This window comes from Littorina saxatilis, linkage group LG14 (genome assembly GCF_037325665.1).
Source record: "Littorina saxatilis isolate snail1 linkage group LG14, US_GU_Lsax_2.0, whole genome shotgun sequence".
In the NCBI taxonomy this organism is placed as follows: domain Eukaryota; kingdom Metazoa; phylum Mollusca; class Gastropoda; order Littorinimorpha; family Littorinidae; genus Littorina; species Littorina saxatilis.
Window position 1 is genome coordinate 30,179,702 of NC_090258.1, and position 60,000 is coordinate 30,239,701.

Genomic DNA, 60,000 nt, shown 5'->3' on the forward strand with positions numbered 1-60,000 from the left:
TTCTGATTCCAAAAACATATAAATATGTTATATTTGGATTAAAAACAAGCTCTGAAAATTAAAAATATAAAAATTATTATCAAAATTAAATTGTCGAAATCAATTTAAAAACACTTTCATCTTATTCCTTGTCGGTTCCGGATTCCAAAAACATATAGATATGATATGTTTCGATTAAAAACACGCTCAGAAAGTTAAAACGAAGAGAGGTACAGAAAAGCGCCTTCTCAGCTCAAGTACTACCCCGCTCTTCTTGTCAATTTCACTGCCTTTGCCATGAGCGGTGGACTGACGATGCTACGAGTATACCTCACGCCGGAACCTCGGCTGTACCCGCGGATAACCGCAGGCTCTGCAGACTGTTCACCGCAGACAGAAATTGTCAACACGAGTGGTGAGTGTCTGCAAAAAATCGTCTCTGCTTTCTCTAAAATGACATATCATTACAAAACTATTGTTTGTACTTCAACCTAAGGTATTATAGCACCCTACCATCGATTTAATTTTTTCCTTGTGCATTTCCTGTAAAAAGTGCCAAAATTCTGACTTTACACATTTATTACGGAAATCCAAGCTTATTAAACAAGTTGCAGAAGTCAGAATTTTGGCACTTTTTACAGGAAATCCACAAATACTCGAAGCTCAGCCTTCACATACGAACGAAAGGAAAAAATTAAATCGATGATAGGGTGCTATAATACCTTAGGTTGAAGTACAAACAATAGTTTTGTAATGATATGTCATTCTAGAGAAAGCAGAGACGATTTTGTGCAGACACTCACCACTCGTGTTGACAATTTCTGTCTGCGGTGAACAGCCTGCAGAGCCTGCGGTTATCCGCGGGTACAGCCGAGGTTCCGGCGTGTATACGGTCTTGCTGAAAAATTGCATTGCGTTCCGTTTCATTCTGTGAGTTCGACAGCTACTTGACTAAATGTTGTATTTTCGCCTTACGCGACTTGTTTTTTCTTTTGTACATTCTCAGCAGAATTCTTTTAGTTCAACCCAATGTACTGCCCAGATAACATCTTGTTTACTGTCGGCGTTGTTTTCATGCATTGTACCACGTTCTATGATGTTTTGGATACATAAATAACAAGTCGCGTGAAGCGAAATTATAAAAAACGCTGGCGCTGGACCCGAGTACTCTTCAGACTGGCTCGCTCCCCCAGTATGAAAGTTTTTGTCTTGTGCACGTGGATTAAAGAAAAATAATTTTTTTTAAATTTATTTTACTCAATGAAAAACATTATTAGAGTAAAATAAAACATTAAAACGTTAATAATAAACAATAGTAAACAAGAATTAAAAAGAAAACCACAAAAAAACATAGACCACACATGCCAGGAATCGAACCCGGATCACTTTGGCCATAGGCGGACGTGCTACGACAACTTTACTAGAGGTGTGCGTTTGAATCACTGTGTCCCTGTCGCTCTCTCTCGTGCTCTCTGTCTCTCTTTCAGTCTCACCGAGACAAAACACTGCATTGTAGTTTCTTTGCCGAGACCAAATCCCCACCCGCTGCTGCGCTGGCTTGCTTGCAAATCGTCTCGCATGCGATACGCATGCTTTTCTCGTGATCGGCGGTTCTTTTTGGCGAACTGCCTCGGGTTCAAGTTTAGGTCGCTCCAGGAGAAAAATTCCTGTGGATGTTGGCCTTTAAGTTCCTTTAACGATCCAAGCGTTCCGTTACCTATGGGTTGAGGTTCCATTACCGTTCACTCTGATCGGGAGGGGAACGGCTAAAAATTTGAACATGCAGCCCAAACTTGACACAGCCGTCCCTACCGACCCTACCGTTCAAAGCAGTTCCGTTGACGATCAGTTACGTTCATTGCTGTTCTGTCCCGATCACAGAGATATTCTATATCTCTGTGGTCCTGATCGCTCCCGTGCCCACACCGTTCCTTGGTCGGTACGGGAACGGGACCTAGAACGGTTGTGTGGAAAGGGGGTATAAGACTCGACCACTTGGCTTATGGTGGAGACAGCTGGAAGATCTCTGGATATAATTGAAGAGGAGTGGTCTTCCTTTTAGAAAATGTGTACTCTGCCTTGCAGATTACAAATTTGTGCTGTCGGGGCTGGGTAAAGGGAGTAGAGGGGTGGGGGGTGGGTAAGCGAGGGGTAAGAGAGACGAAAGAGAAAACTGGACAGGGAAAAGTCACTGCCTGAAGTATTCAATAAAGCCACACACACACAAAGAAATTACCACATATGCAGGTTTTCAATTTATATTTTTGCAAAGTATCTGCACAAGCATGTGTGCCTCTGTGAGTATGTTCGTGGCTGCTTTCATGGGGTGCCTGTATCCTCAGGAATTTGAGGATTTCTTTTATCTCTCTTTTTCTGACACCGTTGATTTAACGTCATTTTTACAGGACAGTTTTTTTCCTTTCAGTTATAAGTTGTAGTAGTTTGACCTTATTGTTTTAGGACAAGTAGAGCTCGTTCACCAGTAGCAAAGACTCACTCAGTCCGTCAGTGTGCCTGAGTGTGTGTGATGGGGAAGGGGGGGGGGGGGCTCTCCCGTGACCGGCCACCTGCAATGTACGGAAAGGTTTGCACAGGCCCAAGGGTGTCCGTTCATGAGAGGGACTGCTGTAACAGCAAAACTAGTGTGAAACATAAGTAATCAATTTATCCACTTGACTATATTCACAACAGGGACCTATCACTCTTCTTTGCATGTTTTTATGTCAACGGATTTTCAAATACTCTGCAACACATGTAACCCAAATTCAACATGTGCCCGTACAATCCCTACCGCTTCTTTTATGAAAACATTTCTTCGGCCATGTTGATTTTAATCAACCAATTTTCTGGTTTTCTCTCTGTAATTGTAATAAGTCCTGTTGACGTTCATTCTTTCTATTAGTTATTTTTTTATTCTTTCGTTTTGCCATAGCCGTGTTCAACAGGGACCTATATTTAGATCTATGTGTTCAACAAGTGTTGTTTTGTCTTTATCTCACTGGCACACGTGACCTGTAGGCTGTTTGGTAGTCAGTAAGCTTATGTGCTCGCCACTCCTGGACAAGCCGGCTTTACTTAGTCCATCGGAAATATGACTTTGGTGGCAGCGGTGGGACAGACCCCCCTATGCATACGCAAAATTACTGTGTCACTGTGTGTGTGGTGTGCCTCGTTATATGACACACACACACACACACACACACACACCATGATCCTCGTTTCGATTCCCGATCTATGTTAAAACATTTAGTCAAACATTGACTAACTGTAAAAAACGGTGAAAAACGGTACCGACAAATGTGTTTTGGTATTTTGTAATAAAACATTTACAAAAAAAGAGGTTGTGAGACAGTGTAGCGCGACAATAGCTGCTGCTACCTTTCCACTGAGAGGAAGCAAATCGAGTTTCTCAGCAATATGATACTTACGTATGTAATGATTATATATATATATATATATATATATATATATATGTGTGTGTGTGTGTGGATGTGTGTGTGTTTGTTTATTTGTGTGTGTGTGTGTGTGTGTGTGTGTGTGTGTGTGTGTGTGTGTTTGTGCAACTCAACAGTTCTTCTTCGTCGCGAACCTGGACGAGAACGCCGTGCAAAAAGCTCTGCTAGATGGGATGGACGCAGTGGGTGGTCCTGGCAATAACGTCCTCAATTTTCAAGTCTTCGCCTTCGTAAAATTGAATAGCGACATCACCAAAATCGCGACGTCATTTTTGCTTGAACATCATTCTGCTCGTCTTTTTTGCTTTATTGTAAAATGCTAGCACAAAAACTTTGTGTATTTTGTCAGATTTGTTGCAGTGAGTCAATCATATTTTTGTTGCAGCGTTTTTGTGCCTCCCGTTGATCACGGCCGGTTTCGTGTGTGACTGTTATTTTGGTTTCGTCCACGTGTTATTTGCGTGACGTACGTGTGCTCGACGAAGCATCGTAGTTTGTTATGTTTTCTGGACGCACGAAGGTCACAGGACTTGAGTAACGCTCACCTTGTATTTTTGACCAACTTGGTATAGTTTTAGTTACCACGTGTTGAGCGGCTATGACTTGCTCTTTTCCGCAGTTATGAACAGGCGACCCTGTTTTGGCTTATCATGATCCGTGCAGTCCATGTTATCAGGTATCAGGCGTAGTTTGGGGTGTATTTATTTCGGTATGTTGTCTATATCTTTTTGCCATAACGTTTTCGAACCTGTTATAGCAGCGTTGTTTGGGTGTGTTCAAATGTTAGTTTTGAGTAGTTTTCGGGTTTTAGCCTCATTAACATATCAAGTCGATGTTGAGGATAAACTGTCCTTTTTACGTTAGTACGTCTCTGGGTCTGGAGAGAGGAGGTCGCCTTTTTTGTTTGTAGCAAACCCGCTGTGTTTATACTTGTGATTTCCACGGATTTGTGTGTTCATGAGGAACAGTTCCTGCCTGATGGCGCAAAGGTAAAAATATTGTTTTTGTTAGTTAAGACTTGTTGTTTTCTAATGTTTGTCTGTTTTGTTTGTCTCAGTTTTCGATAGTTTAGTGCGTAGTAGTTTTGGCAGGTGTTGTTATTTTTCTCCTTTGAATGTCAACAGTTTTAGGAAGGTATTATTTATGTCTTTTTCGATAATCGTGTTCTAAACGGGTTTGTTATTGTCGCAGTTGTATGTTTCTTTACTTAACAATTTTGGAGACTATGGCGTTAATCCTTAAGGGTTGTCGGCCATTTTTGTATGTTATTAAATGTTCGTAGATTATTTCATAGTTTTCAGGTGAATGTTAGTTGAATTGTGGTTTATGTATTCTATCGTACTGTTAATTGATACTGTATTATTGTAAGTATTGGTATTATATTCTGTGACTTATATGTGGTTTTTGTGTGTGTATTTGCAGTTTTTTACCGAAACGAATTTAAGTTCATAGAAATGGTGGCTGGATAGTTAGCTGAAATAAACAACCATAAATCTTCTTATTCTTTCGAGTTATTCCTTTGTACCTCCTGCAAGCGAGTCTGTGACGTAGGTTCTGCCTTCCTTAAGATACATGTGCACTCACAGTTTTAATGAAATTTGAAACGACACTGTAGACATTGCTATTGTTTTTTGGTGTGGGTACATTGAGCTTCTTTGTTTCGATGGTTTTTTTATTGTCAAGTTGTGCAAAAGAATATAAATATAAGAGAAGATGTGTTGTTGATTAATGCAAACGAATGAACTTACACAAAAAAAGAAAAAAACAGTTTAATGTTTGCCTCCCTTCAGACTACTTCTCTACCTCTGGATATGTATTTCTGTCTGTCTGTGTCTGTCTGTCTATGTCTTTTTATTTTTCTTTGCGTGTCGGTTGTCTGTGTGTGTGTGTTTCTCTCTCTCTCGCTCTCTCTCTCTCTCTCAAAGACCTTTTTTTATTAAAATGTTGTCATTGTCCCTGGACGAATTTACATGTAAAGTGTGACTAGTATCTGCCTTGTAGCCTTTTGGTAATCGCTACACACACAAACACACACACGCATACACACACATAGTCATACACACACGCACACACACCATCACCATCACACACACACACACACACACACACACACACACACAAACACACACACACACGGGAAAACACAATTGAGGCGTTTCGTGAATCTTTCACATACTCTTGGAAGAAACGGGTCAAAAGCACAAACTTTGACATTTTTTCTGTACAATTTTGATGACACACCAAACAAGCAAGGAACTAATAGAAATGGCGATGGATAATAAGATAGTTCTAATAACAGATAAGACAGTCAAGACTTTGCGTTAGTGAATTTATTTGCTGTTAAAATAAACAAATAGACAGTTTCAGTTTCATTGCCTCCATTGCCAGATCAGATTTAGAATTACAACAAAATAAAGCAGAGCGCTAGAATTACGATCTGAAGAAACAAAGGGAGGTAAGCACTCTAAATATAGACATGAGGATGAGAGTCGCTTGTTCATATCAATGCTTGTTACTTTCTCAGGCGCTAGGATAGTGGTTCCACATAACTCTTACTCTCTTTGCACATGTCAAATAAAACAAGTCGCGTAAGGCGAAAATACAACATTTAGTCAAGCTGTCGAACTCACTGAATGAAACTGGACGCAATGCAATTTTTCAGCAAGACCGTATACTCGTAGCATCGTCAGTCCACCGCTCATGGCAAAGGCAGTGATTGAAATTGACAAGAAGAGCGGGGTGGTAGTTGCGCTGAGAAGGATAGCACGCTTTTCTGTACCTCTCTTCGTTTTAACTTTCTGAGCGTGTTTTTAATCCAAACATATCATATCTATATGTTTTTGGAATCAGGAACCGACAAGGAATAAGATGAAAATATTTTTAAATTGATTTCGAAAATTTAATTTTGATCATAATTTTTATAATTATTATTTTAAATGTTCAGAGCTTGTTTGTAATCCAAATATAACATATTTATATGTTTTTGGAATCAGAAAATGATGAAGAATAAGATGAACGTAAATTTGGATCGTTTTAGAAAAAAAATTTTTTTTTTACAATTTTCAGATTTTTAATGACCAAAGTCATTATTTCATTTTTAAGCCACCAAGCTGAAATGCAATACCGAAGTCCGTCCTTCGTCGAAGATTGCTTGGCCACAATTTCAATCAATTTGATTGAAAAATGTGGGCGTGACAGTGGCGCCTCAACTTTTACAAAAAGCCAGATATGACGTCATCAAAGATATTTATCAAAAAAAGGAAAAAAACCGTCCGGGGATATTATTCCCAGGAACTCTCATGTCAAATTTCATAAAGATCGGTCCTGTAGTTTGGTCTGAATCGCTCTACACGCACGCACGCACGCACACACACACGCACACACATACACCACGACCCTCGTTTCGATTCCCCCTCTATGTTAAAACATTTAGTCAAAACTTGACTAAATGTAAAAAGTAGGCTGTGACGTCCCTTTGTTTCCAAGAAATAAAGTTTAGAGTTTGTTGATTAGAGTGCCCGAAAAGATCACTGGAACAGGATCATTAACGACCAAATACAATTCGCCATTTGGCCACACAGTTACAGCCTTTCCTTGGTCTAGCTTCACAATGGCGGCAGATGACCACGGTTTGGCGCTGGTCAAAGTAAGGGGTGTTGGTATATCGTTGACTCCCAGGCTCACTGGATAGTAGTCTGCTTTTCCTTCAATCCGGCCGATGTCTATGTTGAAAAGGTAGGTCCCCGCCACAGGCACGACGAAAGTGCTGGTGTCTTTGTTGAAGCCTTGACCTTTATTGGTTTAAACAAGAAAAAATTATATGCAATAGCCAACTTGCACAATACCCCGCTTGAATAGCTCTCCGGTGCGAAAGATAAGGAAGGTTCACTTCCCTGCGGGCACATTTTTTGCTCTCAAGAGTTATCGTTCCTTCCATACACTACAATCACTGATCTAAGCAATGGCTACCGAACAGCATAATTTTCATGGGATTGCAAGTACCAAAGTTGCAAAAATACCTCAAAGAAAGAAAATACAATATTCAGGATACAAGAAACCGAAGCTGATAAAGTTATTGAACAGACAACGGAGTACAGGTGTAGGATCCGGTCCGGTCCCCCCTCTGAAGTAGTCCCCCGGGGGACCAATTCGTGGCAAAAACTGCTCTATAATGGTCCCCCCTTAGACATCCAGCCTCGTTTTTCTTGTTACAATGTTAGTAATGTTACCAGCAATTTTAGAGAAAAGAAAGGAAAGAATCAGAGACTGGTTTCATTTCTTCTTATCAGTATTTATACATTATTATTCGTTTTATTTCATGTGATTTTTCTTTTGAACGGCATTATAAATCAGATCTATTTTATTTTCTGCAAAATATAGTCAAACAAAGAGATTGCTGTCTGTGCACTACATAATACCGGACGAAGATATAGATTGAAAATGGCTTGAATGCCTAAGAAAAACGAGGCTGGATGTCTAAGGGGGGGCCATTATAGAGCAGTTTTTGCCACGAATTGGTCCCCCGGGGGACTACTTCAGAGGGGGGACCGGACCGGATCCTACACCGGGATGGCACGTCATTTTGACGTCGAAGAGAATTCAGCCATCGCTTCACAAGCGCTGGTGTTCTCTGGCTTGTGTTAAAAAAAAACTCGATCGCCTTTCCTTTGTGTACGGGCCATGCTTGGGTACTTTGAACGAACTTTAGGATTATTCTTGCGGCTAACATTGCTGCAGCCCACTCCTGCACAGTTCAAATTCACCATTTTCAAGGCTATGTGTCAGCACTGAAACGCAACCTCTCACAGGGCTATCAAAACATGCCCGCAGTTTGAGGCAGATCTCGCAAGACCACGCAAGGTATTGCAGATTTATCGCGCGACTTCGCGGCGCTGGCCGATAGGGCAAGTCGCCTATTGAAACATGATACAAAGATAACATGGAAAACGAGCTACACTCCAAACATCACTTGTGTCAAGTATGATAAACATCACTTGTGAATACCCAGTTCAAATCTGAACAGTGGAATACCCCTCTTAATACAGACCTCCAAACTCTTAAGAAAATGAGGTCTTAAAGAAGACCGGCACGGTTGGCCTAGTGGTAAGGCGTCCGCCCCGTGATCGGGAGGTCGTGGGTTCGAACCCCGGCCGGGTCATACCTAAGACTTTAAAATTGGCAATCTAGTGGCTGCTCCGCCTGGCGTCTGGCATTATGGGGTTAGTGCTAGGACTTGTTGGTCCGGTGTCAGAATACTGTGTCTGGGTGAGACATGAAGCCTGTGCTGCGACTTCTGTCTTGTGTGTGGCGCACGTTATATGTCAAAGTAGCACCGCCCTGATATGGCCCTTCGTGGTCGGCTGGGCGTTAAGCAAACAAACAAACAAAGGTCTTAAAGAGAATGAGCTTCATTTACTGATGTAATAAAGTCAGAAATTGAAAAGCGCTTTGAGGCGCTATATAAATAAAGAGAATAATGAAATAAAATAATAAAGATAAGAAGAGGAAGTCATACATTGGGGAAGTGTTAAAGAAAGGTCCTGCTGTCGGCTCATTAAGGGAGGTAAGCATTTCAACCCAGGAACTCGAAGGCGGTGCTCACTTCCCCTGGTTATTTTCAACCTTTAGCTCAATCGACCCATAAGTACCACAGATATAATCGAGTCAGACAAACAGACACGAGGTAAAGCGAACGTTTGAATGATGTGCCCTAGACAGATGGAAAAGGACGCAGTCATGATGTCGGACATAATAATACTAATATACTATAGAACGTTCGGAATCAGAATCAAAAGTAAGAATAAGACAAAACGAGCAGGTAAAATAAAGAGGGGGGGGGGGGGTGTGTCATGATGTCATGCTGTCCATGCACTCATAAATACTGAAACGGGTCCGTTCAAGTTTAGAACTTTAATTTCAACTCATCAGGATTCTAACATGTCTTCTAGCCGCCATGTGCTAGCTCCCAGAGAGTGCTGGGCGGAAACACGTGACACGTGAATAGAACAAACGTATTGTAGTCTCGGCGAGACATGTATGATACCATGACATCCCCCTTTCTTTAAATGGACACTTTTCTTTTTAAGTTGAATATTTTTACTTTAATTAAGTTGAACATTTCTAACGACAGAAATTAAAAGTATTTCTTGTTATGTAAGCAAGTTCCTTTTGCGTGCACTTAACTACACAATGACTCAAACGGGGCACTGAGTCTCTCATCAGTGTCTCTGACTTAAAACTTAAACAAAAGCACCACGACTTCACACCAAAGTGAATGTGACTAGAAGTGACTACGCTGACTCTTTCACGTAGTATGGAAACAAATGTTTTCACTGAAACCGTAGTGGAAGTTTGACTTCCCTGCCACTCCTGGTACGAACAGGAGAAGTTTCAACATCTGGAGGATCTGGCAGTTCAAGTTCTTCAACAGTCTCTGCGCCGCCAGAATCACTTGCCGCAGGAGATTTTGGAACAGTTTCATCTCGAATCTGCACCTCTTCGCCTGTTGGAGCCCGACGAAGGTGTCGTCTGTTCCGTCTCAGTCTACCTGTCGGTGTTTGAACCACGTACGATCTAGTGGCACACTGCTCAACTACACGTCCGGACTGTCGCCATCCGTCTTCGCCGTCGATCTTTATTTTGACAGTCTCACCCGGCTCGAGGGTGGGAAGAGACTGGACACCATGTCTACGGTCATAGTTCTCTTTTTGTTGCTGCTTTGCTTGTCTGTCCCGTTCTTTGAAATCCTTCGCCACAGGTGTTTGGGGTATGAGGGTTTTGGGGAGACTTGGGAGACGAGTTCTAAGCTGTCGCCCAAACGCCAACTCGGCTGGGCTTGCACCAAGTGATGGGATTAGCAACATCGCTTTGTTTGAAGATTGTTTTGGACGTCTGCACAGATCGTTCCGCCTCACCATTGCTCTGGGGATGCTTGTCACGTGCGTGAAGCCCCACGAGTGTCTGAAGTCTTGAAACTTTTCCAACGTGAATTGGGTACCATTGTCCGACACCACAATTTCTGGAACGCCGTGTCTGGAGAACAAGTCTTTCAGCTTGCCGATCACTTCTTCAGCTGTTTCCCTGGACAGCTGCTCAATCTCAATGAAGCGAGAGTAGTAGTCTACGTATGACAGGTAGTTATCTCCCCTGAATGCAAGTAGATCTACCCCTACTTTCTGAAATGGGTACTCAGGTAACTTTGAAGTAATCAAAGGTTCCTTTCGCTGTGTTGGTTTGCTTTCTAAGCAATGTCTACACCTCCCCACCATTTCCTTGATTTCCTGACCCATGCCTGACCACCAAACACACTGGTTTGCCCTTTCTCTGCATTTTTGAATGCCCTGATGCCCGTCATGAATTTTTCCCAGAATATCTTTTCTGTGGGAGAATGGGATTACTATCCTTGACCCTCTGACTAGTAATCCATCATGATCGCTCAGTTCATCTTTGACACTGTAAAACTCACGAGCCGCAAGTTTCACGTCTTCTTTGTATTGCGGCCAGCCCGATCGCGTGTACTCTAACGCTGTTTGAAGCGTAACATCTTCTTGTGTTGCTTTTCTGAGAGCTTCTAGCTTTTCATCTGAGACCGACCACGATGCGCGAACAGCGTCTACATGTACTTGAACATCTGTTTCAAGTGTGTTCTGTTCTGGACTCTCTGTCTCTGCCAGTGGAGATCTGGACAGAGCATCGGCGACAACCAGATTTTTCCCTGGTTCATATTCCGCGACAACGTTGTGACGCATCAGTCGCATCAACATACGCTGACACCGCAAAGGAGTGTCTGTGAGATCCTTTTTGTTAATCAGCGGAACCAAAGGTCTGTGATCTGTAATCAGCTTGAATTCCGGTAACCCTGTAAGATACCTTTGAAATATTTCGCACGCGTAGACCCCAGCAAGACATTCTTTTTCGATCTGCGCGTATTTGCATTCTGCTGATGTGAGTGTTCGCGAACAAAACGCGACAGGTTTGAGTTCGCCTTCATACACTTGGTATAGGACTCCGCCTAAGCCATAGCTGCTTGCATCTGAACACACGACTGTTTCGCGACCTAACTCGTAGAACGCCAGCGTTGGTGCGTCTGTGATACTCTTTTTCACCTGCTCGAACGCCTGTCGCTGTTCACTATCCCAGATCCACTGTGTATCTTTGTGAAGAAGCGCGTTCAGTGGCTTAAGTATGTCCGCGAGGTTTGGAATGAACCGACCGAGGTAGTTAACCATCCCGAGAAACCGACGCAACTCGCTCACGTCTTGAGGCTCTGTCATCTCTATGATAGCCTTGACCTTTGACAGATCAGGTTGAATGCCGTCTTGGCTGATCGTGTGACCCAGAAAGTCAAGCTTCGTTTTCCGAAACTCGCACTTTTCTTTGTTCAGTTTGAGCGCCGCCTGTCTTACGCGCTCTAGAACCTGCCTGAGACGTTCATCATGCTCTGCCTCAGAGTCGCCACTGACAACGACATCATCCATGAAGCAAACGACTCCTTCTATGCCTTGAAGCATGTCTTCCATGGTTCTTTGGAAGATTTCGGGTGCGAGTGAAATCCCGAACGGCAACCGTTTGAAGTAAAACCTTCCAAATGGCGTCATGAACGTTGTCAGTTTTGCTGACTCTTCCTGCAGAGAAATTTGCCAGAAACCGGAAGTCGCATCGAGTTTTGTAAAAACTTTCGCCCCTGCGAGTTTGTGTGTCATGTCTTCCAACGTTGGAAGTGTGTAGCGCTCCCGCTTGACCGACCGATTCAAACGTTTCAAATCAATACAGATGCGAACGTTTCCATTCTTTTTCAATACTAGGGAGATTTAATAAACGAAACGTCGGGACGTTTCGTTTTGAAGTTGTGGTAAACGTCATCATTTCGGGGGTCTCTCGCTGGAAAGGTGAAGGTCAACTGAAACGGAACGTGGAACGTCAAAACGCAGTCACGTTTTCCACCCCCAAAAAACGAACAATATTTCGTCAACTTTTGTGAGTATTTTTGCACACTAACAGTTTTATTTGTTGGCCATTTTATGCATTGCTAGATTCATCAACCCTTTCACAGTCTTTCAGCGCTGAGAATGTGTTCATTGGAGGTAGACAACTGTTGTGAACTGAAATATTTTGAAGGGTGCTGATCCTGGTACATTTATCCAACTTCATGGTGAGAAAGCAAATGGCGAAGCAGAAGTAGGTCATCGCATCGAATTTTTATTCTGGCTTCGTATGTGATTTTGTATAAACAAAGTCTGTGTGATTTATTTGGACTGAAAATAATCAAAGTATGCCCGATTCTGGACCACCTCCTAGGGTTTTTTTTCCATTCTGATCGAGGACAGACGTGATAATTTCACTTGAAGATTTATCGCCCTTCCTTCATTCCGAAACGAAACGTGAATACATCTAAATCTTGTCTGCGGCCTATGCCGTCTCGTTTCACGTTCCGTTTCGCGGGGTGACTCATTCACCAAACGAAACGAGCTGCAAAACGAAACGTGCTGTCTTTTGAATCTCCCTACTGGTACGATCGGCGCACACCAGTCTGTCGGTTCGGTGACCTTTTCTATGATGCCATCCGAAAGCATGCGTTGAAGTTCTCTCTCAACTTTTGGTAACAACGGAATCGGAACGCGTCTCGGAACTGAAATGCTGTACGGTTCTGCGTCTTCATTCCGAACGATCTTGATTGGATCACATTTGACTGGGACGCCTATGTCCCCAAATGCTAAGTTGTTCATTTCATCTAGCCTCTTAACTAGACCTAGCTTCAAAGCTGTGCTCCTGCTGAGGAGACTATCTGTTTCCCCTCTCAAAACGTAAACTCTGAAGGTTGTACGCTTTCCCTTAAAGCTTGTTTGCGCTACAAACTGACCCATGTTCTCAACAGGACCTCCCGGGGACTCTAGTTTGGCATGACTAGTGTGAAGTTTGGGTCTTGGACTCATCTTTTTGAACTCAGATTCCGAAATGACAGATACATCAGCCCCTGTGTCTATTTTGAAATTGACCACCCTATTTCCTATGCTAAGGGAAACTCTCCATGGTGGTTCGTTTTCTGTGGTTTCTAGACTACCCAAAAAGAACTTCTCGCCCTGTTCAGAGTTAGTGAGATTGTCCAGTGTTTGCTTGGACCGGCACACAGACTGAAAATGGTTAGATTTACCACAGGCTCGACATGTTTTCCCCATTGCTGGACAGACTGTACCTCTTTCGTGTGGACTGTTACCACACTTGTAGCACGAACGTTGGCCTGACTGTCTGCCACCGCGCTGACTTAAGCTGCCGCCGCGATGACCAGAGGAACCTTGAGCGCCGCCTCGATGACCATGGTTACGGCCTCTTCCTCTCTGGAAACTGCTGCCGCCAACACTGGATTTGTTGACTTCGTCCACGTTGCTGCCAACGCCACGCTGCGCTGCCATCTGTGCCTTTACTTGCTCGTGCTGGCGAGCCATCGTCCCTGCCTTGTCCAAATCTAGATCTGGTTCGAGCTGAAGCTTTTGAGACAAGTTCTGATCTGTAACACCTAAGACAACTCTGTCTCGTATGGTGTTATCCCTGTCAGTGAACTCGGTGAATTCTGCTAGCTTGAATAGGTCACGAACATATTCTTCGATAGTTTCACCTTGTTGTTGGCTTCTCTGGTGGAACAACGCTCTCTCGTGAATGAGATTTCGTTTGGGGGTGAAGTGGGTGTCAAACCGTTGCGCCACAATGTCAAAACTTTTCTGTTGTTCTGCTGTTAGAGCAAATTGTTTAAAAATGCTCTCCGCTTGTGCCCCCATTGCGTAAATAAAACTGCTAACCTGTACATCTCCGTCCTCCTTGTTGAGTTTTGACGCGAGACGAAATCTAGCAAATCTCTCTCTCCACGCTTGCCACCCGGCTGGCTGTCGAAAGTCAAAACTTTCTGGTGGGTTTGAATCCTGGCATCTTGGTCTTTCTGTGATATGTCGCACGCTAATCACTCAAAGATTAATCCCGCCGCTGCCACCAAGTCATGATGTCATGCTGTCCATGCACTCATAGATACTGAAACGGGTCCGTTCAAGTTTAGAACTTTAATTTCAACTCATCAGGATTCTAACATGTCTTCCAGTCGCCATGTGCTAGCTCCCAGAGAGTGCTGGGCGGAAACACGTGACACGTGAATAGAACAAACGTATTGTAGTCTCGGCGAGCCATGTATGATACCAAGACAGGGGGGGGGGGGGGGGGCAGAAGAGCAGAGGCAGGCAGAAAGAGGAAAGTGGCTAGTGCATACGAAAGAGATCCGAGTCACACACACACATGCATCACACGTGCGCAGCCAGTCAACCACCGACTCAATAAGAATCTCGCATAATAAAGTTCCACAAACACAAATTGTAGTATAAGAGGAAATATTATTGTTCACTTATAAACATATTTCTAACACATATGCACACACACACATTTAAGTTAATGACCTGCTGGAGTAAATGGCTTATTTATCGAGCTAGGTAATAAGGGTAATACTCAAATAACCAACTGAGTCCAGCAGTAGACAGAAATCCCGACGATGTAGATGTAGACAATAGAATGACGATTGAATGACGGTAGTAAGACGACAGTTAAAGGTCAGGGGCGGACGAGGGGGGGGAGGGTTCTGGGGTTTCCGGAACCCCCCCTCCCCCCCAGCCAATAAATAAATAAAAAATGTTTTGCTTTTTTGGGTTTCAATTTTTGGGGTATTAATCAGTGACAAAATCTGCTGCCTGAAACTGGTAATGATCATCCTCAGAATGCACCAGATTGCACCATTTTGCATCCTTTTTTTCAAAATTTTACGGGGGGGGGGGGGCATGCCCCCGGACCCCCCTAGCAAGCTAGGCGCTTCGCGCCGTCGGCTCGGCGCTTTACACCTTCACACCCATATCTTCACAATATACTTTTGGAAACCCCCCCCCATAAAATGAACTGATCCGCCCCTGAAGGTGAAGCAGAAGACTGCGCAGACGTAGATGAAGATGTTGATGTAGGTGAAATGTCATCTTCCGGTTAAAGGTGACACCAGAACTTGGTTGTTTCAGTCTTCAGGTTAACGACAGCGCGACCTGAAATATGCGTAGAGTTAGTTTCATAGTCACTATCACGCTACCCTTTACCCGACCCGTCTTATGCCAATAACTCCAAAGCAGGATTATATGGACAATGGCAATACTGATTCACACACTCATATACCCAAATCACTCATGCTGGCAACCATTTAAACATATTCAAATTAGTGTTCAAACTAGCTATTAGCATCAATATATTAACAACACGATTTAACAATATTTCTTAGATATAATCATAACTATCATAGGCAAAGTACAACAAGTATACAATAGTAGAAACCCATTATACTGCACTTGCAGACAAGCAAACAAACAACAAACAAACAAACAACAAACAAACAAACGGCCGGTCGACTCGGACTCGACTCGGACGTATGCATATATATATATCAAAGTAACAAACTACATGTCCCTAAAGTTATTTCCTATAACTCCGATACATATATTACAAATAAAGACTCACCGCATCTCGGCCGCATGTACAAGACAAATCATTATGCCCTTCCCCAGTCCGATCTCTGAAACCGAACCTACAGCTGCTGTAGCTGGATTCGCTGCTTGGAACGCAAGCCTTCTCCGAATGAAGTATCATTCCCCAGTTTCTAAATTCATACATCAAATGAACACAGTTCACAAACATTTTAACGTAAATTACGAAAAGCACAAGAAAAACCATATGGCGCACCACCAGGCAGTAACGCCCAAACACCAAACACAGGCGCTTTCTGTCGGTCTTTTCTACATACAACAGGCGCTTGTGACACACACCCCTACTCAGACTGAACTAAGTATTAGTTTCATGTCCATCATCTTGAACAATGCGACTGTTTGGAGTACAAACGGTAGATAGATCCGGAACTCAGATGACAGGACGTCGACTTAACATCTGCCGAAAAGTCTGGTATGCTTCCTCACAGCGGTCTGTCCACTCCACTCTGTTGGACAATCGATGAGTGATATTTTCCCAAGCGAAACTTTATGTATTTTTCCTCTTGGCAAAGCTCTTTGACATGCATCACATGATTGTACGTAACGACGGATGTCCCCGCCCATTCTTGGCCAGTAGAAAGACTGCCTTAGTCGATCTTTAGTTTTCTTTGTCCCCAAATGGCCAGCCATCGGAACATCGTGCGAGAGACTGAGGACTCCGGCTCTCAGAGATTCGGGAATCACCACCTGGCTATACGTTCCGTCAGTCGTGATGAAACGTCTCTGCAGAATTCATCGCTTCCAAATAAACTGAACTTGTCCACGTTTTCCGCAGGGAGCAGGATCACTACCGTGTGCTAGTTCTCTCATCCGTGACAAAGTTGGGCCCTGGTTCTGAAGTTTGATCAAATCTTCCCGCGTCACATCTCCAAGACCAGAATCTGTCATTTTCAAACTTTTGGGTGCTTCTTTGTCTCTCGAGTGTTGGGACCTGGTAACGACTGCTGTCTTCAGTGGCTGTGCTTCCGCCTTGTACACAGGTACTTCGAGAGTTTCTCCACCTGGCCGGATGATCCTGTTTCCAATCAATACGGGGTAAGTCAGTTGATCGGCAACAATGGCAACAGCTTCTCCTGAGAAAAAAGGTGACTCGAGATGAATAACAGTGGTGAAACACTTTTGTTCAACATTCCCCGCCGCAAGTCGGATAGTTTGTCCTTCCCGCATGAGATCGCAGTCCTTGACCAAAGTCGAGTCGATCACCAGTCCATCTGCTCCTGTGTCGCGTAAAGCCGAGACTTGGGCTCCGTTTACCGTCACAGTACACAGGGGAGTGTAAGACAGTTTCCCACAAGGACCGCAAAGGGCAGGCAACTCCTTCATGGTTGAATTCGATTCTGGAGTCGTCACAGATCTCACATTCGTAGAACGTGCAGGATGCGGACAATTCCTTCGCTTATGTCCTTCCTGGCCGTAGTTGAAACATTTTCCCCTTTGACCTTCAGGGTTAGAGTAGATCGGTGGTGCGTTCTTCTTCGGGCTGTCTGAGTTCTTGTTTCCCCAAGCTCGACCAGTCACAGTGACTGGGTTTTTCCTTGCTCTCTTCGACGCGGCATAACATTCTGCCAACTCTGCGGTGGCTTGCAAATTAGCCGGGTTATTCTGACGAATAAATTCTCCCAAATCACCTGAGATTCTATCCATGAGATGTTCTGTAAGTATGAGATCCCTCAAGTCTTCATATGTTTCAGCTTTCTTGGCGCTCTTCCGCCAGCGTTCAAACCATATGCGTAGTCTGGTCGCATATTGGTTGAAGGTTTCTGCTTCGTTCTTAGTAGCTTGACGAACCTTCGATCGGTATGCATCCGCCGTCCATCTAAACGAGTACCTAAGCGCGCTCCCCACGCTGTTGCTCGATTCCACCCGCTAAGTGTGGCAGCACGTTCAAAGCGTCCAAAAAGGTGTCAAGTTCCTCTTTGGTTTCATCGAATTTGTCTATTTTTAGCCTAACAGGTTGGATGGCGGGATCGTGGCCAATAGGAGCAGGGGCAGCTGCAACAGTCCACGTTATTTCTAGTTCAGCTACAAGTTTAGCTTCTTCGAGTTCATAGAGTCGCTGGCGTCGTCTTTGTTCCTCCTCCTCTCGTTCCTGTTTCCTCCTGGCTTCTTCCTCTTCTCGTTCCTGTTTTCTCCTGGCTTCTTCCTCTTCTCGTTCCTGTTTCCTCCTGGCTTCTTCCTCTTCTCGTTCCTGTTTCCTCCTGGCTTCTTCCTCTTCTCGTTCCTGTTTCCTCCTGGCTTCTTCCTCTTCTCGTTCCTGTTTTCTCCTGGCTTCTTCCCGTCTTATCTTGGCTTCTTCTTGTCTCAGCCTGGCTTCTTCCTCTTCTCGTTTCTGTTTCCTCCTGGCTTCTTCCTGTCTCATCCTGGCTTCTTCCTCTGTCAGCTTCTGTTCAGCTAACTGCTTCCGAATCTGAACTTGACTCAGCTGTTCTTCCTGCACATAACGAGCCAACGAACTGCCCGAACGAATCCCAAGAGCGCGTCCCTTGGCGGCAAGAAGTTCATGTTCAGAGTCCAGATTAGTGACATCGATACCCACTTCAGCAGAATGTACTTGATCGCCGCGACCAGGAGTAGTAAGACTAGACAAAGCAGCATTTCTAGGAGTACCAATTGTTCTGGCTGGAGTAGACATGATGAAGTCAGACCAACACGCCTTGCTTAAAGAACCTCTTAACTTTGAAAACACCAGTAGCAATCATGAAATATCAACACCAATCCAAAATCGCCAAACTGCTAGTGCAGCTTTACAAAGAAACTTTGAAAAAGAGATACTTCAAATTGTAAACATTTTATCAGAATTACAACGTAACTCACATACACATATCAATACACATTTATGTAAGTACAACACAACACATTACAACACAGAACTTATTTAGCAAAATTCTAAGGTGACCTTGAACTTATAAATCCCGGACGAGCCCCCATTTGTCACACACACACATGCATCACACACGTGCGCAGCCAGTCAACCACCGACTCAATAAGAATCTCGCATAATAAAGTTCCACAAACACAAATCCAAAATTTTATGAATAAATTTTCATTTAATTAATATACTTACCCAACTCACAAATAGCAATTAACTCTAGTTCAGTGCTGGTAACGCTGTACGCGTCCCTTTGGTAACAAGGGAGACCACTCTAAAAAAGAAAGTGATCAACCCCACAATGCCAGACCATTGCTAGTCTGACTTCCGTATGCGTGCGCATATGCCGCCATCTTATCATTCACAACGAAGCCCAACTCACTCTTTTTTAGACCCCAGTACCAACCACAGCGGGGAGGTGGGAGGGAATAAACGTTGTGAGTTGGGTAAGTATATTAATTAAATGAAAATTTATTCATAAAATGTTGGATTAAATTACATATCCAACTCACAAATAGCAGATTGCTACTATAGGTGGCGGGTATATAGTAAAATTATGAAATTAGGACCTATCCTGCGGATACCATAACAGGTAACGCGGAACTGCCGTCCTGTCTCAAGACGTCTCTGAGGTAGAAGTTAATAAAAACCTCGGCAGACCACCAGTAAGCCGACTCCAGTACTTCAGCCAAACAGGCCCGACTGGAGGACTGTCAAAGAGGAGGCCCATGCCCTTGCCTCTTACGTTCTAGCTACAGTGAGAGGCAAAACTGCCCTAACATCTCCAGACTGTGTTTGTCACCAGGTAAACACCTGTCTGATCAAAATGGAGACTCACTTGATTAACGTTACTTTAGCAATATCCTAGCTGTGTTAAGTGATATCATAAAAGCTTCTGACTTTCCGACCAATTGCTGACTCCGTGACAGGTACCTTCTGAGCGTCCTCACGGGACAAATAATCACATCAAGCTCCCCAGGAGCAAGAATCCAGTGAAGCAGTCCATCCAGGTAAGGTTGACTTCAAAAAGTCATACCCCTACCAGAGTAGATAGACCTCTACCTACCCTCCTTAATTCAGTGTTTAACGTCGTTTTCAACCGTTCCATGTTAAATCACGACGGAGATAAAAGATAAGGCAAATGCCCTTTGATTCAATGATCTAATAAGATCTGTGAAAGTCAGAAACATTTTCGAAACTTGAAATATTAAAATGACTAAACCTGACTCAAAAGGAGCTAAAATCTTGCTTCATAAAATGCAATTGGAAGCTGGTTTTCCCCGTTTTCGGCATAAATGCCTAGGTTAAATCACGACGAAGATGAAAGATAACGCAAGTGACCTTTGATTCAATGATCTAACAAGATCCATGCAAGTCGGAAAAATCTTCGAAAACCGAAAAGTTTAATTGACTAAACGTGACTCTAAAGGAGCCAAACTCTTGCTTCATGAATTGAAAATGCAATTTGAAGCTTGTTTCCCATTTTTCGCTTAAAAGCCAGAAAATGTCAAAGAAACCCACAAGTCACAAATCAGTCTTTCTTGAAAAAGCTGTCTATATTAAAAATAGCCAGAAAGTACGCTTGCTCCCACTTCTCACAGAAGCTACAAGAGTAAGCTTGGCCGTTTTCCGTGTAGATCCGCCAGGCTAGTCTTGATACGTGTTAAAGCAACGCTGCACCAAGCCGTAACAATGTGACAGAAATTACATAAAGTCTTAAAAATAAGACATGTAAGAAAAAACGGAAACCCAGAATAGGTGGATCGCCACCTGCATTAAACGGAGAGAAGAGGAGTTCTTTCCGTAAGAAATAAGCGCTTTGTACCAAGCCAGTCTAAGTGACAAGTGAACAAACACGCCAAAACCCCTATAAAGACTCTGAACCAAATCCAGAGTTGAGGCGGAAACCCCTAATTATCTCAAGGATACCCTTACAGTAGACATCTGTGTAATTCGAATGTGAGAAAGCAAAAAACGCCTTCTTGCCAGCCTTAAGAGGTCTGGAACCAAGATTGGAAAGACCCGTACTGTGCGACCAACAGGTCGCCAAAACGATCTATGAGAAAGACCCTGTGAAAGCGAGGGTATAGAGACAAAAGCTAAAGATAAAAGTAGCTAACAGCCAGCCTGAAGCTTTTCGTTTGGAAACAAACAACAGCCAAGGCTTTCCTTTTACCGTGAGCGTCTCTTTGATAGATAAAAGCCCGAGTGCATAGAAGCGGCCTCAAAAAGAGACCTTTCAAACAAGAAAGAGATTAAAGTCTAGCCAAAAGTTTAATACTTTAACAGCAGAGGCTTACACTCAGGTAAAAAAACAGGCAAAGTTACATCCTTTGTATCTGCGTCCTGTTGGACCACAAATATATTCAGTTAGAACGTAACCGCCCAGGCGAGAGAATAAAAGCAAGTTTTGTTCAAACGAGTCAATCATAAAAAAACCGAAGCCACAATCTACCAGAACTAGGAGATCTTGATCTTACAGACAGTTTCTCCTAGCTATCAAAATCCAGATGGATGTTTGCCAAACCCGCGGGCGGTTCCGTAGAACGAAAACAGAGAACCTAAGTTCTTAAGCTTGGAGTTAACCGAAGCCTACAGAAAGCGCTCCTTGAGGGACACGCTACTTAAGCGTAAGACACAAGCTAAAGCAACACCGCCGCAGGTATAAAGTCGAACGTTGTCCACAAAGGTAGTGGTGACAAAGAAGACTCGCTTGTGAAAACGTCCACAAGTACAAAAAGACCCCGCCAGAGGATCTAAGAACTTAACACTCAAAGATTCTCCTCAGAAGGCTCAATTCAACTACAAAATGCCGCGAACAGCGACACATCTGAAGTATGAGCCTCCCCTTGTTCAATAGCATCATAAAGATCATCGAAATGATGAGAACCAGTCACCAATCCCGATAAGGCAATACTTGCCAAAAATCGGAAAAGTTTTGAAAATTTTCAAACCCCGGAACTCCATGACCAGATACTCCATCCACCTGTCTCCTTCCAGCTAGAAGACTGGAAGAGGAAGTGGATACAGCCTGTATAACAGCAAAGGAACCGCAGTAACGGAACCGAAAGCCAAAGGCTGAAAAGCACCGACTACCAACACCACAGTGTTAACGGTAGAAGGCTATCCCATCCTGTACCGGAAGACACAGCCGCAAAAGCGAATGCGACACCGGCCGTGGATTAGTAAACATCAGAACCAACCGGTTGCATAGAAATACACCGGACGATCCCGTTGTACCCCAAACCCTTTCAGCTGCGAGCGCCACTGCACTTGCTAATTTGAAAAGGAACCTAAATTCAATGCTTTTCAGTAATACAGAAGCACCTTCATCTGAACAGCCGTCAAGCACAACCGTGCAATCCGGAAGCTGACTCCCTGTTTGACTGAATTGTCCAACAAAGAACCAGCCCTACTGCTCACTTCCTGCCCCCCGGGAGGAAACGGAAGTCAAACTTCAAGACATTTGCCAACTTCAGGGCAATGAACGACGATTCCCGGCCGCGGAAGTGAACTTAACGTTCCTCCGAACTCCGGAAGTCGTCGAACAAAGAGAGAGGTGGAGGAAGTAAAAATTCCTCTCAGCCACCCCTTCCTGTCAAACTTAAATGCCGTTTTCCACCGCCCACGTCACTGCGCTGGACAACTTGAACGGCAAGTTAAGCTGGGTGACATCCACCACCGTGGACGCACCCCATAAGCCTCTCCTTCCTGTTCGGTATCAAAGTTAGGAAGGTAACCCCCAGAGAGACTCGCATGGTCAACCCAAGAATCACCCAGCCCAACAACTTCCTGCCCCCAGGGCGGAAGTTTTGCGAACATACACCACTTTCACCGGAGAACCCGGCTACACGCGGCCATTTGCCAACTCCAGGGCAATGGACAACGATTCCCGGAAGCTGAAGTGAACATCCTGTTCCTCCGAACTTCCGGAAGTCGGAACCGGATAGAGGTGGAGTAAGTTACACTTTGCTCTCAACCACCCCTTCCGGTCAAAACTTAAATGCCGTTTTCCGCCGCCCACGTCATTGCGCTGGACAACTTGAACGGCAAGTTAAGCTGGGTGTCGTCCAACCCCGTGGACCCACCCTCAAATGGAAATACCCTCGTTATCCTCTCCTTCATGCTCGCAATCGCAATCAGGAAGGTGACCCCCGGAAAGACGTTCCAAGTCGATCCTAGAATCACCAACTTCCACAATACCTAAATGCCGTTTTACGCTGCCCACGCCACTGCCCTGGACAACTTGAAAGGCAAGTAAGCTGGGTGTCGTCCACCACCGTGGACGCACCCTCGTTAACCATCCTGCTCGCCATCGTAGTCAGGTAGGTGAACCCCAGAGAGACTCGCGTGGTCAGCTCCGGAGACACCATCAACTTCCTGCCCCCAGGGCGGAAGAGGACGAAGATGCTCCCCGAAATTATCATAAAGAGTGGGTCGGAGCCCGACATCCTTTCGCTGCTCATCGAGACTTTCAAGGCTATTGTAGCGCTTTACTGCCTCCTGAGCTCGCACACCGCTTTCGCTAGAGGACCTAGCTACTTGCGGTGGAGACATAACTTTGTCCAGAGTTGGCACGTTGAGCAGAGACACCCAGTGAACCCCACCGTCCTGTAAGGCGTGGACATCAGCCCGAGTAACGGTAGCTGAAGCCAGAGCGGAAGTAGAATTGGCAGCTGAAGGAGACGGCCGGATCTTGGCTAGAAAGAAAACATCTGAAACACCGGAAGGGAGCGAACGCAGTTCCTCCCGAGTAGAAGACAATTCTGACGCTAAAGTTGAAACCTGCGCGCTAAGTGTCAGTAACAATGAGGCCACGTCAGTGGCCACTAAACCCGGACAAAAAGGCGTTCCAGATTCAGTAGGAGCTACACCCGAAAGACTAACTCTGTCTGACGATAACGTAGCTTGACCGGAGGCTAAATGTTAATCAGCCAAAGTCGAAACCCGCGAACTAATTGTCAGTAACAACGAACGCAATGTCGGAGGGCAAAACACCTGAACCACCACATGCCCCCGACACAACAACATCTTTGTCACCGCAAGTGACCTTGTCCCCTTAGCGGACAAAATGGCGGTCGACGGCTTGTCGACCAAAACAACAAAACATTTGTCTGTTCCCGGTTCTGAGAGTGAAATGGCGGTTAGTCCGGCACTCTTACTCTTACTAGACGAGGAATCTTTCTTAGTAGGAGACGCTGCAGCAGTAGCCTGTCTCAAACCAAGTATATACTTGGCGTTCTCCGCCATGACAAAAACGAACTCACGAAAAAAAATTCTTACTAGAAAATTTCTTACAAGTTCGCAAAAGCGCGACAAAATTGTCACCCAAGTTTTCATAAAACAGGCAAGGTCTCACCCAAACAGCAAAGGTGTAGGTAAAGCTCAGCGGCAGACCAAGGGGCGAAGCCAAAGTCCAAAGACTAAGAAACAAGGCTGAAAACTGCCGGAGCGTACTTGATAAGCGACCAGTCTTGTTGAACGCTGAGTTGTGAATGATAACATACAACAAGCGCGGGTCAACTTTATGTGCAGACCCAGAGACGGAAGCCATGTCCCGCCCCCGTGTCACCACAATGGCACGTAAAAGACCTTGGTCATTATGCCATAAGTGCAGGTGGCTGAATACACCCAAACACGCAGGCACTTGTGTCACGATTAGGTGACTTGGATCAAGAAAGTGTCACTCGGTGGGGTGCCTTCTCTTGGTCAATTGCGATAGAAAGCGCCTGTGCGTTCTGTCAACGGTTGTGGGTTTTGCCGACAGCGCAGAACGAACACGGATATTTGTGTGTTGCACGGATTTCACGGGGGTGATTTCTGCTACCGAGGCAGAATTGTGGATAACTGAACTGGGGTATGTGACAGGGTGAGTCACGTGATTTTGTCAAGGTTGTCTGCCTGAGACATGTTAACTGGACACTCGAAATTCAGCAGCGAGGAAGAAGGGTTGGTGTCAGAATTCTCCTACAAGTTTGATGGTTTTTCAACACGTTTAAATACTTTACTGGGTATCAACGTGCTATGCTACTTGCTAGTGAGGCTAGATAGGAACTCCATAGGACAGACCACCTGCTTCTTGGACACATGCTGGCTGACAGACGGGTCGTCAAATTCTCTTCGCTGTGCGGGAAGGTATTTTGCCCGCAGAAAGGAGTCAGCAAGAGGTTGAATGGGACATCGCTGTTGACGAACAGGTGCCATTCAAAGGAGGAAGCAGTTTTCGCTTCAAGTAGAGAGCTACCTACATAGGCTTGTGAGGTAATAAATAATTATTTAACGCTGTTGACGAGTCTGTGTTTGTGGAATGAAATACTCTCTGTTGTTCTTTCCAGGTTAGCGCATAATTTGCTCTTTGTGACGCTAAAATACTAATCTGTATATGGTTTTTGCAGATATGGAGAGAAGGAAGGAAAATAGCTGATTTGTTGTTGTAAAAGTCCGTTTGTGCAGGCCCACGTGCTCGATGAAATATGTCAGGGTGACATGTTTAAAGGTGGAGGTTGTTGGGTAGCTTGACATGTTTAGTGCACCGAGGCTTTTTGTTGCAGCCTTTCTTCATTTCTATCTTCCGTTGCTGTTGTCTGCGGGACGCTACATCAAGATCGTCCGCGGAGTGATGTAACCGGCTAACCACGCTAACCAGCGACTGGGTGTAGCGCCTGATGTCTCCACAGTTCCCTGCTTCGTCACCACGCTAACCAGCACTTCATTCGACGGAGCAGTTGTGGAGACTAAAGATTAATTACAGGCCGTCCACTCAGTGGCAGAAGAAAAAGCTAAGTGCACCATGTCTTTGCACCCTGTTTACTACCGTTGTCATCCTTTCTATTTATGATTACATTCGAGCGGTGACAACGTGGGGTGTGTGACACCTGCATAAGTTAGCACTTTTAGGCAGATCAGCTATATTTTCCTAACTTTACACGGGATCAGCGTGTTCCTATAATTTTCTATATTCTAACTGGCATTTTGTCAGTGGCCATTGGTTTTACGTTTTGAACGTAAAAGAACATATTTTGAGTGAAGTCTCGAGGGAGGTGGCGGGTTATTACATAAACAGGCGTCTGGAACTTATACTTTTGTTGTTTCTATTTAATTGTATGACTGCGGATCAGATGGATCCGCTACAGTTTGCCTACAGAGCACGCAGAGGCACAGACGACGCTACCATTCTGATCGCTCACAGCATCCTTGAACATCTAGAGAAGCCCAACACCTCAGCTAGAGTGTTATATGTGGATTTTAGTTCCGCGTTTAATACAGTCAAGCCTAGCCTCATGTACGACAAGCTGAACGCTCTGTCAGTCAGTCCACAGATCATCAAGTGGATTATCGACTTCCTGGTGGGTCGATCTCAGTACGTGGCAGTAGACGGGGTCATCTCAGACAGCCTCGAGATCAGTACAGGGAGTCCACAAGGCTGCTGTTTGTCTCCGACAATCTTCACCCTGTACACCAACGACTGTAGAGCCACCAATGGCAAACTTTCGAAGTTTGCTGATGACTCAGCTCTGGTAGGCCTGATACAGAATGATGATGACACAGTGTACAAACAGGAGGTGGACAAACTAGTAGAGTGGTGTGACCAGAACAGCCTAGACCTCAATGTGGGCAAAACAAAAGAGATGATCACAGACTTTAGGAGAGGGGAAAAGGAAACAGAGCCACTAGTGATAGGGGGGAAAGAGGTAGAACAAGTACAAGAGTACAAATACTTGGGCTGCATCATCAGTTCAGATCTCTCGTGGTCAAAACACATAGCCAAGGTAGTTAGCAAGTGCAATTCAAGATTGTACTTTCTGAGGAAACTCAAGCAGTTCAAGGTCTGCCCTGAAATACTGGCAATGTTCTACAGAGCCAGCATTGAAAGTGTTTTGACCTTCAACCTCATGGTATGGTACTATGGGGCTACTGTAGAGGACAAGAGCCATCTGGCAAGAGTGATCAGACAGGCAGAAAAGGTGGTTGGGGTTCAGTTCCCAAGCTTGGATGAACTGGTGCATAAGAGAACAGCCACAAAAGCACGAAAGGTCGTTGAAGATGAATCGCACCCCCTGCATGATCAGTTTGCACTCATGCCATCTAGGCGTAGATACAGAGCTGCAAAGTGTAGAACCTCTCGCATGCGGAAGTCGTTTATTCCATCCGCCATCTCAGTTCTCAATGATACCACTTAGTGCATGCATGTGAAACTGAAAAATGTACAATGGTGTTTTCCTCAGAGCTAGCTAGGAATGCATTGTACTCTAATGTTGTCATGTTATTGTTGTGTTTTTATCTTCATGTTTTAAAATTATCTCCACAACTTATAAAGTATACTTTTACACTAGAATTATGTTTAAACAAATTAAGTATGTATGTTTAATATTATTCTTATGAAGTTTTTTTACAACTATTTAGAATAGAACAGGATGGATGTTTTGAATGTCAATCACTGGGAGCAGTCAGAAGAGTAAGAATTTTGTTTTGTTCTCACTATCATTTGCTTATGAAGATCATGATGTTGTTCTATTGCTTAGTCAGTCCTAGAAATAATGTCCTAGACCTGTCTTACCTTGCTGTTATCAGTATTTTTGCCCTCTTTCATTACGATGCTATGGTATTTCTGTGGGTCTCCACATGTGTTTGTTTATAAGGCGGAAGTGACCTCCCCTTGTACACAATAGGCCCTCAGAGGAAGCCTACGGACAGACTAGAATAGAACATGCACATAACACAGAATGTCTGCACAGCACACACACACACACAGCAATACAGCACACCGTCCTGTACCTCCTTCTGCCCTGCCGAAGTCGGGGTATCCTTTTTAATCCACCGAACAATTAATATCCACAGCCATGTGTGTCTCCTGCCTCCGAACACACACGCTACAGAGCTCGACTCGATGTGCGCAGTTTCGTATAAAAATTATTTTCCAAATTTCTCCACTGTGTTTTATAAAATAATCATATTATGAAAGCACATACATTCTTATCTTAGTTGTTATGTATTCATTGTTAGTAAACATCGGCATTATTCATGTTTTACTTTAAACGCAATCAGTGTTATTTATAGATCACAGGCACCTGATGTAAGTAGGTCACACACGTGTAAATGTTGTGCCCAGTCCTTGTTTTTGTTTCTGTTATTATTTTAGTTAGCAGGTCTAGTTGAGCACGTATTAAGTATCATGTACCCACTACTAGTCATTGTGCATTTTAGTTAATGGACTGATGATGTCATTTGTATGGAGTCGACGCACGTGCGAGGATATGTATGTGAGGGAGGGGGGGGGGGGCGCGGGAGATGGAAGCTTGCTGTATGTTATGTAATGTATATATTGTGTGTGATACGTGGAAATGTGATACTATTTATTTGCATGTATGATACAGGTACAAATGTGATAATTGTAGGCTTATACTAGTGATTACTGTGTGTGATACATGTAGTGTGATATGAATGCTGTTTTTATATGTTATACTCTTACTTTCTCCCAAGCGCAAGACAAATTCTTCTATGAAAATTGAAGCCAATAAAATTTGAGTTGGGGGGGGGGGGGGATCGTGGTGTGGTTAGTTACTTCGTTTCATAATCACCTTATGTGATATAGTGAAACGTGACAACTTGGGTAGCGCGAATCCGTTGCTGCTAGCTTTCCACTGGGAGGAAGCGACCCGAATTTCCCAGTGATGGGACAATAAAGTAATGAAAATGAAAATGAAACGTGAATCATAAGCACCAATACAGTGACAGAAGGCGGTAGTTCGCATATTTCAAAAGCGCACAATAAAGGTTGTGAGGTTATACATATGAATGACGGGCACATTGGCCTAGTGGATAAGACATCTTATCCTACATACGTGAGAGAGACACCCGTGAGATAATAATCGTTCAAATCACACGTGTGTATATCATGTAAATGAGGTCATGTCAAGCAAGTCTGGCAGGGACCTGTGTTTCCACATCTTATGATGCCAAAGTCACCGAGACAAACGTCATTATAGAAACAAGGCGAAGCCTTCAAGGCTCACGTAAGAAATCGACAAACAGTAACACAAACTCAATCACTCAGTCACACACACACACACACATACACACACACACACACACACACACATACACACACACACACACACACACACATAGAAAGAGCATAGGTGAAACTGTGCAAGAAAGCGAGTCACTAGATCTAGATCTGTCTGTCTGCATGTAGCCTACTTACATGGACACGACTGCCAACTAGTCTCGGCCCGCTCAAAATAACAATCACCGAGACTTTCAGTAATTCCATCGCGTGACGTCTAACCCTCGTACGTCATAATGTGACGTCAATGTAATATGACGTCTTCAAATGTTAAAGTTTCTACCACAGACATACATACATACATACATACATACATACGCACGCACGCACGCACGCACAGACAGACAAAGTTTACCAACGCATAGGCTACACTTACGTGAGCCAAAAATTGCGCTCGCTAATTACCCTCGATGAATCTTTGGAACTAACACGTCACGACACACTTTCAGAGTGACATTGCATTTCTTTGCTTTGACGTAATAGATTGCACGAGGCTTTAGAAGTGATCGAGGTTCCAAAACAAGCGTCTTCAATTTAGCTGCCTCGACTGCAAGACATTTTCAGTAAAATACACGTAAGTAAAGTATGTAGGATAAACAGAATACTACATGGCTTGCTGTGTCGTACCAGATTTACACTCGTTGCTTTTTCAAATAGTGAACAGCTCGCAGTTCAATATTTAAAAAAGCAACTCGTGTAAATCTGGTACGACACAGCAAGCCATGTAGTATTCTCTATATCTTCCTATGCGGAAGGTCGTGGGTTCGAATCCCGGCCGCGCCCGGTGGGTCAAGGGTGGAGATTTTTCCGATCTCCCAAGTCAACTTATGTGCAGATCTGCTAGTGCCTTATCCCCCTTCGTGCGTACACGCAAGCACAAGACCAAGTTCGCCCGGAAAAGATCCTGTATCCATGTCTGAGTTCGGTGGGTTATAGAAACACGAAAATACCCAGCATGCTTCCCTTTAAAGCGGCGTATGGCTGCCTGAATGGCGGGGTAAAAATGGTCATACTCTAAAAAAAACCAAAAAAACATGAGTGCAAAACCATGAGTGAACGTAGGAGTTTCAGCCAATGAACGAAGAAGAAAGAATAAATACGTATGAATATGCCCACCTTGATTCACATCGACTCTGGTGAAGTTGAAGTGGGACACCCAAGAAATAGGCCCACTGCGAAAGGCCACGTTCTGCCTGGCTTTGAATGCCACGTCTGAAACCGTGTCAAGTAGCTGTGGTATTGAGTTAGACGAAAGAGAGAAAAGCAAAACACGCACATTCTCTCTCTCTCTCTCTCTCTCTCTCTCTCTCTCTCTCTCTCTCTCTCTCTCTCTCTCTCTCTCTCTCTCTCTCTCTCTCTCTCTCTCTCTCTCTCTCTCTCTCTAATAATAATACATGTTGATTACAACAAGGCAAAAAAGACAAAACATCAAGAATAATCCTCATTCCTTATTAATTGGCAACGATGCAATAGCGGAAGTAGGAGATCACAAAGTTTTGGGAGTAAATATCGATAATAATTTATCTTGGACCCATCATGTTAGATCGTTGTGTAAAACCATGTCGAGGAAAATATATTTGTTGAACAGAATAAAACACTTTCTTGATCCACACTCAAGGTTATTATTTTATAATGCATACATACAAACCATCACGGATTATTGTTCGACCATCTGGGACTCAGCGAGTGCAAATATTTTAAAACCACTGTATAGTCTACACAGACGAGCACTAAAATCAGTTCTATTAAAACAATCCAGTCCTGTTTTCGACGATTATAAAAAAATTAAGATTTTGCCCTTAAAAGAAAGATTTAAATCAAATAAAGGCGTGCTCCTTCACAAAATACTTTCCGGCCATGCACCGAGTGCTTTCATTAAAAAATTTAAAGCCAAACCAAGCCGAAAATTCAACGTCCCCATTCCGCGGATAGATCTCTTTAAATCAAGTTTAGCTTATTCTGGCAGCGTTTTGTGGAATTCTCTCCCGGAATCAGTTCGAGTCCCAACAAGTCTCAATACTTTCAAAAAACACCTCTCATTACATTTAATGTCAAATTACCAAAAGTCACAGTGATGGAAGACTTCGTTCTGATTATTTTCATATTGATCATATCTGTCCATAAAGCATCAGTGTTTCATAACGCAAGAATGTATGTATAGCCTACAACGTGTATTTAGTCATGTGAATAGTTTTTTTGCCTTTTTGTATTTTTATTTTTATTTTAAGATTAGAATAGTCCCTCTCTGGGCGAGGGCTGGTTGAAAAGAAGCTCGTTTATATTGCTTATGCCACAACCCTCGTAAAATAAAATTTGATTTGATTTGATTTGATTTGATTTGATCTCTCTCTCTCTCTCTCTCTCTCTCTCTCTCTCTCTCTCTCTCTCTCTCTCTCTCTCTCTCTCTCTCTCTCTCTCCCTCTCTCTCTCTCTCTCTCTGAACATATTTTTGTTACACTATATATTGCTACATGTTCGATTGCTACCAGCTTGTATTTATAATTACCTGCATAGTATGCATTTGATTTTATGAATAACCACATATGTATGCGGTTACAACTCGCTATTGCCGCGGCCCGTTGTTGCCGCGGCCCGTTATTGCCGCAACCCGTTATTGCCGCGGCCCTTTGTTGCCGCGGCCCGTTATTGCCGCAACCCGCTATTGCCGCGGAACTTTCCCCCAAGAAAGTTCCCCTGATTCCGGTTTTTTTTAAACAATTTTGCGCCAGTCAGATGCCATCAAACAACAGAGTTGGTAACTCTGCCGTGTGCTAACAAAACCGAGTAAGTCCTGTTTTTTTTCTTCAAAAATGACATTTTTCGTTCATCAAAAATAACAAATCAATGCGCATCTTTTGTGTTCATTTCTACTTTTTAGAGTGCTTAAATAAGCAGATAATTTTATGAACAAGTAAGTCCACAACTAAAAACAACTTTTTAAGAATGCAAGAATGTTTTGGCAAAACAAAGTAAGTCTAAGGGGTTCCTAATTTTCGTATAATGATAGTTTCAAAATTCTTGTCAGAGGACTCAAACAAAAAAGACGTCATTTAATGTTTAGAACACACAAATGACGTCATTCGATACGGCGAGACTTTATGACGTCACCTTATGACGTTTTATTTCAAACATTTTTCTTCTCTATGATTCTCCTGACGATCCTTGTCTCCCTCTCTCCCTCCCTCCCTCCCTCTCTCTTTCCCTCCCTCTTTCCCTCCCTCCATCTATCTCTTTCTATCCCTCCCTACCTCTCTCGCGATCTCTCTCCCTTTTCCTCCCTCTCTCTATTTCCGTCCCTCCATCATTTTCTCTATCCCTCCTTCCCTTTCGCTCTCTCCTTCCCCCCCCCCCCCCTCTCTTCCGCCATCCTTCTCTCTCTCCCTCCCTTCCTCCCTACCTCTCTCTCTATATATATCTCACTACTTCCCTGCCTTCTTTTCTCCCTCCCTCCCTACCGCCAACAATCTCCCTCCTTCACTCTCACTCCCTCCCCTCTGTCCCTCCATCCCACTCTCTTTCTCTCCCTCCCTCCTACTCTCTTCCTCCCACCCTATCTCCCCCTCTCTCTCGCTCCCTCCCTCTTCTCTCTCTACCTCCATCCCACTATCTCTTTCCCTCCATCTCTCCTCTTTCTTCTCTCTCTCCCTCCCTCCATCCCTCCCACACTTCCTCTCCCCCCTCTCTTCTTTCCTCCCTCTCTCCCTCCCATCTCTACTCTCACGCATTAGTGAATTCTGTTATAAACTGCCTGACTGGTAAGCAAGACAGCTACGCTCACCTAAGGTCCCCAGTTTAAATACTTTGTCCGCATCTGCCTTAGATATTCCAGTTTTGACATAGTTCTAGAATAACAACAACGGGCCGCCGCGCCTGCCTCCAATGCACAGGATTGCGAGTTCCAATCCCTGCGGACGTGGCGAAAACTTCCGCTGGGGGTCGTCCTTTCTCCTTGCGTAAGAGATTTTCTCGTCAATAAAAATTAATGTACATAATGGAAACACAAAATGAAATTTTTTTTTAAAAAAACAAAAAGGGCCGCGGCAATAACGGGCCGCGGCAACAACGGGCCGCGGCAACAACGGGCCACAGCAATAGCGGGTTGACCCCATGTATGCTCTTCACGCCTCATCTTCATCAACATCATCATCATTATCATCATCATCATCGTCATCATCATCGTCATCTTTATTATCACGTTTTCCGACCTCCTTTTGTTGGTTAACTTTTTAACTTTTTAAGTTTTAATTTTTTAATTATATAATTGTGTTTCTATGCGTCCCAAGGACAGATTGTAAGAAAAGGCGTAGCCTTAAATCTTAATCCTTGTTAAATAAAGTTCAATTCAATTCAATTTTCTCTCTCTCTCTCTCTCTCTCTCTCTCTCTCTCTCTCTCTCTCTCTCTCTCTCTCTCTCTCTCTCTCTCTCTCTCTCTCGCGAAATGGGCAAAAATGTTGCCGATTTCGCAGAATCGGCAATTACGTGAATTATGCACGACATAGATATATGTCTTGTCTGTGTCTCCGACAAGCACCAGCATGATTTTTTTCCTGACATGATTTAAAAAAGGAGATCAGAATATAATAATAATGATAATAGTAATAATAATAATTGTCAGTGAGTACTGGTGTCACATGACTGATGTGAAACAGTTGATTGGCTAATGGCAACGCACTTAAAACTGTCAGCGCACTCTTGGAGTGCGCTAACTTTTCCAGAGAGAGAATTCTTCTGCCCTTTTCCAAAGCGAGGCTGTGCCCCTTCTTTTGATTTGAGAAGATTCTTCTCATCCTCCGTGTTAGTGACATGTAGCTTATCTTCTCCACATTACCAAATGATGCTTGACCCTAAATGTCCCGCGGCTAAAAGCAGAAGTGTTTTTTGTGGGTTTTTTGACAGATTTCATGCGCCTGTGCCACAGTGAATCTGAGCCTCTTCTTTCGACTTGCGAAGATTCTTCTCATCCGCTGTGTTAGTGGCATGTAGGTTATCGTCTCCACATTACCAAACAATGATGCTTTACCCTAAAAATTTCCCGCGGCTAAAAGCAGTTCGGTTTTTTTTCTGACAGATTTCGAGCTGGACAAAGCAGCATTTGGAAGTCGACTGATTCAATAGACTGTCCTACTCGTGTATGTAGCAGACGACACCATCAGTTGATTTAAACAAGATTTTATTAAAGAAATACAGGGTGGCATGTTTGTTTGTTTGTTTATTTGTTGCTTAACGTCCAGCCGACTACGCAGAGCCATATCAGGACGAGGAAGGGGGGGATGAAGGGGGCCACTTGTCCTGTTTACAAATGCACTAACCCATTACTTGTGTCCCAGCAGGCTTTAGTAAAACTAAATTAATACCTACTGGAAGATTACCAGTTTCCAGTATGTTAAAATAGGCTTAACCTATCTACTGCTGGACTTACATCAGAACACTAACAGATTAAACTATACATGAATCGCGAGACAAGCGGAAAGAGAAGAGATTTTTGGAAAAAATACAGGTGAATGAGCAAGAAGGCAGAAAAAGGAAAAGAATTCATGAAGAAAAAGAGAGCATGACAGGAAAGAGGAACCAAAAATCTACCTAACAGCAAACTAGAAAGCTCCTGCGGTTCCAAAAACAGGAGGGGCCTTTAATTTCATAACCGCAGTGCCCCACTGCGGGAAGGGTGGCATGTATATGCGATATAAACATTTGTGACCACACAACAAGCTAAGCTTATATTAAGTGTGGTTATAAATATGTACATCAGGACTGAAATGAGCATGCCTCCTTTATATTATCCTTTGCTAATGGCGAGTTATCGACCACTCAAAAACAAGCTGTCTTGACATTAATCCATAAAGAGAAAGAATTACCCAGAGATGATCTCGGGAATTGGAGACCCATATCTCTCACTAACACAGATTACAAGATCCTCGCAAAATGTCTGGCAAGGAGACTTTCAACTGTAATTGGTGATATTATTCATGAAAATCAGGTTGGTTTTATGAAAGGTAGGAAAATTAGCACAATGATTAGACTTATTGATGACACCATAGATATTATGAATACAATGGATAAACCTGGAGTTTTATTGGCAGTTGATTTTCGACGCGCTTTTGATAGCATATCCAAAGACTTTATTTTGTTTGCTTTTGATAAGTTTGGTTTTGGAGACAATTTTAAGAAATGGGCTTCGGTTATCATGAATAACAGTCAAAGTTGTATTAATTATACAGGGTGGATATATCTGAGCATTTCCCTGTGGAATCAGGCATCCGTCAAGGATGTCCATTCTCGCCGATGGCATTTGTTATAGCCCTTGAATTGTTAGCAATTAAGATTCGTTCAGATGAAGATGTTGAGGGTATCCGGCTACCCATGTCACCTTTTGAGGAATCACCAATGAGGGCCCTAAAACTGCTCTTATATCAATCAATCAATCAATCAATGAGTCTTATATCGCGCATATTCCGTGGGTACAGTTCTAGGCGCTCTGCAGTGATGCCGTGGGAGATGAAATTTTATACGGCCAGTAGATTGCAGCCATTTCGGCGCATATTTACCTTTCACGGCCTATTATTCCAAGTCACACGGGTATAGGTAGACAATTATTAACTGTGCCTAAGCAATTTTGCCAGGAAAGACCCTTTTGTCAATCGTGGGATCTTTAACGTGCACACCCAATGTAGTGTACACGGGGGGAGGTTCGGATGCCGATGATGTCACCCTTTTTTTACACGATCAAAGAGATTTGGAAAGAGCTTTACATATTTTAAACATGTTTAAAGCTGTTTCCAATTTAGAAGTGAATGTAAATAAAACTGAAGCCATGTGGATTGGATCAAACAAATACTGTACTGACCAATATTTTGGTCTTAAATGGAAACGGAAAGTAAAAATCGTTGGAATTGTTTTTTCAAACAATATACCTGCGTCATCAATTGAAGACAACTGGTCTAAGAAAATTCAACGTATGCAACAAATAATTTTTGATTGGTCCAAAAGAAACTTAAATATACAAGGTAAAATTTGCATTGTTAAAACCTTTCTTATCTCAGTTCGTTTATATTTTCCAGTCTCTAGCTGTGCCTTTTCATGTTTTACATCAAATTAATTCCATTTTGTTCAGGTTTATTTGGAAGAAAAAATATTCAAATACACGGGCGTTTGAAAAAGTAAAACGAACAATTATGTGTAAATTAAAAGATAATGGTGGATTAAATATGATAAATGTTGTGGATATGCACAACTCATTTATGATGTCGTGGGCTATTGGTCTGCAGAACTCTACAGACAATTACTGGTCTGTCACTCCTAGATATGTTTTTTCAAATTTGGGTAATGGTTTGTCCTGTTTTGACTCTAATGCATCCTCCAAGAAGCTGGTTGGCGTTGTTAACTGCAGATCGGTTTTTTGGAGACAAGTAGGGCCTATTGTTAACCTGCCTAGACAACAAACAAATTTTGTATAAAAAGTATGATGCCACACCTGTTCCATTGATGAATCAATGTATATGGAACAACATGAATATAAAATATAAACATAAATGCCTCTTTTTCAAAGATTTTATTAAATGTCATATTTATCATGTAAAGGATGTCATGAATGAAATCGGTAAGATGATTTCATTTGAAGAATTATGTCAAAAGGTTGGTTATAAACCAGCCAGACAATTCGAGTATAATGCGTTATGTACAGCACTTAAAACAAAACTGATTAACGCATTGCTATACCGATATGTTCTGTTGCAGGGTTTGATTCGTATTGGTAATATTACACCAAGGGAAATAAGAACTGTTTTGGTTAATTTCGAGGTACAAACTCCGAGCGCCTGTTCTTTTTGGCAAAGAAAGCATAATGTTGTTCTGGAATCAAGACACTGGCTGTTAGCTGTTAATTGTACAAAAGAAGAACGACTGCGTCTGCTTCATTGGAAAATTTTACACAGAATTTACCCAACGAATATTTTACTAAACAAGATGGGTTTATGTCAAACTAATAATTGTGAAGTTTGTAATGAACTGGATACACTTGAGCACTTCTTTTTACATTTAGTCAAGTTTTGACTAAATGTTTTAACATAGAGGGGGAATCGAGACGAGGGTCATGGTGTATGTGTGTGTGTGTGTGTGTGTGTGTGTGCGTGTGTGTGTGTGTGTGTGTGTGTAGAGCGATTCAGAGTAAACTACTAGACCGATCTTTATGAAATTTGACATGAAAGTTCCTGGGTATGATATCCCCAGACTTTTTTGTCTTTTTTTCGATAAATGTCTTTGATGACGTCATATCCGGCTTTTTGTAAAAGTTGAGGCGGCACTGTGACACCCTCATTTTTCAATCAAATTTATTGAAATTATGGCCAAGCAATCTTCGACGAAGGCCGGACTTCGGTATTGCATTTCAGCTTGGTGGCTTAAAAATTAATTAATGACTTTGGTCATTAAAAATCTGAAAATTGTAAAAAAACAAAACATTTTTTTATAAAACGATCCAAATTTACGTTCATAGTATTCTTTATCATGTTCTGATTCCAAAAACATATAAATATGTTATATTTGGATTTAAAACAAGCTCTGAAAATTAAAAATATAAAAATTATGATCAAAATTAAATTTCCGAAATCGATTTAAAAACTATTTCATCTTATTCCTTGTCGGTTCCTGATTCCAAAAACATATAGATATGATATGTTTGGATTAAAAACACGCTCAGAAAGTTAAAACGAAAAGAGTAAAGCGTGCTATGAAGCACAGCGCAACCGCTGCCGCGCCAAACAGGCTCGTCACTTTCACTGCGTTTTGCACTCGCGGCGGACTACGTTCAGTTTCATTCTGTGAGTTCCACAGCTTGACTAAATGTAGTAATTTCGCCTTACGCGATTTGTTTCATTGTCAAGAGCTGAGGAACGTTTGGAAACTATGTAAAGACTTTATTTATAAGCAAATTTATTATAATATAACTTTGAATGAAACAGATATATTATTTGGTTTTTGGAATGAAAACTTAAACAAGTCGCGTAAGGCGAAAATACAACATTTAGTCAAGTAGCTGTCGAACTCACAGAATGAAACTGAACGCAATGCCATTTTTCAGCAAGACCGTATACTCGTAGCATAGTCAGTCCACCGCTCATGGCAAAGGCAGTGAAATTGACAAGAAGAGCGGGGTAGTAGTTGCGCTAAGAAGGATAGCACGCTTTTCTGTACCTCTCTTTGTTTTAACTTTCTGAGCGTGTTTTTAATCCAAACATATCATATCTATATGTTTTTGGAATCAGGAACCGACAAGGAATAAGATGAAAGTGTTTTTAAATTGATTTCGACAATTTAATTTTGATAATAATTTTTATATATTTAATTTTCAGAGCTTGTTTTTAATCCAAATATAACATATTTATATGTTTTTGGAATCAGAATATGATGGAGAATAAGATGAACGTAAATTTGGATCGTTTTATAAAAAAATTTTTTTTTTACAATTTTCAGATTTTTAATGACCAAAGTCATCAATTAATTTTTAAGCCACCAAGCTGAAATGCAATACCGAAGTCCGGGCTTCGTCGAAGATTACTTGACCAAAATTTCAACCAATTTGGTTGAAAAATGAGGGCGTGACAGTGCCGCCTCAACTTTCACGAAAAGCCGGATATGACGTCATCAAAGACATTTCTCAAAAAAATGAAAAAAACGTTCGGGGATTTCATACCCAGGAACTCTCATGTCAAATTTCATAAAGATCGGTCCAGTAGTTTATTCTGAATCGCTCTACACACACACACACACACACACACACACACACAGACACACGCACATACACCACGACCCTCGTCTCGATTCCCCCCTCGATGTTAAAACATTTAGTCATAACTTGACTAAATGTAAAAAGGACTGAAATGAACGGTTTTCGCATATTTCAAGACAACTACGATGTAAACAGAACACGCGAAGGCTTCAAAACATTCTTACCATGTAATCATAGCACCAACCTCCCAGATGAATGCAGGTACATTGCGAGAAATAACATGCCAACTTTATTTTTTGGCGAATGAGAGAACGAACGTGTCATCGTTTGACATCAGGGGACGCCACTCAGTTGCTTGGGGGTCGTTCATTTTTTGGGGAGCATTGAACATTTCGGTACATGTTGTTTTTTATACCAATAATTAATACTTAAGTGAAACTGTATGCTAACGGGTACATTTCACTCAACTGTAACTCATACTGTTAGTTGCTAATCGATGACACGGTACAGAGGGTAATCAAAGCGTACAATGCATGGTCGGCGATGAAACCGCCAATAAGCTTACCCCCGAAATGTGCAAAGCCGACACACACACAGAAGTAGATCTAACTCGACCTGTCCACAATTTATCCAAACGCTGGCAGAAAAATGTGCTTTTTAAAACGTTCTAATCTATTGTCGTTACTGACAATATCGTTTTTGAAACAATCACAGTGCGCTTCGTTCAATAATTCATTTTCTCGATTTGCTCTATAAATCTCTTAACGCACTGTGATGTCTCAATAACTTAAATTATTCTGTATTCTGAGATTTCCAACAAGATTTTAAGTAAAATAGTATGGAAAAACGTGAACATTTTTAGGAATAAATAAAAGAATAAAATAAACCAAACCATCCTCTCTCTTGCTTCCCAACTACATCCATCTTTCACTTTCATAGACACACACATGCACGCACACATACACGACTTCTAAAGTTTTGTATAAGTTTCTTTTCCATTCCTTTTTAAAAATAGGTTTTTAGCCTTGTGTTGACCATGAATGATCATAAAGAGGAGAAGAAAATGAAAGTGATATTTACCTGAGGAATCACAGCCAGGTACCAGCGCTTCCATCAGGAACACGACGACCACCAACGTCTTAACGAGTGCTGCATACTTCATCATGGAGAGGGCTTTGTTGTCTAACAGCAAAAACAACCACAGCAACATCAATAATAATTATTTTTTTTTAAACAATGACTGTTGGTAAGGCAATGTTGAAAGACAAAAGAATTCTTTGCTCTCCAAGACAAGAACAGACTAAATACAAAAGCTTACGCAAGCATATTTCGGGCCATACATTGCTAAAACGCTTCACACAACAGAAACAAACGTAATGTCGGTTGGAGAATATCAAGGTATGCAATGACTACCAAACACAGCATTCAGATTTGAAAAAATAGAACGCTCAAACACTAATTCTAAGACATTCCTCGTGTATATTGTCATCTATTCAACTCCCAAAACGAACTCTGTAGCTCTCGGCTCAATTTCAAATCTGTTTCTCCAGGAATAGCGCATAAAATACTCAGGGCGAATGGTCAGGTCGAAATCTATAACTCGCTCAAAGAACGTCACAATGAGAATTACAGTCTAGGCTGCCCACTCAAAACACAGCCGTTTTCAATTTGAGTAACTCAGCGCTCAAACGTTTATTTTAAGGTATCCCTTGTGTGTGGTCAAATAATTACAACCCCCAACCTAAACTTTATAGCTCTTGGGGCGATTTGAGACAGTTTTCTTGTTAGATATATTTGCTTTAAAATGCTCGTACCATGCCTCTTTTCGTACCTAGTTGGAATGCACCTCTTTTCTGTTACATTTCCTTATTTCCTTCGGGTTAACAGCAGAGTGCAACATGTTATATCCACTTGCTTTAGCCCAATACTCTCAATCAATCAATCAATCAATGAGTCTTATATCGCGCATATTCCGTGGGTACAGTTCTAGGCGCTCTGCAGTGATGCCGTGGGAAATGAAATTGTATACGGCCAGTAGATTGCAGCCATTTCGGCGCATATTTACCTTTCACGGCCTATTATTCCAAGTCACACGGGTATAGGTAGACAATTATTAACTGTGCCTAAGCAATTTTGCCAGGAAAGACCCTTTTGTCAATCGTGGGATCTTTAACGTGCACACCCAATGTAGTGTACACGGGGGGAGGTTCGGACACCGAAGAGAGTCTGCACACAAAGTTGACTCTGTGAAATAAATTTCCGCCGAACCTGGGATCGAACTCACGCTGACAGCGGCCAACTGAATACAAATCCAGCGCGCTACCAACTGAGCTATATCCCCGCCCAGGAAGAAAATCTGCATACTCCTTCCAGACTTCAGCATACTTTTGCTCTGCTGTCTCTTTTTCTTGTTTATCTTCTGTTCTCACTCTCTTGTACCTTCTCAGCAACGGTCTCGCATATCTTTTGCTATCCTAACATTCAAAATCAAACCAAGAGGACGCACTTCTACTTTCAGCCTTTCCTCTAACTTATTTGGTCATGTACTTTGCTGACTGTAACATACCTTTAGTAAAAATGTCCAACCCTTCATCTACATCTCTACTGATTATCTCCGCAAGCTTCCTTCAGGGGGGGGGGGGGGGGTCCTGATTTGGCCTATATGGTCCGCTGGACCCAAAAAGCAACAACTAACTAACTAACTAACTAACTATTCCTTCAGGGTAGCTGCAAAAACTAATGAATTAACTCTTTCAATAAAATCATTCTTTTTTGCATCGTTCCACACAATTTTAGAAACCGGTGCTTGTTTGAAGGGGGGGGGGGGGGTGGCGCTGATTTACCGGTACTTGTGGCCCAAGTGAAATACGATGGGCATGTGCAGTGATTCGATTCTATCGCCGATGGTTAAATATTGGATGCTATTGGCTAGGTCTGCAGAGGCTAAACAGTAATTCACCACACTGTTACCACCAGGAGAAATATAAGTATACTTGCAGGAGTTATCGGCATTGCAAACACTATTTTGGATTTTGAGATCAAAGCATGCACATAAATCGATGAGCTTTGTACCAAACCCATGTAGTGTATAGTCTTCAGACAGCCTACCATGTAAAAAATGCAATACAGGGATACAGAAGGAGAGAGAGAGAGAGAGAGAGAGAGAGAGAGAGAGAGAGAGAGAGAGAGAGAGAGAGAAAGAGAGAGAGAGAAAGAGAGAGAAAGAGTGCACAACAGTAATTTAACGTTACCTTAGTTCGGTCGTACCGGTGTGCAATGGGTGGAAAGAGAGAGACAGAGAGAGCGAGAAAAAGAGAGAGAAAGAGAGAGAGAGACAGACAGACAGAAAGAGAAACAGAGAGAGAGAAAGAGAGAGTGAGAGAGAGAGACAGACAGAAAGAGAAACAGAGAGAGAGAAAGAGAGAGAGAGAGAGAGAGAGAGAGAGAGAGAGAGAGAGAGAGAGAGAGAGAGAGAGAGAGAGAGAGAGACAAAGAGAAACATGCTCACCTGTGTGTCTTTGACTTTTCGACTTCAGCAGCATATATGTTGGCAGTAGCACTGGTCGGCTGTATAAATGCAATGGATGACAATACATCACTGTCTCCCAAGTATAATACACCGAACGCGCGTAATTATATTACTCCGATTACAAACCCTCATAAGAAAAAAGTTGTTTCACACACTCATACAAAAGAGAAAAAAAAAAGAAGAACAAGTCGGTTAAAGGTGTAATACGTAAGGAGCCATTTGGGGAAAGTATGTTGTCGAATTGAGCCCAACGATGTAGTGTATACGTTTAATACACCGGTAATGATTTGCTCAGAAAAGAAACGTAACTGTGCTAAACAATTAAATAAATTTAAATCGGCGAACAATTCTCGTTTGAAAATGGGATTACATCGGTATTTTTGTTAAAAAAATGTTTTAACAATTGTATTCAAATAACTACAAATAACAATGCCGCATACAATGAATTAAATACAACTTATAAAACACAGCAAGCTTAGGCTTAAACGTTTTTTTGTTCCTCGAACACTCACACAAAAATGCTTCAAACCTATTAAAAATACTTTCCATCGGTAAAAACAAATTACAATTTTTTATAATACTAACGCACGTCTTTCAAATCAAGATAATGTGGTTCAATTTATACATGTGTCTTTTTCTGTTTTCAAATTAATAATCTTTTTCCTATATTCTCGAGGCACATGACACATTTTTGCCGTTAAACAGTGGTAAGGCATTACAAACATCATCATTCATATTTACAACATTTTTTCTCATAAATAATGATACTGCAGCTTTCACAACATAATATTCAAGAATTCGGTTTGGCGAATTTCCAATCAAATCACATAATACCTTGATATGATGTTTCTCGAACGTACAATATCAGTTAATACCAATACACCTTGTATCCAACTTTCAAACAATACAACTTCGCCACTGTACGTTATGCATGCATTATTCCATAATAAAGTCAGTCCGACTGTACCACGATCACAGTATTTATCATCCAGCCAATGCTTTAACACTGCTTCCCAAAAGTGCGATTTCACTAGGTCTAACCCTTTAAATCTTGCACTTTTTACATTCAATAAAAAAAACCATTCAAAATGCTTTCCAAAACACAAATACATCATCTTTGGGGTGAAAATCCAATTAGCATTTTCATTTTAAGTACTCAGTTGTGAAAACCATTGTAATAAAAAAGAAATGTGCATTTGCCTTATATCGATCATTTTTAGGCCACCTTTTTCAATTTCAAAACATAACACGTTTCTTTTCACCTTTTCAAAGGCCTTCCGATTACGATCTCTTTTTTGTCAAACAAATCTAAACAATAGGGTATTTACTTCATTAAAAACACGTTCAGGTAATACAAACGCTTCCATAATACACACAAATTGTGAAATTAAAAACGTGTTCACACTACATATTTTTCCTATATCGTCTGCATACAGAGCAATTTTGATAACGGCTGTAATATCAACATTATTATACCATAACGAAATTCCTCTCATACGTCCACTCTGTCTTATTTTCGATGCAAACAATTCAATGGCCAGTACAAAGGCAAAAGATGAAAACGAGCACCCTTGACGAATTCCGGCTTTCACATAAAAAACAAGTGTTGACCTTAACGGGGTCAAGAAGCCGCCCTCGGTAATATGGGGGTGGGACAGACAGACAGACAGACAGACAGACAGACAGACAGACAGAGGGAGAGAGATTTTTTCTTTAAATGAATAAATTATTTTAAAAAAAAATTAATTAAGTAAATAAATAAATTTTAGAAAGAATTAATTAAAAAAATTTTTTTTATAAATTAATAAATAATTTTAAAACAAATTTGACCGAGCTCTTTACACGTGGTGACATGGTAGACAAACAAACACCTGAAACCCGGACAAACAGGCAGAGCAAATCCAGTAAGCACCCTTTACAAGGCGGCTTAATAATCCAACGCATGTTCGCATGCTGTCAGTGATAGAACGATACCCGAAGGGAAGTAACTCATTACCGCCTCTTTCCAAAGGAAATGACGTACACACTTTTGCGTCACTTAACCTTCACAGTACCAATGATATTACTCATGAACGGCCCATACTTTCTAAAGAAATATTCAACATAAAAAGTATCCTTCTACACAACCCACGCCATCCAAATAGAAATAAACAAAGGAAAATGCCTTCTTTAATTCAAAAGTGGGTCGTCCAAAACCCACCACATATAAACTGTGTAGTTCAAATGACGTCACTATTTATTTGTTTATTTACGGAATAATTCTTCAAAAATCGGTCGTTATGTAGGATCTATGGTGTTCGAGATTTACATGAAGTCTCGATCAAAAATCCATGTCCCACCCCATATTACCAAGGGCGGGCTTCTTGACCCCGTTAAGGTCAACACTTGTTTTTTTCCGGAGTTCTAATCCAACGCATGCTGTCAGTGATAGAACGAGACTCGAAGGGAAGTAACTCGGAGTTCTGGGTGCGGGAATTCCCGCAAACGTATGAGTCTGTCGGTGGGTTTCGTCCCCTGGCTCGGTTTGTAAAAGCGTTAAAAGCTAATATCTTCCGTTTGACTAACGTTAGGAATGTAATTTTTTGCATACACCCGTCTAACCCTATTCCTAACACTTTAACGAAATTTGAGTTTAATTGACTCAGAGATACAAGTTTTACCCGACAAACACCGCCCGCCCGCCCGCCGGCCTCAAACAAACAAACAAACAAACAGACAGAGCAAATCCAGTAAGCCCCATTATACTAATGTCGTTCATTAACACATTCACCCATTGAACACATTCTGGGCCAAGCCCAAAATTTTGAAAGGCTTTTATAATAAACTCTTTCGAAATACTATCGTATGCTTGAACACAGGCAATTGCGACCAAAATACAAAGGGTTTAAAAAAAATTATTTGTACGTACGTCTTCTCTTCGAACATGTTTAGGTCAACTTTAAGTCGTTCATGAAATTAAACATTGCAAAAAAATACCTTCCTTGTGTTTGCTGTCATTTGTATGGAACGTAAACATTCCTCTTGTTTCTTGTTTTAGAATGCGTCGTAGTTTGCTTGAGACTCAAGCATTTCAAACCTATTTGCATGTTCTCTGATAGTAGACGTAGGCAGAATCTTGTTTCCAGTTATCTGGTTTATCATGGCGAGAGACAGAAGACGCTTTGCATAGAAATAATAAAACATTCTTATAATAGTTGACAGAAGGACAGATAACAGACGAATGCAGACAGAAATCTAGACACTGAGATGTAGACTTCAACTTTGCGCTGAAACTGGATAGGTCTGACAAGGTGAAGCCGTCAATCATGAGTCCATCACAGGCCTGAAAGATGTCTTGAAGGTCAATCATGAGTCCATCACAGGCCTGAAAGATGTCTTGAAGGTCAATCATGAGTCCATCACAGGCTTGAAAGATGTCTTGAAGGTCAATCATGAGTCCATCACAGGCCTGAAAGATGTCTTGAAGGTCCGCGCATGAGCAATCTGTTAAGACACACATTTGTAATGTTCTTAAAACAAGATTCTACCATGCCCCCCTCCCCTCTCTAATTCATCTATGTGCTCATTAATTCGCAGTCTGCAAGGTGAGACTGCGCACTGAAAGCGAAAATATGTAGAGGTTACATGCCGAGTCTCAGTGATTATTAAAAATAATGGTCGAAGTTAGCGGATCATGAAAAATGCGAGCTTCAGCGAGCTTTTTCATGACCGCGAACTGAGACCATTATTTTTAATAATCACTGAGACGAGGTGTGTAACCTCTTTATTCCTCATTTCTTCAGTTATTCAAAGAAAACAGAAGTTTTTGTGCGAAAGTTTGATCGAATCCGAATCACTCAACCAGTCAACCTGCGCAGGCGATCGACTAATGCGCGGTTGTATAGTTCCGTGCAAATCATTCCATTCTGTTTACACTTCTTGTCAGTTTCCCTGTTTTGGACTAAAATCAAGTACACAGATATGCTGTTATTCTGCTGTGGCGGTAAAGGCAGATATTGTGTGTTCTTTTTATGTTTTAGTGTCGCTTAAGATAATGTTCTTTCGTCAAATGGGACTAGCAGACGAACATTTGCACCCGTGTTCCAACGTTAATTACTGTATGAAGTTCAGTTTTCTGGGGAAAATAGTGTATGAAACCGCTTTATGTTGTTTAAATTGATGAGATGTGTGCATTTGGTTGCGTGTGATCTGTTTATAAAATGAAATATTGTTAAAAACTGACCGGCGGATTGCAGTCAGTGTTGTCGAAGAAACTGCGTTAAAAGAAGGGGAACTACTCTTGTCACTAGAGTATGAGTTACTTGCCTTGGGAATTTGCTTGTGATGAACGGGTTTGTGCACGGCAGATCTAGATTCAGAAAACAACCGAACTCATTGATTTTATATGGAGATTCATGTGTTCAGGCCTGTAGTTGTTAATTTAAATGCGGTATGTTTGTATTGTTTGCTCCAGAAATGTATACTTCGTACATTAGAGCGTTCGGAACTTTTCAGTCGCAAAAGTAGTACCGAAACAGAACAGCTTCTCAACCCATTGCACTATCGAGGATTCAGGCTGTTGCTGGCTCGTTATTTGTTTGGTTGCTGGGTCATTATCGAAAAATAACTAGCTCTACAAGTTTACAGAGGTAAAGAAGCAGAGGGGGGAATAACTTTTAATAAATGCGAACAGTCAACCAAATTAAAGCAGCTTCACCTCACTATTATGTCATTCGATCACGTGATCTCATCTCAAAGTCACCACCGTTTCCATTCATCTCATCTGACTTTTTGTCTTTTTCTTCTTTTTACATTTAGTCAAGTTTTGACTAAATGTTTTAACATAGAGGGGGAATCGAGACGAGGGTCGTGGTGTATGTGCGGTCTGTGTGTGTGTGCGTGTGTGTGCGTGTAGAGCGATTCAGAGTAAACTACTGGACCGATCTTTATGAAATTTGACATGAGAGTTCCTGGGTATGATATCCCCGGACTTTTTTTCTTTTTTTTTGATAAATACCTTTGATGACGTCATATCCGGCTTTTTGTAAAAGTTGAGGCGGCACTGTCACACCCACATTTTTCAATCAAATTGATTGAAATTTTGGCCAAGCAATCTTCGACGAAGGCCGGACTTTGGTATTGCATTTCAGCTTGGTGGCTTAAAATTTAATTAATGACTGATTAAAAATCTGAAAATTAAAAAAAAATAAAACATTTTTATAAAACGATCCAAATTTACGTTCATCTTATTCTTCATCATTTTCTAATTCCAAAAACATATGTTATATTTGGATTAAAAACAAGCTCTGAAAATTAAAAAATTAAAAATTATGATCAAAATTAAATTTTCCACATCAATTTAAAAACACTTCCATCTTATTCCTTGTCGGTTCTTGATTCCAAAAACATATAGATATGATATGTTTGGATTAAAAACACGCTCAGAAAGTTAAAACGAAGAGAGGTACAGAAAAGCGTGCTTTCCTTCTCAGCGCAACTACTTCCCCGCTCTTCTTGTCAATTTCACTGCCTTTGCCATGAGCGGTGGACTGACGATGCTACGAGTATACGGTCTTGCTGAAAAATTGCATTGCGTTCAGTTTCATTCTGTGATTTCGACAGCTTGACCAAATGTTGTATTTTCGCCTTAGGCGACTTGTTTTCTTTTTTGACCTCAGTTGCATGTTTTAACATAGAGGGGGGAATCGAGACAAGTTTCGCACTCCCGTCCACTCGTTAGCGTTCCCAGATTTCTAATGTGGGTGTGTGCGTGCGTGCGTGTACGTGCGTGTGTGTGTATGTGTGTGTGTGTGTGTGTGTGTGTGTGTGTGTGTGTGTGTGTCATTTTGTTTGGAAGGACGGTATTGCAATAAAAACAAGTCGCGTAAGGCGAAAATACAATATTTAGTCAAGTAGCTGTCGAACTCACAGAATGAAACTGAACGCAACGCAACGCAGCAAGACCGTATACTCGTAGCATCGTCACTCCACCGCCCGTGGCAAAGGCAGTGCCCGTGGAATTGACAAGAAGAGCGGGGTATTCGTTGCGCTGAGAAGGATAGCACGCTTTTCTGTACCTCTCTTCGTTTTAACTTTCTGAGCGTGTTTTTAATCCAAACATATCATATCTATATATTTTTGGAATCAGGAACCGACAAGGAATAAGATGAAAGTGTTTTTAAATTGATTTCGAAAAAAAAATTTTGATAATAATTTTTATATATTTAATTTTCAGAGCTTGTTTTTAATCCGAATATAACATATTTATATGTTTTTGGAATCAGCAAATGGTGGAGAATACGGTAAACGTAAATTTGGATCGTTTTATAAATTTTTATTTTTTTTTACAATTTTCCGATTTTTAATGACCAAAGTCATTAATTAATTTTTAAGCCACCAAGCTGAAATGCAATACCGAACCCCGGGCTTCGTCGAAGAGTACTTGACCAAAATTTCAACCAATTTGGTTGAAAAATGAGGGCGTGACAGTGCCGCCTCAACTTTCACGAAAAGCCGGATATGACGTCATCAAAGACATTTATCAAAAAAATGAAAAAAACGTTCGGGGATTTCATACCCAGGAACTCTCATGTCAAATTTCATAAAGATCGGTCCAGTAGTTTAGTCTGAATCGCTCTACACACACACACACACACAGACACACACACAGACACACACACGCACACACGCACATACACCACGACCCTCGTTTCGATTCCCCCTCGATGTTAAAATATTTAGTCAAAACTTGACTAAATATAAAAACCATGTTTATGTTTCAACGTACTTCTGGTTTATTTTACCTGTCGATATCAGAAATTTTTATCGACCTAGTGCACATAGACATTACACCATGTTCTAATTTATAATTAGAAATCATTAGAAGCCATATTTCACATTTGGGTTGATCATTTTCTATCCTTTTTGATCGTTGTTTGGTTCACTGCTGTTTTGTTTTTGCTTTCGTTACAATATGCGAACATTTGACACACAGATTTCGATGTCTCTGTCTTCGTTGGTAAAGATCTCTTGTGGCTTTTTTTTTTTTAAACATTGTTTATTTTACCCGCAGTATGGTTTAAAAAAAAATCTTTTAGATTAATGACATGTTTGTTAACAAGAATTCTTCAGTTGAATAGCATAAAATAGTTTTGAAAACTGAATATAGCACAATTTTTCTCCAGTTGGAACTAATGTTTAATCACCTTTTTACTTGTTCTAGCTGAGAAGGGAGATAACTTTAAATTTTTTAAGCATATGTCAGAAGCACAAATATTTCAGCGAAATTACTCTGTAATCGAACATTGTATGTTTTTATTTTGTGGCGTGGACAAAAAAAGCGTTTTGTAATACATGTACAATGCTATAAAATTCAACACAATTGAGGAGAAACGTACAGCTTAATTATTATCTGATTAAAACAGAGATTGTTTTCATCTGATGTACATCTAATAGAATCTTACGTTGTTGTGCATGTTGGTGTATTGTGTTGGTATATCAGTGTTGTATAATGTTGCAGACAGTGTTGCGTAAGTGAACTACGGGACCATGTGATTTCTAGGCGTGCGTTGCGTTTTCCCGGTGTGTTTTTTTCTCCTAATATTCGAAACGATCTGCTTCCCTTTTCCATGAAAATATGTATATTTGTTTTGAAAATGTGTGCTGCATTTCTCAGAGTTTCTTTCCCTCTCGCGTCTTTCTTTTTGCTTGTTTGGTTGCTTGTATGTTCCTCCCCAATTTTTACCCCCAAATTCCTCTGTTTTGCTTTTGTATACACCAGTCCAGCCCAAGTCTCCTCCATTTGTTTCTGATTGTTGGTTGTTTGTTTGCTTAACGCCCAGCCGACCACGAAGGGCCATATCAGGGCGGTGCTGCTTTGACATTTAACGTGCGCCACACACAAGACGGAAGTCGCAGCACAGGCTTCATATCTCACCCAGTCACATTATTCTGACACCGGACCAACCAGTCCTAGCACTAACCCCATAATGCCAGACGCCAGGCGGAGCAGCCACTAGATTGCCAATTTTAAAGTCTTAGGTATGACCCGGCCGGGGTTCGAACCCACGACCTCCCGATCACGGGGCGGACGCCTTACCACTGGGCCAACCGTGCCGGTTTTGTTTCTGATCATGGTTTATAATTGACAAGTCCACCATCATGAATATGTGTGTAGTGTTGTTTTGATTGGGTCACCGCGTAGAATAACATTTTGCTTTAAGTTCGTGCCGTAGTTGCTTGGTTGCATGTTATGTATTTTGAATAAAAATTGCGTAAACCAAAATGTTAAAACCGGCTCGTTCGAAACATGTGATTATGTCCCTTCTATCACTTTCTTTCTGTCTGTCTGTTTGTATGTCACTCTTTCTTTCTTTCAGACACACACACACACACACACACACACACACACAACGCATGCATACATGCATGCACACACACACACACACGCGCGCGCGCGCTCACACTCACAGACACGCGCGCACATACAAGCACACACACTCACACACATACATAAAAAAACACACACACACACACACACACACACACACACACACACTCGAGCAAATGAACACAACAAAGCAAATACAGACACCATCATGCATCATGGACACAGTGCGGGGCAATACACGGATGGGACGTACAGTGCCGGCATTTTAAGTTATTGGCAAAAGTGATAACAATACCACCTACTGCAGCAACCTGTCGCAGCAGCCTGGTTCACCGATAAATGCTGTTTCCATAGCAACGGTCAATAATGAAGCAGCAGTGAGTAGTCTGTGATGTAGCAGGCGAAATGTCTTACGGTCTTGACTTTAAAGCTGCTGTTCTACCAGTAGAATTGTGCGTATAGACTCGTTCCCTTCGGCTGAGTTTGTAGCAGATGTAATCACCGCATATAAAAAATTATACCTTTTGAACATATCCAAAAAGTAAATTTCTGCCGGTGGTCTTCGCGGCGACAGGAACAAAAATGAAATTGAGATTAAAATAATTAAAACATTAAAAATAATTTTAAATCGGAGATTATATTTTTGTAAGTGTTGTGCATTGCTTCAAGCGTAGTGCCGTTTTACACTTTATAACAGTACCCCCAAGCCCCTTCACCCTCCCTCCCCTCCCCTCCCCCCTCTCCGCTCCCTCCCCCCCCCCCCCCCCCCCCCCCCCCCCCCCCCCCCCCCCCCCCCCCCACCCCCCATTATTCACGAATGCAAACAATAGTTGAATGGTTGGTTGGTTTTGGTAAATAAGTAAGTCTAAGTCTTTTTGGCACGACGCTGTATCAATGCAAACAGTCGGGTACGATTTCTAGCAGTGAGGAAAGTTGGTGCTCAAGCAAGGACAGTGCCTTTGAACACAGCTCGCCGAGGGTCAACCCAGCTATGGCTTTTACTCGCATTCTAATAATACATGCAGGAAGTAAAGAAGGTGCACGAGGCGGTGCGAATCGGACATTTCACACAGGCGCTTATCAGTTGATGATGAAATATTACCGGACGGATACAAATGTGCAAAGTGAAAGGCACATAGACCTACGGACAAAGATTATGATGTATGTTTGTTTGTATGTCTTTCTGTCGGTTTGTGTGTGTGTGTGTGTGTCTGTCTGTCTGTCTGTCTGTCTGTCTGTCTTTCTGCTTGTCACACAGACACACACACACACAGAAACACACACGCGCATGCATACACATTCACACACACACACACGCACGCACACACGCACGCACGCACACACACACACACACACACACACACTACCAGTCAGAAACACACACGTGCATGCATACACATTCATTCACACACGCATACACACACGCATATGCATATACCCCCCCACACACACACACACACACACTGACACACACATACACACACACTGACGCGACGCCACACGCACCCACCCGTCTTACCATCCCCCTCCAAACACACACACACACACACACACACACACACACACAACTCCTCTATTTCCGGCGCCTATGGTTTTACCTGTTGATTTCATCCTCAATTCCAGAGAGCTGCAACTTCCACAGCTTTGACAAAAACAGCAGAGCAACAAATAAACCACACCTGTGTCCTAATAGCATCGCAGCTAACTCAATGATTAAACAGAGTGAAACTTATCAACCCTCGAATACACGGGGATGTAAATAAATCATGAGCGATAATCAGCATCGCTGTTTGCACAATGCACGAGCATTCAGTTTTGTTCTTGGTCTGCTCTCCATACCACCTGACAATGCGATTTCCTCTCTGCAAAGGGCGTGTCCCTTTTTCAGTCTTTGACAGCAGCTTCAATGCTGCCGCTTGACTTTGTGACAACATCCTGTATCTCTTCGTGATTCGCATTTTCCAGACATCTTCCTCGTTTATGTGAATACTAGATGATTACCCGCTTCGCCGGGAAGAAGTAGAGCCGAATACCCGGCCGTCGCCGGGGACCCGGCTTTGCCGGGTGTACGCCGGCGCACGAAGGAAGGGAGATCTAAAAATAGTAACGTGCAGTGACCTTCTAAATATAAACGTACAAACGGGAATATCGATTGACGCCAGCGCACGAAGGAAGGGAGATCTAAAAATAGTAACGTGCAGTGAAAAACGAAAATCGGTTCAGCGCTGCGCGCTGAGAGCACGTGTTGAAATATCTCATCGATGAGGTTGTGTCCGGGGTCTCTGTCAATAAGCCCACCAAATTTGAAGCAGATCCATCGAGAACTTTGGCCGTGCATGGCGATCAATCACACACACACACACACACACACACACACACACACACACAGACACAAGTCGTATATATATATAGATAGTATGTAGGCAACTTTGTCACGGACTTCTGAGCACCGTCTTTTCAGTTCGCTGAGTGTCTAAAGTGCAGTGTTTTGTAAGAAATTTAATAACCACCTATCATAATAATCCTTCTGAGAATTAGTGTCTTCGTTTGCTAAAAACCGGGTTTGGATGTCGGCGTGTATGCATGTGTCTTTGAACAAAATGTAACTTCATCCTTTAAATGGTGCACATGTGAAAGAGGTAACGTTGGGGATCTACGTATCTGTGTGCACCGGAGCAGACGACATTTAAAGCAGACGACACGAGAGCGTCATGAACCGAAGACGCTTGTGCAGAAACGTAAACTCAGGAGCATGGCAGTCTCTCCCTGAAACATCGTCTGCTTATTCCTTCTTCAACAGGTGAGGGTTTTGTTGGCGTCGTTGTTGTTGTTGTTGTGTGTGTGTGTGTGTGTGTGTATGTGTATCAGTGTGTACGTGCGTGTGTGTGCGTGCGTGTGTGTCAGTGTGTGCGTGTGTGCGTGCGTGCGTGCGCGCGCGCGTGTGTGTGTGTGTGGGGGGGAAGGGTACGTACGTGCACGCGATAGTGTGTGCGTGTGCTCATTCCTACTTCAACTGATGAAGGTTTTGCAATTGTTGTTGTTGCTGTTGCTGTTGTTATTGTGTGTGTGTGTGTGTGTGTGTGTGTGTGTGTGTGTGTGTGTGTGTGTGTGTGTGTGTGTGTGTGTGTGTGTTTGTTTGTGTGTTTGTCTGTGTGTTTGGGTGTGGGTGTGTGTGAATGCGTGTGTACGCGCGCTTGCAAGCTCGTTTATGTGTCTGTGTTTGTCAGTTTGTGTTCATGTGTCTGTGTCGCTGGTTATTTCATGTCTTGTTGCTTTCATAATGATCCTCTTCGTCGTCATCATAACATCCGTCACGGCTAGTGTCTTTTTATGAGTGATATTCACTGCCGTGAAACTGGTTGTACTATACCCTCATAAATTAGTAATACTCAGTCTATACAAAGCATCATTGCCATATGTGACCCTCCACCACGAAAGGAGTCGCATGTCACCTTTGCATGATTTTCATATTTTTACATTTTCATAAAGAGTTTTTTTTATGTTCTATCCAGTGGTGAAAACCGTTTTAGAAAAGAGCAAAAACTATGAGTTATAAGCCTGTGACTAAGGGCACCCTCACACTGTTACCAGACACTCCCCGGACTTATACTAAGCCAAGCGCAGAACCGCGCGAGGTGACATGCGACTCATTTCGTGGTGGAGGGTCACATTTGTGATCTATAACATCCGACCCACTTAACTATATCATTACTTGCGATCTCCAGTGACACCGCTGATAGATTGCAAGCCAATGCAATGCGATGATTTTCTGTGTCGTTGATTTCATTCAGATTAACAGTTATACCTGCTGCGACTTGCAATCAGGTTATCAAAACGTATTTCTGAGTTTAGAATAAATCACGCTGATATTGTTGATTTAAATTCTTACTTTGTCTTGTTTATTTTTAGCGTGATAAACAAAACTGTTCCCTGCCTGAACGTTATAACATTTAGAGGGTCACCTAGAATCCGTCCTGATTGGTCAAAAAGCCATATGGGGCACTGAATTGGTAATAAAATGTACTAACTGTCAGCATATGAGAAATAACTAATATATGTCATATCAAATTCAGTGCCCCATATGGCTTTTTGACCAATCAGGACGGATTCTAGGTGACCCTCTAAATGTTATAACGTTCAGGCAGGGACCCTTTTTGTTTATCACGCTAAAAAATAAACAAGAAAACTGAGTAAAAAAATGTAAATCAGAGAGAGACAAAGAGAGACAGAGAGAGAGACAGAGAGAAACAACTATTAGCATTAAGACAAAGATAGCCTACAACATCTTAAGGGTAGTATGTAGAGGTTACATGCTGAGTCTCAGTGATTATTAAAAATAATGGTCGAAGTTAGCGGATCATGAAAAATGCGAGCTTTAGCGAGCTTTTTCATGACCGCGAACTGAGACCATTATTTTTTATAATCACTGAGACGAGGTGTGTAACCTCTTTATTCCTCCTTTCTTCAGTTATTCAAAGAAAAGAGGAGTTTTTTTGCGAAAGTTTGATCGAATCCTATTCACTCAACCAGTCAACCTGCGCAGGCGATCGATTAATGCGCGGTTGTATAGTTCCGTGCAAATCATTCCATTCTGTTAACACTTCTTGTCAGTTTTCCTATTTCCTATTTCCTAAAATCAAGTACACAGATATGCTGTTATTCTGCTGTGGCAGCAAAGGCAGATATTGTGTGTTCTGTATATGTTTTGGTATCGCTTAGGATAATGTTCTTTCGTCAAATGGGACTAGCAGACGAACTTTTGCACCCGTGTTCCAACGTTAAAAACTGTATGAAATTCAGTTTTCTGGGGAAAATAGTGTATGAAACCGCTTTATGTTGTTTAAATTGATGAGATGTGTGCATTTGGTTGCGTGTGATCTGTTTATTAAATGAAATATTGTTGAAAACTGACCGTCGGATTGCAGTCTGTTGTCGAAGAAACTGAGTGAAAAGAAGGGGAACTACTCTTGTCGCTGGACAAAGTATGAGTTACTTGCTTGGGAAATTGCTTGTGATGAACGTTTAAGCACGGCAGATCTAGATTCAGAAAACAACCGAACTCATGGATTTTATATGGAGATTCATGTGTTCAGGCCTGTAGTTGTTAATTTAAATGCGGTATGTTTGTATTGTTTGCTCCAGAGATGTATACTTCGTACATTAGAGCGTTCGGAACTTTTCAGTCGCAAAAAGTAGTACCGAAACAGAACAACTTCTCAACCCATTGCACTATCGAGGATTCAGGCTGTTGCTGGGTCGTTATTTGTTTGGTTGCTGGGTCATTATCGAAAAATAACTAGCCCTACAAGTTTACAGAGGTAAAGAAGCAGAGGGGGGAATAATAAGTTTTATGTCGGTGTAAACTACATTTAATAATTTTAACGTTCTTTCGTAAGAGCTGTGTAATTTGTAAAGGAGAAAGCCGCACATCAAATATACTCGTAAATGATACCAGGTCGGGACACTTAAACTTACTCGAAGAATTGCATTTTGATAACCTGATTGCTTGTCACACCCACACAGTCACACCCACACACACAGTCACACACGGACAGATAAACACGCACACACGTATGAACGCACACACACACACACACACACACACACACACACTCTCTCTCTCTCTCTCTCACACACACACGCACACGCAAACAAACACACACACACGCACACGCACACACACACACACGCACACGCAAACAAACACACACACACGCACACACACACACACACACACACCTTCACCATGCAAAAAGTAAGTGAATGTAATCCATTTCCTAGCACATGAAGCATGAACGGTTTGATGAATGACAAGTAGTGCAAAGAATTTAAAGCAAAAATCCATCAAAGAGAGGTCAATTACCGTGACACTCAACATGAATATCACAGATGAGGAAAACTCCCAATCGGCACATGTACACGGAGAAGAGCACACGTTTGTATATGCTCATGTCCCTAGGGAAAAGGCTATTAATAGCTTGTGTGATTTTTTTTTTACATGTTTGTTTTTTTTTACATCAATAAACACATGTACACATAGAAGAGCGCACCTTTCTATGGTTATAGCCTTCGGGGGAAAAGGTATAATTGCGTGTACTTTTAAACATAGCGGGCGTGAGATTTTTACACGCTTGGTAGACGGATATCACTGACGTTGGTGGTGAAAAGTTTGCGAAGCGAAGTGTGACTGAAGTTTCATCGAGTCTACCTCGATCTTTTCTACTTTTTCTCTGACAAAAAAAGCCTAGATGAACATTGAAGTTGTCTGATCGTCTCTGGGTGAAATGCTGTTGCGTGATATATCTTTTCACGGCTGACAGTGCGAGTGGACGTTGATCATGAAGACTATACGGTGAAACAAAGTATAACAATAGTTTCATCGAGTCTACCATGACGTTTTCGGCTTCTTGCCTCGGTGTAGGTATATAATCTATGTATCAGTTTACCACACACCTCGAGCAATCACTAATACACGAAAGCGTGGTTTATTTTTAGTGAAGCAAACTGACAGGCGTGGCGTGTTGACTAATTTGTTGAGCTTGAATTGTATGTGAATGGGATAACTCAAGCAAGAGCAAGATTTAAGTTGCAGTTTGTGTATCATTATGTGTGCGTGTGTCGGTGGCAGGAATTCAAACTCAGTCTGCTTCTATCTTCAGAGCAACAATTTAAGTTGTAGTTTTTGTATCATAATGTGTGCATGTGTCGGTGGCAGGGATTACAACTCAGTCTGCACTGAATAGATTCTATCTTCAGAGCAACAAGTTGCAGTTTGTGTATCATCATGTGTGCGTGTGTCGGTGGCAGGAATTGAAACTGAGTCTGTACTGAAGACATTCTATCTTCAGAGCAACAAGTTGCAGTTTGTATATCATTATGTGTGCGTGTGTCGGTGGCAGGAAGTAAAACTCGGTCTGTACTGAAGACTGAGATTATATCGTCAGAGCAACAAATTTCAGTTTATTTATCATTATGTGTGCGTGTGTCGGTGGCAGGAATTAAAACTGACTTAGTCTGACTCAAAATCTCTATCTTTGCATCAATGTCTAGCTTTCTATCCTGTCGTGTTCAGACTGAACTTGAAAAACTACTTTAAACTGAGCTGTCGAACATAATTATACAGATCAGCGTATTTCCGTACGTGTTTATTCATAAAGTGACTTTAGTCTACCTTTTTCTGAACGAAACTTTCTCGGTGCCGTTTAATTTGGCCTTTCTCGGTGAAATTTGGTTGAAGCCGCTCAAATATAGCCGCTTCTGGGTAGTATGGGTATGTGACTTTAGTTTGCTCCGTTCAACATTGAAACGCACTTCAGTAATGACGTCATACTGGCATTGGATTGATTTCTATAATGACGTCATACTGAGACTGACTGGATAGCTAGTACATCAGTGGTGTCATAATTAATGTCCTTGGATTATACACTTACATTGGATTCTACATTGGTGACGTCATACTGGCATTGGATTGTACACTATAGTGACGTCTTACTGACATTGGATTGTACACTAGTGACGTCATACTGACATTGGATTGTACACTAGTGACGTCATACTGGCATTGGATTGTACACTATAGTGACGTCTTACTGACATTGGATTGTACACTAGTGACGTCATACTGACATTGGATTGTACACTAGTGACGTCATATTGACATTGGATTGTACACTAGTGACGTCATACTGACATTGGATTGTACACTAGTGACGTCATACTGACATTGGATTGTACACGAGTGATATCATAGTAACATTGGATTGTACACTAGTGATCGACGTCATACTGACATTGGATTGTACACAAGTGACGTCATACTGACATTGGATTGTACACGAGTGACGTCACGCCTGAAATGAGACGCCAATTCAGCACAACCCGTGAAGACTGGAGCTCCACTGCCAGATTCATCTTTTCGTCCTCCGACGATAGCGCTCAACTAGGCCTCTCACCTGTGCATGGGAGTCAGAGTGATGTACGACGGTAAGGGAAGGTTTTGAATCATTATCATTATACCGGCCGGTTTCATAATAATACCACCCCATGTGGCCATCTCGTTAAAATTCAAGAACCCTCTCTTCGTCAACAGTCCGCCGTGTAGCAATATCAAATCGTGAGTGGACTGGTCGAGGTAGCCCCAAGAGAAGGCACACTGACACCGGTCCCAAGATCCACCAGGGGGCACACCACCAGACTACAGGTCCCCCAGCCCCGCACCGACTCCCACAGAACGTTGTTTTTTCCGTCAGCGATCCGCCTCTGGAACAACATCCCCCAAGAGGCTGTGAGCGCAGACTCCCCCCAGGCCTTCAGGACCTTCGTTGAGGCGGCCTGGCTGCGAGGCGCAAGCCGATAAGCACCCCCTGTCAAAATCCACTCCCTGTCTGTCCCACCCCCCTCTCCTCCGCACTAAATTCCCCCCTCGATCTTCAGACCCTCCGCATTGGATTCCCCCCTCTCTAGACCCATCCCCCTCTCCATCCCTTCCGACCCATAAGAAATCAGTAGTCTTCTTCTTCTTCTTGTTGCCGCTACTCGTGGAGACCAGTCCAATTGAGAAATGTAGTGGTCATCTGCAGGGACGCCGCCGTGCCGTACAGCTTATCCTCGATGGGAGTCGGCTCCGGCCACATCTTCCTTCTCAACAACTGGAAGTTCCCGCAGTCTTGTAGGATGTGGTGGGTGTCCTGCTCTGCTTCTCCACAGGGACACATCGGGGACGGCACAACTTTCAGCTTTGAGTGGAGGTGTTTGTTCAGCCTGTTTTGTAGAATTAATCTATCGCTCTTGCTCCATATTGGTCGTCCCGTTTGTATTGTTTTGTCGGGGCCAAGTTGCTGCGCTAGGTAGCACTGGGTGGTAGGCCAGGCCCTCATCCCAGGGCCTGAAACTGGGCGTCAAGGCAAATCGCGAAAAGTGAAAGCTTGCCTACCAATTCACCCATGCTTTCATTTGCATTGGTACACTATCCACTTTATCTTTCACTCCAACCGAATGAGGATAGTTGCCCTGTACAGGGATTTCCTCAGTATTTGAAGAAGAAGAAGAACAAGAACAAGAACAAGAAGAAGAAGATCCCTTCACTGACATTACATGAAAGTAACGTTTACGGAATGAATCGTATGCAATTCCGCAGGACTCTGAGACGTTCGCAAGAACCCATGGCATGCAGTCCTCTACGGAAGAAGAAGAAGAAGAAGAAGAAGAAGAAGAATTCAATGTTAAAATTGTCCCTTTATCACCGCGATTTTATCTCAGTATCAACACATTGTCACGGCTATCTGTATCTGCGCAGTTTGTACATTGCAAAAGCTTGCTTCTTTGAGTTTGGGAAACTGTTCTTGAACTTAGTGACATTACGTGGTACAATTCAATAACAGTGTCCCAAGTTAACTCTTTCTCCGTCAACAGTGTGTCATGCAGTTATGTCCCTTGAACATGAAAATACAGTTTAC

General features: G+C 42.3%; 1 protein-coding gene across 2 annotated transcripts; it reads right to left on the reverse strand.

The window, feature by feature from the left end:
- Positions 1-5,749: 5,749 nt before the first annotated feature.
- On the reverse strand, positions 5,750-43,688 carry LOC138947537 (uncharacterized). Of its 2 annotated transcripts, XM_070319030.1 has the most exons (5): positions 42,157-43,688; positions 39,729-39,830; positions 30,040-30,135; positions 15,963-16,017; positions 15,403-15,496 (listed from the first exon to the last, which is right to left on the reverse strand). In XM_070319030.1, the coding sequence occupies exons 1-5, from the start codon at positions 42,242-42,244 to the stop codon at positions 15,481-15,483; spliced, it is 357 nt and encodes a 118-aa protein (XP_070175131.1). In that variant the 5' UTR covers positions 42,245-43,688; the 3' UTR covers positions 15,403-15,480. The 2 variants fall into 2 exon arrangements, 1 of the variants encoding a protein (XP_070175131.1); XR_011449699.1 differs by lacking the exons at positions 15,403-15,496; positions 15,963-16,017 and adding an exon at positions 5,750-7,225 and having other exon boundaries at positions 42,157-42,331.
- Positions 43,689-60,000: the final 16,312 nt, after the last annotated feature.

Bases quoted from the DNA above. Each gene is read 5' to 3' on its own strand.
- LOC138947537 (XM_070319030.1), bottom strand. From the start codon at position 42,244: ATGTATTGTCATCCATTGCATTTATACAGCCGACCAGTGCTACTGCCA. The intron at 39,831-42,156 runs GTGAGCATGTTT...TTTTGCTGTTAG, and splicing joins GAAAAGTCAAAGACACACAG to ACAACAAAGCCCTCTCCATG. The intron at 16,018-30,039 runs GTGGGCATATTC...GTTCGGTTTCAG, and splicing joins CAGAGTCGATGTGAATCAAG to AGATCGGACTGGGGAAGGGC.